Source organism: Cornus florida, unplaced genomic scaffold (genome assembly GCF_030987335.1).
Source record: "Cornus florida cultivar Cherokee Brave unplaced genomic scaffold, ASM3098733v1 CherokeeBrave_3.0.0_Hap2_Chr02, whole genome shotgun sequence".
NCBI lineage: Eukaryota > Viridiplantae > Streptophyta > Magnoliopsida > Cornales > Cornaceae > Cornus > Cornus florida.
The window spans coordinates 32,363,538-32,435,626 of NW_026775572.1; the positions used below are offsets into that span (position 1 = coordinate 32,363,538).

General features: G+C 33.5%; 2 protein-coding genes and 1 long non-coding RNA gene across 3 annotated transcripts; 1 reads left to right on the forward strand and 2 right to left on the reverse strand.

Moving 5' to 3' along the window:
- The first annotated feature begins 2,544 nt into the window (after window positions 1–2,544).
- Window positions 2,545–17,140, forward strand: LOC132295996 (probable pectinesterase/pectinesterase inhibitor 19). The gene is made up of 3 exons (XM_059794254.1): window positions 2,545–2,781; window positions 9,471–9,534; window positions 16,337–17,140. The coding sequence occupies exons 1-3, from the start codon at window positions 2,545–2,547 to the stop codon at window positions 16,654–16,656; spliced, it is 621 nt and encodes a 206-aa protein (XP_059650237.1). The 3' UTR covers window positions 16,657–17,140.
- A 4,020-nt stretch (window positions 17,141–21,160) lies between these two features.
- On the reverse strand, window positions 21,161–25,764 carry LOC132294573 (uncharacterized). Its single transcript, XR_009478118.1, has 2 exons — window positions 25,421–25,764; window positions 21,161–21,677 (listed from the first exon to the last, which is right to left on the reverse strand). It is a non-coding gene; the product is annotated as an uncharacterized LOC132294573 (long non-coding RNA).
- Window positions 25,765–27,076: 1,312 nt separating this feature from the next.
- LOC132294574 (topless-related protein 3-like) lies at window positions 27,077–40,181 on the reverse strand. The gene is made up of 25 exons (XM_059792483.1): window positions 39,877–40,181; window positions 39,142–39,321; window positions 38,925–39,038; window positions 37,811–37,969; window positions 36,418–36,592; window positions 36,186–36,315; window positions 35,643–35,749; window positions 35,369–35,501; window positions 35,141–35,250; window positions 34,720–34,789; window positions 34,573–34,646; window positions 34,396–34,491; window positions 34,212–34,304; window positions 31,949–32,076; window positions 31,508–31,742; window positions 31,249–31,416; window positions 31,077–31,160; window positions 30,464–30,616; window positions 30,270–30,380; window positions 29,989–30,168; window positions 29,778–29,906; window positions 29,602–29,697; window positions 28,442–28,624; window positions 28,188–28,363; window positions 27,077–27,464 (listed from the first exon to the last, which is right to left on the reverse strand). Exons 1-25 carry the CDS (start codon window positions 39,954–39,956, stop codon window positions 27,251–27,253), a joined length of 3,378 nt encoding a protein of 1,125 aa, XP_059648466.1. The 5' UTR covers window positions 39,957–40,181; the 3' UTR covers window positions 27,077–27,250.
- Between the last annotated feature and the right edge of the window lie 31,908 nt (window positions 40,182–72,089).

Sequence of the window (72,089 nt, forward strand, 5' to 3'; positions counted from 1 at the left end):
CTTTCTCTCTCTATAATTAGTCTCTCCTCTACCTTTCCCTTCTCATCTTTCTCTCTCGACCTGTGTTTGGGTTTTTGATGCCGATTGAGGACTAAATGTGCATATATACAGAGAGAAATTTACCAAAATAAAACTAAATATATAGAGAGAAATTTACCAAAATAATAAATATATATATTAAGAAAGAAAGAGGACTAAATGAAGATCATACATAAGGCTTGTGCATATAGTAGTGTGTGTGCATATATACAGAGAAGGAAAGAGTAATAACCTGGAATTATGTCAATATCGGGTCTTTGGGATTTTGCGATTTTCAGGGATTTTCTAGATCAGAAATTGATTTTGGAGGATTTAGTAGTTTTGTTGGGTAACAAAATATTCAATCGAGGCGGGGTGATGATTTTATAGTCTAATATCCGGTGGGGAATTTACAGGACCGTCGAATTGGATTTGGGTCCTGACCCTTATGTAATGCCTACAATGGTTGTGTGTGTGTGTATATATATATATATACACACACATATATATCAATTGGTAGGGACAAGCGTATTTTAGAGATTTTAGTAAAATTTGTAGCTGACGTCATCAATTTCGGTCGTTAACACAAACAAAAAGGAGGTCCGTGTAAGATATTTTCATTTTTAGGCAAGGTCCGAGTAAATTCCCAAACTAGAGGGGAGGTCCCTGTAATTATGGCAAACCATATGGGAGGTTTGTGTAAATTACACTAAAAAATTAAATGTTTTATAACAGACAAAAGTGCAAACAACCCCCCTGAGCTATCATAAATCAGCATTTTACCCCCCTGAATTACAAAAATGAACAAATTAATACCACAACTATCCAAATCCGTACAAGTTAACCCCTGAAGCTCAATTCCGGCCATTTTCGGCCCATAAGTACAGTCATTTTCTTTAAATTCCATAATTGCCTTTAAATACTCATTAATAATATTATTTATTTATTCATTTTCATTTTTACAATGAAGTCGGTCAGAAGTGCAGCACGGTGACCTATTCTTTTTATTTACCCCAATTACTCAACACCCAAACTTCTACTTTTTCAATCTCTGAATCAATTGAGTTGATTTCTAATCCATATTCTTCAAGCTTTATGTATAAAACTAAAATGACAGTTGATGCAACTGAGCCGAAGATTTATTGATGATCTTTCTCTCTAATTCCGTGCATCCAAAAGTGTTGTCCATCAAGCTCGAAAGATTTCTCATCGTCTTAAGCCTCTGATGACCAGTGTTGGTTCAATTAAGGAATGCAAGAAAGAAAAAACAAATGAAAATCCAATTACTCCGTATAGTAGAACAAATCAAAAGGTACGATTGCAAGGCTAATAACAAATAGTAATAAAAAAGCACAGGAAAAGGAAAGAAAAAAACAAAGAAGAATGGATGGTTACAGAGGGGAGAGAGAGATTTTAGAGTGAGAGAGATGTTGTGGGTTGTTCATCATCTTCTTCCTAAAGGAAAGCGAACTCGTGTACTGGGGGGGGTATGATTTGGCTTCTTCTGATGTTGGGTACCCCCAAAATCTCCCACTCACACACAAACATCATTTCTTCTCTGATATGCGCAATTTCCAGCCACCATTGTCGCCGAAGACTATCCAGAGGGGCTCTATCTAGATCACGGCGTGCCGGAGGGTCCGTAGGTGAATCGGTTGTCGACCCAAATCGGTAAAGCGAGCAGGCCAATTCTTGCCCGCCGGTGCCGCGCTGCGAGTTCATCATAGCCGAACTCACAATCGAAAAGCTCACAGTCGAGTTCTCCTTGCCCGCCGGTGTAACGCTGCAAGGTCACAACCGACTTGTCCACAGCCCATCGCCGGCCCATGCCCGCAATCGCCATCGTCATCGTTGCACCAGCAGGTCGAACCAGTCCTTTCCACAGCCGGCCCATGCCGCCATCGCCATCGCCATCGCCATCGCCATCGCTGCACTAGCCGGCCGAATCAGGAATCCTTGCCTGAAATTGCACATCGCCGATTCAGTCCTTGCGGCCGATTCAGTCTCACCATCGCCATCATTGTTCTTCGCCGGATTCTCAGCAATTAACATACTTCTCGGATGGCCATCATCCACAACCATGGTCACACCATTGGAAACAAATCTAACAATCAACAAGCTTTGTTTTGCAGCCTCTGATGCGATGGAGACCATCCTCCGAAGCCGATCAAATTTGTAGATGAATAGAGAGGGTTACAACACTTAGGTAACGTTTAGGTCACATGAAGGGCATTGAGGTATTTCACGCTGATTATTTTTTTTCTTTGTTTATCCTCGTAGTTCAAAAAGTAAAATGTCATTCGTGATAGTTAGGATTGTTTGCACTTTTGCCTGTGTAGTATGATCACGGCGATTATCAAAAAAGTATCAGCAACTTCTTTCTTCGGCGATTATCGTGATTCATTCAATAGATCACGGCGGAGCAGCACAGCTCAATTCGGATAACGACAACGAAGAAAGAGAGAAGGGCAAGTGGCGAATCTTGTCGAATAACAACAAAATTCCAAGAAGAGATGGTCCAATTTGATGCCTCTATTGGTAGCCCTAGTTGTTGTTGTTGTAAAGATTGGCTTTCTGGGTCGGCTCGACATGGCCAAGAACGTTGCTTTTTTGTTCAACTCCTTGGCCCTGTCCTTCTATCAGTTCACATTGTCCTCGTCGGCGACGATAGTTGATGAGGTTAGGTTGGCTGTGTTGGATCGTGACCGCAGCTCCGAACTGACTCTTTTTCGAGGAGTGGGTGGAGAGAGAAAACTCTGTAGTGTATTCCAGAGATTTTCAGAAGCAACGCATCTCAGTTAAGGGTTTTGAGGAGGTAAGTTCCGGTTTGGTGATGATTCAAACTGTTTCTTTAAAATGTACCTATGCATTTTATGCCCTAATATATACACACATAAAGAAATTTGCCATTTTTTACCTAAACACCTAATTGTAGCTGACCATGCATCTAATTTTAATCCTTTTCTTTCGTAAGGGTCATTTGTAATCTGTAATTTTTTATTTTTTAAAATTATTATTATTATTTTTTTTCTGGGCAAAGTAGAAATTATTATAGGTATGAACAACAATGTACATGGCTATAATAAGCAAAGGCATACTTTGGATTATTACCTTAGAACAAAAGAACTAAATAAAGGTAAAAACCCGACCAGAAATAAGCAAAACCTCCAATTAAAAGAGACAAACAGAGTAACAACTTAAGCACCAAACAGATTCAAGGGTAGGACAAATCCAGCACCTCCCACCAAATAACCTGAGCAATCGATGAAAAAGACCTTGTAACTCCTTCATAAATCCTAGTATCTCTCTCAATCCAAACATGATATAGAGCTATAGAAAATATTCTTCTAGCAACTATATCTTTCAAACCATTAGAGTGAAAAGTAGTACTAAGCCATCGAGATAACTGCACCAAGCAAACACAATTAGGTAGCTGCAAATCCAGGAGACATGAGAACTCAACATCTACTTGTAACATGCGTTGGATTGAACGTATATGGTTATTGTTTCAACTGATGTGGTTAAGTTTTGGTTTATTGACTTGGTTGCTGAATTAATCTACTCAGGGTATGCATCGTCATGTGTTGGATAGATCATGTTATGAAGTACATCGATACAATAAAATAATATTATATATATACTAATCTTTTAGTGATATTATTATAACCTCCACTGATTTGATATATTAACCCAAATCTATCATTTGATACCCATAACTTATGTGACATATATTTATCCATACATATATGTATATCTTCTTCTCTGTTTAAATGTGAATGTGTGACACCTTTTTGATTTGCACTTGCTGGGGAAAAAAAATAGATTTACATTTTATGACCCTTATTCATCATTATGATCTAGCTCAAAGTCGCAGGATTTTGTTTAAGGAAGCAAATAAGATTTTGATAATTGTCATAGTTTATTGTCCATCTAAGATTGTGTTAACTAATATAGTTAATCCATCATTAAATAATGACATGTATCAAAACTGCAATATTCTTACATTTTTTTTTTTTAATTTTAATAATTATCTTTCAATTGCAGTTGATAATCACCCTTAAAAGTACTCATGCACTCTACTTCTGAGGATTAATTGTGTTTTTTTCTAGGACTAATTACATCACTGTCAGACCCCGGATTTCAAAATCTGAATTTTGATTAAAGGAAAAGAAATTAAAATATAAAATTAACAAACCACATCCTTTAATTAGAACCACCATTCTTTTTTTTTAATTGAAGTCGTTATATTTTATTAACTAGCAGTGTTTCCTGAGCTCAACTGTACAGCTTGGTTTCACAACTCCTTTACACACATTCTAACAACCTGCCACATGGTATCAACCACCCTCCAATCATATTATATAAATATGTAAATAGTTGTAATTTGTACTGTACAATAAAGGATGCACAAGATGGCAAATAAAGTTTGTTTACATAACCCATGACCTGATTTTATACATAAAAGGAAAACTGATACTAAACTGAAGTACTCAATTTAATTTATTAAAATCTCTGAAAATCATAATATTAGACCCAACAAGTAATAAATAAAAATAACTCAAATAACAAATCCAACCCCATCCTTGAATCATAGGATTAAAATAAACAATTCTGGCACAATTAAAATCTTGGGCGACTATGCTAAATTAGAAGTGACATTATCAATTTGTGTCCGGCTAAAAAAATAATCAAATAAATATTGTTCCTCCAAAACAAGTCACGTAGATGTGGTCTTTTCCAAGTCAGCTAATTATTTCCAGTAGCGTTTCCTTCATCTGCAAAATTGTTGGGGGGTGAGCAAAGCTCAGTAGAAGAACGCTAAACTAATCAATTATTAACAAAATCAATTAACAAGTAAGCACACAGGAATGAATGATAAATTGAATGAGCATGGCAAAGTGAATCCTGTCATGTATGTTACAATAACAAGTAGATAATTAATGTAACAGTTTAACCAAATATCACAACCACCCAACAACACAGATCTTAAGCCATTCTGACGCTTTACGGGTCACTACCCCGAAGGACGCCAGATCCCTCCAGTTATCCCATGCTTTCTCGGGTCATGACCCCGAAGGACATGAGAACCCTCCAGTTATTTTTCCTGATCAGGTTTCGGGTTTTTTGCCCAAGGGCGCCGAGCCCTACCTTGCTTTCCAAACTCAATTCACCGACACAATCCCACAATGTCACAAAAATTCATCATCAAAATCTTCTAAACTTTCATCCTTAAATCAATTCCTCCAAATAAAATCATGTTTAAATAAATTTAACCAAAGCAATAATTTTTCCATACTTGTGACAATTTACCAAACACCTTGTCTTCACAACTTCAACAATTTCGTTTAAACATCCAACACAAACCAGTCCAAATATAAAAATAAAATAAAACAAATAGAGCACACAGTATTATGAAATATATATATGTATAAATATTAATAATAATAGTGTATACCTAATTATCAAAAGATTTCATCAATAATGAAAAAGTTTAAAGAACCCCTACCTCAACGCTAAAAACAAAATTACCAAGATTAATTATGTAGATGCGTAGAGAAGGTTGACAGGAACACTTTTCGTTCTTGACCCACTAAGAAACTTCCACCAATTTGTCCTTCAAAGAAAGAAAAACTGAACAAGGCAGCTAGGGTTCTTTTCTTTCCCTCTATTGTGGTCGGTTTTCACGGCTTCAACCTCAGGCCTTCTCTCTTTTTTTTTCTTTTTTTATTATTATTATTACTAGTTATTTAGTATATATATATCTTGCTTACTCTTTGACGGAGGTACTTTGTGTACTCACGTAAGTAAGCCCAGCCAATTAAAAGAATGAATGGCCTATATACTGATATATACTAAAAGTCAATACTAAACCTAAACACTAGTACCCATATCCTTATATCACTTATATAATAAAATATTATTATTCATGTTCCAAAGAGTAATCATATTACTCTGGCTAAAACTGAACACCTCAAATACATAACAAATAGCCTTGGTCCCAAGCCACGTACACCCAACTAATATTATTATTATTATTAGTATTATTTTTAGTTCCACCCAATACCAAGCAACATAATATAAATATCCTTAAACATAAAATAATAATAATAATAATGACAATTAAATAATAATAACATTTTTTTTTTCCTGGGTCTCTACAATCACTTTTCTCTAAATGTTAAGTACAAAATAGGCACAGGGAAGCCTAAGGTCCCAAGGAACTCAGAAAATCAATCATTTCCTCAGGGGAGGATCAATGTCTACTTGAACCCCAACAACATAAAGAACTAATAAGGAAAGATTTAAGAACAACAATCGAAGATTCGTCTCCTTCAAATGACCTATTGTTCCGCTCCCTCCACAGACACCACCATAAGTACAAAGGCGCCATCCTCCAATAATCACGAGCCTATGATCCCACGTAGCACCTTCTCCAAGCGTCCATCAATCCTCTCGCAGATCTAGGCATAACCCATGAAACCCCAAAGATACGCAACAAAAGGTTCCAACAATCAAAAGCCACTGGATAGTGCAAAAGAAGATGATCAATCCACTCTCCATTACACTTGCACATGCAGCACCAGTTAACTATGATTATAAGAGGCATTATTGATATCAGATAACTTTCTCACCCCATACCACCTTCAACCTTAGGTGAACAAACTGTCTTCAAGTTAAGGGAAGGCATTTGTCTTATTAGAATCACTAGAATCCCAAAGGAAATCCCTCATCTTATTCTCCAAAACCTTGATGACAGAAATAGGCAACTTAAAAACAGAAGTCCAATAATAAGCTAAACAAGTAAGGAATTTCTTTGTAAGTTATTGTTCATTCTTCAAATCTGTACTTATCAGCCATAATTGCATATAAGACAAGGACAACAAAGGCCTTATAGTTTCTATGACCAACACAATTGTTTACCCAGAAACAGTGATGGCCCTGCATGCAATTTCTCATGTGAGGTGATACTGCAAATTGAAAGTTATAATCGTGGTGACAACAAGAAATCACGTGTCCATTTATTTTAGCACAAAGAATGAAAAGAACACCTACCATCCTCAAAACACATCTTCTGCAGACATTGCAATGACCTAACATTTGCCACAATGCCTCGGACGTAAACATGCTTCCGGAGTAGAAATTTATGTTATAATTCTAATGTTAATATTTGATAGGTATGTAGCTCTATTTAAGACTTCTCTACTCAACAATTGCTATTCTTCAATATGTATTATCAGCAATCCAGTAAACAGTAAAAAATTAATGCATGTGGGTATGTGAAACAGAGGGAAAAAGGAATTGTTTCTTTTACACGTGAAGTGTGGAGGGGAGGGTCCATGCATTTAGGCTGGGATGATATCATAGTTGAATACTACCATAAAACCTAGGATTTGTTAGTTGGATATATATGTGGGTGTTTACCATGTAACTTGTGGTTGATTAGGAGCTTAAAAGTTCAATATTGGATATGAAATAAATTGAGATTGACTCTCTGGAACTTCAATTATTGAGCATTTGGGTTATTTGAATGTGGGTTCTGTCCTTCATTTTGTAATCATCTCTAACAAGAAGTAACAAAAATTAGAGGTAGTAGTTATTTGACATTATATGACCAATGACCATGTACCCACTGCATAGCAGAATTTTCCCTCCCTCTCTCTCTCTCTCTCTATCTTTATTTATTTATTTTTAAAAGAATTATTCTGTAACTAAAACTGCTTAACCAGATAACATTCTCATGTCTTTACCAGTTTGCACTCTCTATACATATATATAATAAATATGATTTATGCACACAAATATATATAGACTGAGTCGGTCTATAAGCAATTAGTTTTTTACTTTTTTATAACTGAGGGTGTCCCAACTCCCTTCTGAGGCAAGACTAATCCCTTCTGATACTTTTAATCCCTCTTTAACTGTTTCTGACACTCCTATAAATTGAACACAACCTATAGAGGTTCATGTCCTATTTGTCAATTGTGGTTCATTAACTAATGTTGAAGTATCCATGAAGTAGCCTTCTTACCTTGTTAATATATATATATATATAGTTAATTTATCTAAATGTCTTCATAAAATCACCAATGAAAATTTCATTACTTTTAAATCTGGCTGCATATTACATTAGATTAACGTGCTGCACATTTTCAGTGCTTTTGCTGGCCTTTATACCAAGGCTCTGTGCTTTATTTCCCTACTTTGTGGCTTATTTTGTTTTACTTTTCACTTCTTTTAATGTAATCACCAATGAAAATCGTATTTCTTCTAACTTTGGCTGCATATTACATTAGCTTAATATGCTGCACATTTCCAGGCCTTTTACTGGTCTTTATACCAAGGATCTCTGCTTTATTTCCCTACTTTGTGGCTTATTTTGTTGTACTTTCACTTCTTTTAATGTAATCTTTGCATGATATGGAATATATTGTATGTTTTTGCTCATTTGCTGTATTGGTAATGTATGTATTTGACCATTCGATTTGTCTATTATTCTATTCTATATTGTTACAGTGCTATATAATTTTTTATTTTTTTTCCATTCCCTTTGACAATTTTCATGCTTTATGTGCAAGACATGTGAATTTCATTTCCTCCGGACAAATCCTATTTACATGCTGCTATTTTATGCCATACAAACTCTTTTTTGTTATTGAAATCTTATTTTCAAAGTAATTTGATCTATACGATTATTCGAATCAATAAATATTTGTCTTAATTGTGTGTATAATTTCAAAACTCAGCTACTTGAGCATTTGTTGTCATACTTGTATATACAAACATATAGGTAACATACATTGGTTTCAGACACCCTTGATTGATGGTTCATGTCATGTGTCTTAAATTCTCAATAGCTCCTTCATAAGCTGTTTTTTCCCTTCTCCATAAGCAGTTTAGTGGGATTCGTAGGAACCTCGAAGCTATGAATGCTGAGTACAGAAGATATATAGCAAAACGAAATAAAAATGATGGGTTTATTTGTTACCAACCTCTCAAATATGTTTGATATCTCATGCATCATAGGAGGAGTGTGAAGTGCTTTACTGTCATTCATTTTCTATATGTTACACGGCCTGTGATCCCATATATATTCTTAAGATGATGGTCCTTGAACACATATCACTCTCAGCCTTAACCTTATCTTCATTTCATCTTTGTCTTCTTTTCCATGGGAGTTGGTTTCATCTTTGAGTTCTTTTATTTTGGATAAACTCTCCTCATCACATGTATTTAATTTTCTTCCTACAATGATGCTTTCAGTCAAGTCAGATGTATTTATCACAAGAGGTATTTGTTTTGCTGCTGTACTAAAAGTCAAACTGTACATTGAAACAATTACTTTGTATTATTTTTTAATTATCGATCTATATGTTTTTTTGAAGGAGAAAATTTTATTTTATTTTATAATAATTCCTAATTTTATTTTTTCTTTGTTTTTTGTCTACAGCTAGGTTGGTCAATTGGTATTGGTGTTGAAGATATATATTGTTTTCAACATTATCAGTAAGGAGCTAGGTTAGAATTTCTATTATTGTAATTATTGTTATATTTTGTGTAATTGTGTGTTGTGAATACTTTATTCTTTATCAGATGAAGTTTCAGTATCTATAGATTGCTTCATCTCGTATGCCAATGTTTTGAACTTTAGATTGATTAAAATTTGAGATGACAAACTAGTACACTACATGCATGAGATACCATCTTATCTTATCTTCTATTAAAATTTGCATCTCTAACCTTTCAGCTTTATTTCCCTTCTTTTTGTGATTGAAATCCTATTTTCATAATAATTTGATATATCCAATTATTTGAATCAATAAAAATTTGTCTTATTGTGTGCCTAATTCCAAAGTTCAGCTAGTTGATCATTTTTCCTCTGCTTTCATGTTTTATGCACACATGTATAGGTAGGATAATTGGTATCTTACCTATGTATTCATATTGTTATGATTAAATGATTGCTTTAATTCAAATGTACGTGTGCTTGAGTGCACACGTGTCTGTGTGTGCGAATCAATAAAAAATTGTCTTATTGTGTGTCTGTGTGTGCTTTAATCCAAATGTATGTATGTATGTATGTATTCTATATGAAGTGCACAAGACTGCTGCTACTCCTGTCAAGCTAGTATGCAAGATGTCATATGCTCTCAGTAGTGTGAACTAACTGTGTGGTAAATGATCTTCAAGTGCTCAGTAGTGTGAACTGACCTGTGCTAAATGACTACAAGCAATGTGACCTAAATGATCCATGTTCTAATTGTCATGGATGCAACACATATGACAATTATGCATTGTTGAGCTACAGATGCAAATATTCATAATCAGCAATTAATAACATAAACACATTACATTAATCACAAACCAAATAAAAAACACATTACTAACAAAACATTACATTAAGCACATACCAAATACAAAACACATATTAAGTCACAGAACAATAACTGCATATTTTCTTCATAACACATCCATGATGCAAGTATATAACACATCAATCCATTTTGCAAGCTGCATATTTTCTCCCCCTTTGGCATCATCAAAATAAGCAATGGAGTCTAAAGGTAAGGAGCAAAATAGGGCATGCATATTAGCACAGAACATAAACATAGCTGAGATAGAAAACATAGGAAAATCACAGACCATACATAATGCTAAGATAGTTAAATAGAATTATTAACCCATAGGGTAGCTAGCAAAGCTTAATTAACGGCAAAATGTTTAACCCAAACAGGCTAAGCACAAACATAATTAGTTAAATATCCATGCAAATTCTAAAAATACTAATTATTAACTTGAGTTAAGACTAATCATAAGTAGGTAAGGTAAACATCCAGAACAAGTTTTAAAGACAAGTAATTGACAAGAGTACCTAAATCAGTAATTGCAACCTAGAAATAATTCATGACGCATAATCCAGAAATAAGATCCTAGGGGTTTAGTGCTTCGTATTATATTTCAAAATGATTATTTATCATAGAAACAAGACCACTAAAGAAAGCTAATCTAAGAGAACCACAACTAGAACCAACTAGAAGATCGACATAAGGAACAACTAATGAATGAACCTCATAAAAAACTATCAAAATTGAGTATTCAATACTAACTATAGTATTAGAACAGTTAACAAATAATATATACCAGCAATATATAATTATTAACAATAAAATAGATAATACAATATATTACACTAAGGATAAGCTCAACAAGCTAAGAAATATGATTACTTGAGTGAGACTTAGTGCATAAGCAAAACATCAGTGATGTAGTCAACATAACAATATAATATCGAACAACATCAATTATCAATTATAGCAAGTCCAATGCTAGTACAGAATCAAACAGGTAGCTATCCTGTAACTTAACATTCATCCATCACAAGGTTCATAGCTATAGAAAGACAACCATTCACGGTCATTCAGTAATGAAGGATATCCTATCAAATATAGTAAGTCTAATACTTAACTATTGTAGATAACTACTTAAACATTCATAATTTAGTTATTCAACGTTTAAGCTTTAAACAAAGCAGGCAACTACTTACACATCTGTTATCATTTAATAATCACAATCATAATAATAAGAAAAGGTATCACCATTTTTATAAATTTTACAACTGTAGCAGGATATTAATTAATTACAAACTTAAAGTAATTGTCTCTTAATGTTCTATCATCATCAGGTTGTAATATATCACAATCGTAAATTAACATCATAATGAGGCTACCACAGTCAATAATTTCTAAGAATGGCTAGTCATAGATAAGAGAACTACATATAATTTCAATTACATTAGTTTTGACATCCAATAAGTCCTGGAATGAAAGGTATACCAGTTGAAGGTAACCAATCACTTGCATTGATGAAGTTTTTAGCAGTAAATTGGAGGATTTGACTAGAGTTGGTTACAATTTGAAAACCTGGTCATTTTGCCCTAGTTGCAGCTCCCGGACCCCTGTTGTTATATTCAATGTAGGACAAATGATCCAATCTGGAGCTATTATACCACGTTAAACAGCTGACATAGTTTATGATATCTCTTAGGAAAGACACCATTACCACTACCCTGGAATATTCTCCCAGGGCATCCAAGATATGCTCTGGAAGAAGAATTCAATGGTCCAAAATCTGGAGCTACCGTAATGGTGCAATTGTGAATCACTATTCCGGTGTGTTCAGTTGCAGCATTCCTTGAATCAGCTGTGACAACAATGGGCTTTCCTTTATTGCCGGGATCTCTTCCATATATGTTGCAGTTCTGGAACATGGTGGTTGCGTCACCAAAGATGAAGTCTATGGTTCCAAAGATGTTGCATTCATAGAAAAAATTCCCGCCAAAATACATATACAAAGTGTCCTGGTATCCTTAGAAGGAACACCTGTAGTATGCATTAGTTGAGCCTCCGCTTCTAATAGCGACGGCTTGTCCGGCATTGACTCCGGCGGAATTCACAAAGTTGATTCCTTTTGCAACAAAATTTACTGCTTGCATACCTGCATGTAAACGATATAAAAGCACAATGTGTATATCGTTTACGTGCAGGTATAAAAGCAATACATTTTGTTGCAAAAGGTATCAGTTTTGTGAATTCCGCCGGAGTCACTGCCGGACAGGCCGTCGCTATTAGAACTGGAGGCTCAACTAATGCCACACTTCAGGTATTCCTCCGAAGGATATCCCAGGACACTTTGTATACGTATTTTGGTGGGAATTTTTTCTATGAATGCAACATCTTTGGAACCATGGACTTCCATCTTTGGTGACGCAACCACCATGTTCCAGAACTGCAACATATATGGAAGAAATCCCGGGTTGTGATTCAGAATTGCACCATTACAGCAGCTCCAGATTTTGGACCATTGAATTCTTCTTTTAGAGCATATCTTTGACGCCCATGGAGAGAATATTCCAGGGTAGTGGTAATGGAGTCTTTCCTAGGAGATATCATAAATTTTGTTGGCTGGTTAACATGGGATAATAGCTCCAGATTGGATCATTTGTCCTACATTGAATATAACAAACAACAGGGGTCCGGGAGCACTACAACTAGTGGCTGGGTAAAATGACCAGGTTTTCAAATTGTAACCAACTCTAGTCAAATCCTCCAATTTACTTACAAAAACTTCATCAATGCAAGTGATTGGTTACGATCAACTGGTATACCTTTCATTCCAGGACTTATTGGAGGTCAAAACTAATGTAATTGAAATTAAATGTAGTTCTCTTATCTATGGCTATTCTTAGAAGTTCTTGTCTGTGGTGGTCTCATTATCATGTTAAGTTACCCTTACCATATCTCACTTGTACAAAAAAATTTCTTAATATTTAACAACTTTTATTGTGTTCATCTTCAAATTTTCTTATCTTTAGCACCCCTACTTTGCAATCCTAGCTCCGCCCATGGGCTTTAATTATTAGGAACCAAAAGTTGTGAGCACGTGAATGGGAGGGAATTGGCATGACTCGAGCTGTCACGGGTGTCATTGGCCACCACTTAATTAGTTTCATTTATTTTGCTGTTTGTTTGTTTTGGGATGGAATTGTAGTGCTGGTTTTTCTCTTTATAGGTCTGGTTATGTGGCCCATATTTTGTTAATTTACGTGAGCTAAATTTCTCCTTTATCTCACTTGTGGATAGGTAAGCAGATATACCGGTCAGTATACAGTGTAAACTTGCACATTGAATAGAGAAATAGAAAGGGAACGAATGAAGATGTGGAGACTGAGGATCTCAAAAAACCAAGGCTTTGATACATAATCAACAATCGCAACTAACTCAGATAACACTTTGGTATGTATTATTTATGTCTTTATCAAGATTGATTTGCAGGATATATTATGAGTTTTATTAATTTACGTGAGCTAAATTTCTCCTTTATCTCACTCATGGAAGATTTTTTTTTCTGTAAAAATCTTTAGTAGATGAGGTCTGTTTAGACCGTTTTTCTTAATATTTGGTTTGCAATATAAGGATCCATTTACATTTTCTTTTCTGGCATACTCTATTGGGTGTTGTTTATGACCTAAAACCTTTGGATACAGTTCACAACCTCATTGTTAAAGGTATTACTACATTCTCCATTTGATTAATCTGCTACAACAAAAATTTTCTAATCATTCATCATTTTTTCAGTATAGATAGAGGGCAAAAACTTATTTTAAAAAAAAAAAAAAAATTGGTATAGATAGAGGGCAAAAGAACGCATTCAAGGTAAAAATAAGAATTGCAACACCAAACAGATTATGTTGTTTGTCATATTAGTAATCTGTGACAACATTTACATTTTCTTGTTTGGTGTTGCAATTCTTATTTTTACTTTGAATGCGTTCTTTTGCCCTCTATCTATACTTTTTTTTTTTTTTAAAGTTTTTGCCCTCTATCTATACTGAAAAAATGATGAATGATTAGAAAATTTTAGTTTTAACAGATTAATCAAATGGAGAATGTAGTAATACCTTTAACAATGAGGTTGTGAACTGTATCCAAAGGTTTTAGGTCATAAACAACACCCAATAGAGTATGCCAGAAAAGAAAATGTAAATGGATCCTTATATTGCAAACCAAAGATTAAGAAAAACAGTCTAAACAGACCTCATCTACTAAAGACTTTTACAGAAAAAAAAAATCTGCTTATCCACAAGTGAGATAAAGGAGAAATTTAGCTTCACGTAAATTAATAAAACTCATAATATATCCTGCAAATCAATCTTGATAAAGACATAAATAATACATACCAAAGTGTTATCTGAGTTAGTTGCGATTGTTGATTATGTATCAAAGCCTTGGTTTTTTGAGATCCTCAGTCTCCACATCTTCATTCGTTCCCTTTCTATTTCTCTATTCATTGTGCAAGTTTACACTGTATACTGACTGGTATATCTGCTTACCTATCCACAAGTGAGATAAAGGAGAAATTTAGCTCACGTAAATTAACAAAATATGGGCCACATAACCAGAACTATAAAGAGAAAAACCAGCACTACAATTCCATCCCAAAACAAACAAACAGCAAAATAAATGAAACTAATTAAGTGGTGGCCAATGACACCCGTGACAGCTCGAGTCATGCCAATTCCCTCCCATTCACGGGCTCACAACTTTTGGTTCCTAATAATTAAAGCCCATGGGCGGAGCTAGGATTGCAAAGTAGGGGAGCTAAAGATAAGAAAATTCGAAGATGAACACAATAAAAGTTTTGAAATATTAAGAAATTTTTTTGTACAAGTGAGATATGGCAAGGGTATACTATGTTCAATATGGTCTTACTTCTATGTCCAAGTAACTACATCATGAAATTGATCATTTTTTTACTGAAGATCCGATTTGAGAGGACCTAGAAACCTAATTCACCAAGTTTAGATCTCAAATTAAAATCAGGTATAAGAATATATTTGTTATCCTCCATCAAAGTATCCATTATAATTCGTTTTCTGAGTAAAAATAAAATAAAAAATTATCCAATTGAATCTTGAACATCCATTCAACTTTTAATTGATAAAGGTGATTAGATTTTGAAATAAGACTGCCCATGTTTTAGGGAATATGGGTTTATGTCCTGATTTGAATGAAAATTTGGATGTTTCTTCACTTTTTAGCAGTTGTAAACTTTTTGAATTGTGGTTTCTAATTAACATAATTTATGCTCTTGCTTAAAGGGGGGAAAAATAAAAGATAAACACGGGAACATTTCGAAGGAGGAGGATAGCAGCAGCATATAGCCCAGATAAACACATGAACTGTTGAGTTGATAGGAAGAGGAAGAGTAATACTACAAATTGATTATATATGCACTGGGTTTATATGAACAGTAGTACTAATTTTGTTTTTTTTAGTTGGACCAGGGCTATAGCCCAGGTTAGCCTATTAATAGTTCCTCCCTTGTTAAAGCCCTTGCTACCCGCCCTATATATAAGAAGCAATTATTCCACAACCATGTGATATAGTGAGCTATGTATATATATGTGACAAATAATACCCTATATATACATGTATATAAGAAGCAATTATCTAACAACCCACTCGCTAGATCGAAAACAGCCCATCAACATACAATCTAGGCGTAACTCCATCATCTAGTCAGAGGGAGTACAGAGATGATTTGCAAACAAAGTGTTATTAGGAAAGCTGTTCATAAGTGCACTAGTACAGAGATGATTTTCAATATGGCAATAGTTTTATCTTGGTGCTGATACTGAGTGACATACTGCCAAAAAATAAAAAATAAAAAAAAAAATCGAATAGGGAAGCATTTAATAGAGAGAATTAAGAGAGAAATGTCTAAAAGTCACTAACACAATGTGTATATTGTTTACATGCAGATATAGAAGCACAAAATTTTGTTGCAAAAAACATCAGCTTTGTGAATACCGCGGGAGCCAATGCCGGACAAGCAGTTGCTTTGAGGAGTATAGCCTCAAATGATGCACACTATAAGTGTTCCTTCGAAGGATACCAGTACACCTTGTACGTGCGTTCCGGCACAAAACTTTTCTACGAATGCAACATGACTTCATCTTCGGCGACACAACCAGCATGTTCCAGAACTGCAACATATACGGGAGAAATCCCGGGAAGGAAGGAAAGTCCATTGTTGTTACAGCTGACAGAAGGGATACCGCAAATAGTGACACTGGGATAGTGATTCAGACTTGCACCATCACAGCGGCACCAAATTTCGGACCATCAAATTCTGATTTCAGAGCATTTCTTGGACGCCCATGGCGAGAGTATTCTAGGGTAGTAGTAATGGAATCTTTCTTAGGAAATATCGTAAATCCTGCTGGCTGGGCATTGTGGGACAATAACTCCAGATTGGATCATTTGAGCTACATTGAATATGACAACAGGGGTCCCGGAGCTGCAACTAGGGGCCGGGTAAAATGGCCGGGTTTTCAAATTGTAACCAGCTCCAGTCGAATGCTACAGTTTACGGCTAAAAACTTCATCAATGCAAATGACTGGTTACCTTCAACTGGTGTACCTTTCATTCCCGGACTCGCTGGAGGTCAAACTAATGTAATATCTATTGTTTTATCACCCAACACACACATCCATTGCAATTGCTTTTTTTTAAGAAAAGAAAAAACTTTGATCTTTTTCTTGAAACTGGTTTTTTTTTTTTTTTTTTTTTTTTTTTTTTCTTTGCTCTCCTTGCATCTGGTTGTTTAAATTTGCTCTGTTTCGCGCCTTCACTCGATTGGAGTTGTAGTGTTTTTGGGTTGTGTTGTGCGTGATTGGACAGTACATTATTTTCCTTAGATACTGATAGTGTCATCATTAGGAAAATTTGATCTTTTTAAACAAAATTTTGGAATTTATATATAATAATATTAGGGTTAATTACACTCACACCCCCTTGAGATTTGCCCTAACAGCTAGATGAAAGTTAACTTTACCTTTTGAACAATGACATTCCTTAAGTTTGGTAAAGTTAACTATAATACCCTTACCAGCTCTAATACAAGGTAAATTGACTTTAATGGCCTTTGACTGGTCAATTGACCTAACAAATTTACCATTTTAACCTTTAGTAATCATCTTTACATATCAACTCATTTCCCAATTGTAAAAGATGCTCAAGTCGAATTTGAAGATGAACTCAAGCTGAAAAAATCAATTGATTACTTACAAGCTCTCACCCAATAAACAAACAACAACCCACCGTCCCAATATTTAGCCATAAAAATGATAAAATGACGTGCATGCATATGTTGTTTACATGCAGATATAGAACCAATACATTTTGCTGCAATATACATCAGCTTTGTGAATTATGCGATGGTAGGCAGGCCGTTGCTGCCCGGAGTGGAGGTTCAAATGATGCATAATTAGTGGCCGCACCAGATTTTGTACGACTTTTTCCAGAGCATATCTTGGACGGCCGTGGAGAGAGTATGCAAAGACGGTTGTAATGGAGTGCGAACTCGGAGACATTGTAAATCCTGCGGAGTGGACACCGTGGGATGACAACTCCTCCAGCTTGGATCATGTTTCATACATTGAATATAACAGTAGGGGTCCGGAGCAGCCAATGTTGGCCAGGTAAAATGGCCCGGTTTTCAAATTGTAATCGACTCGAGCCAAATTCTCCCATTTACTGCTGAAAATTTCAACAATGCAAATGATCGGTTACCTTCTGTTGGTATACCTTTCATTCCCGGGCTAATTGGAGGTTAAATTTATGTAATTGAAATTATATGAATAATAAAAAGTGAGTTTGATTAGAAGACGTTATATCTATTGTTTTATCACTCGAGGCATATATATATAATATGAATAATTGGAGGCATGCATTGTTTCCTGCATCCGTTTGTTTAACTTTCCTCTGTTTCGCTCCTTCACTCAATTTGAGTGTGTTACGTGATTTGGGCTTTAGTTTTGTATTGGGCTTTTCGGCCTCGTCGTTTGCTGGGCTCCTTTCTGAAGCTTCTGGGGCTTAGTTTTGTGATTGGCTTTTCGGGGCTCCCAAGTCCCTCTCACCACCATCCTTTGTATATTTTTAGGATAAAGTGTAAAAAAATCCTTGAAATATGTTTGAATTTGCAAGTAACTCTCTTGAATTATATTTTGTGTATAAAATCTCCTAAATTATGTCATTTTGTTGCAACATACCCCAAAGATTATACTATATTTCATTAAATGACCATAATGCTCCTTCTTATTGAATTACATTTAATATATTTTTAATATATAAATAAATTATGAAAAAAATCATACTAATTTGAAGAGATATTTTTCATTAAATTTGCATAAATTTACCTTTAATTTTTTTAATTAATTATTTAAATCAAAAAATTTAGTAGAAATATTTTTAAAAAATTAACTAATTTTTTAATTTTTAATAAATATATTACATGAAGAGAAGGTATTTTTTTTTTTTTTATGCTAAATTGTTACTAGAAATAAAATTAAGGTAAATAGTATAATTAATATTTACATAAGAGAAAAGATAATAAAAATAATTTAATAAGAAATGAAATCAATAGTTCAGGGGGTAGGTTTTTAGTTCGGGGGTTATTTGCAAAAGGGCAATAGTTTAGGAGAGTTTTTTGCACTTAACGTTTTTATTTATAATATCAATAATACAAAATACATCCCTACCCTACTTACCCAAAAAATAAGAAATAAATAACCAAAAAAAAAAAAAGAAAAAAAAAAAAAGGATGAGAAAACAAATATATTTACAACTTTTGACTATTACTGATACTTCTAATGTGAAATCTTCATTCTCATATTTTCAAGCAGAGATTAGTAGGGGGGAAAAAATGTTGAAGAAGTCTCTGGATACGTTAGAGAGAAAGTGGGCTTACATTTTCCCAAATCTTAACTAATATTACTATCTCTTATCATTAACCATGTATTCAGTTTATTTACTAACCTAACCTTCTATTTAATCCATCCAAAATTGTCAGTTAGACCATTTTGTCAATTGGCCATTATAGGAAAGTGATGAGAATTTTTTTGTTAAAATCCCCTAGAAACAGGTGATTCTCAACACCCACGTCTCCTTTTTCTCTCCCACCAATCTTCCACGATATCATCCTTGAAGGCCAAACAGAGAAAAAAAAAAACCAAAAAACTCCTGTGCAGAACAACAATGGCAGAAGAGAAGCCAAAAAATTGCAAAGCTCTCATCACCACCACCACTAGAGACATCACTGTGCAGCCAAACACTTCACTATCACCCTTCAAGCCTCAACCAAAGATCAAAATCAAAATACCCAAGTTACTAGTCAACACCATTTTGCAGAGAAGAAATCACAAGCCTGGCAATGACACCACCAACAATGGTGATCAAAGGAAGAGCAAGAAGAAATGGACCAAGAAATTAAGTTCAATCATTCACAGTGTGTTTGGCGACAAGAATTCGAAAGGGGCGTGTTCTTGCAGTGGCGGGAATGACAGGGCTCGTTGCAGAGTTCATGGTTACAATGTGGAAGAAGCCGAGACGGGTGATGTGGATAACGGGGATCGGTCATTTGAAGCACTAGACTATTCTGTTATGTCGAAGTCACGTTCTTTGAAGGAGATTTTGGAGATTGAAGACCATGAAATGGGAAAGAGTTTCCAAATCAAGGCTCACAGAGAGTCTTTCTCAATGGATTTGAACTCATTCAAAGAGAAAAACAAGAGAGCCAACACTCGTGGTGATAGTTGTTGCAGTAATGGTAGCAATGGAGGTGTTGGTGCAGTGGGAAAACATGAGAGTTCAAGCATCTTGTATAGGGCTCCAAGCAGGAGAGTGAAGGGTAATAGAGTAATTAGGAGGGGGAGGTCAACTCGAAAGAAAGCAACTAAGCTGGTTGAAGAAGAAGAAGAAGAAGAAGAAGAATCAGATGAAGATGAGGAACTATGCAAGAAGAGGATACTGATGGGAGAGAGGTGCCGGCCATTACATTTATCCGGTACCCTAAGCTATGACAAAAATGGCATTTTGTTACCGGAAGAGCTTCCATGCGAAGAGCTGTGAATCCCCTCAGACGCATTTCAATGAGCTATTTCTAGTTTTATATTTACTTTTCTGGTTTCAGTTTTGTTTTTTACAGTGTGATTTTACTGTGTGCAAGGAAAATGTTGCATGAGTGGTCTGTGCACAAAACACATAATGTACTTTGTGATGATAATGACCATTCAGATGGTTTCTTATCGCAAAGTATCATATAAAGATAATGGTAGATTTACTTAATGATAGATTTTGTAGAGTTGTAGAGGCTTTTAGCATAAAAATTCCATGTTTCAACCTTTTTTATGCCACACTCTTCGAATATCACCTTTCAAGTACGAGTGTTGTATTCAACCTTTCATGTATCGAGTCTTGTATTGAACAGGACATAGAGTGCCTCTACAGCATTTATGTGCTTTGCATACATGTCTGTTGTTCGAAAGTAGATGTCTTCTGTTAACATCGAGCACAAAATCAAGAACCTAACCCTCTTCTTTGGGACAAAAAATGTTGCCAACCTAACCCTCTTCTTTGGGACAAAAAATTTGGCAACAAGACAGAATAGAGTTGTGGCAAATTGGCAAATCAAAGCTCGTTAGTCTTTCCCGTTCACCACCAAGATCAATTTAGAAATATCAATTCTTGAGACAATATATGCAGAGCAGATCTAAATCAAACAGTTCTAATTCAAGGGTAGGAGTGAAAACAAATTATGCATTGTTTCTTATTTGCAAACAAGACTGAATTTAATGTAACACATTTACTAATATTTCTTACAAATTTGGAGTTGCAGCAAACAAGTAAATAACAAAAATGAGGTGTCTGGATCTCGGAGGTCTGTGCCAGTGTCATATTTCTTTTCTTTTTTGGTTGTTGACGAGTAACCCCATCCTCTGGCCCATTCCCATGCCTTCTATGGCTAGCACTTTTGCAACCATTCCTCTTGCAGTTCTCCCTGCCATTGCGATCCTTAAGATCCCTACTCATAAGGTGGCTCCTTGAATGGTTGCTCTGCCACTCTACCTGTGGTGCCTATTTCATTTCCCACCTTCCATCTATGTCTCTCTCCCTCGACCATATTCCCATCTTCACTCAGGCGAAAATTGCCCTCTCCATTTCCCTGTCTGTATCCTCTTTTTTTCATAAGCTGTATCCTGATTTCTATTGCTACACCCTCTTCCATATTCCCTCTCATGAACACGAAATAGTCTCAACATCTGCATAAGTAATAAGAATGCCAAAGCTTGCTTAAAAATCCCTCTCCTACAAATCAAATTGTAGTCCACATATTCAGGACTATACGTGATACTTTAGTAAACCAAAAGTAATCTGAACACGATATTATTTCATGGAGCAAATCATTTGGATTTAGAAAAAGAGCACATGATTCATCACAATAAGAACAAGTATAGCCAATTGTATATTGTGAGACAGTTACACCGCAAGAATTGTGTAGTACATCATAATATCACAGTGCATTTTCAGCACATAAAAACCTAGCAGGATCATTAAAATTATAATGCAGGAGAGTGTTTTCAGAGGCTTCTTGTGCATTAATAGGAATGCAGAACTCTGTGAACACACATGCAACACTTGTGGCTGTCATAATCGTTAATATGCTGTGTATATGCGTACATAATTAGATAACATCCCCAAAACATGTGATACCAGTTTCTGAAAAGAGAACTCATAATTCTGTAAGTGTAAGACAACACTTCAAATACAAAGCACAATATGAGCTTTTTATTTTTTTTATTTGGGATTTTGCTTCAAAATATGACATCAGCTATTGAAAACCAAACCACTCAGGCTACACTACTATGCCCCTATTATAAAATATGATTTCATAAAGAAAGAAAGCGGAACTAAAAGAAGATAAAGGAAAGAGAAAGAAATAGGGCTCATCTCTGAACACACCAGGAAAATAACACCACTCCAGCTTTACTATTATCATTATTTTGGGGTGTTGGGGGAAGAAGTCATGACCAAAATTAATCGTAGAATATGAAAAAGTTCATATAAAGAACATGAATATTTTCATAAGATAAACCCAACTTTACACTAGAAACTAGACTAGATTGTGTGATCCATCATACTTCTCGCTGCACACTGTCAGTGCAGAGAAACCTGGCAGGATCAAAACTTTTGGTATAGGAAGCGATTTTAGGCCATTGATGGCTGTAAATGCCATGACAATAGCATAACCTTTTGCAATGTGTGCATGTGTATGTGTATACGTATGTATGTACGTATGTACGTCTGAATATGTAGGCAACAGCTTCCATAATAATCTAACATAAATATCTATTAAAAAAAAATCATAAGCTTCTTTGATGGCAAGAAAATTTATTAAATGTTGACGGGCTAAATTATCTACAAGCTAACATTTTCTAAAAATACCATGCTTTTTTTACTCGAAGAGATGGTGCAAACAAAAAATGAAGAAAGACACGATCTGTCAAGTGAAATGGGTGTTTAACTAATTTAACAAGGAGATAGATCAAATGATTATTGTGTATTCATCACAATAATTTAAGCTTCAGTTTGGTTTGGTTCAGTTTTCTGACATTGGTTTTTCAATCACAGAGATTTGAAAATAAAAAATATATATAGAAAAAGTTGAGAAACCATTTGATAGTTTGTTCTCTAAAACACAGTTTAAAATTAAAGAATTAAATAAATAAAAAATCATAGAACAGTCTTTTCTAATTATCTCAAAACTGTCTTTGATTCTCAAAACTTTTGAAGATTATAATTCTTCATCATAAATGTCCCTTTTTCTTTTGAGATGTCGCAAAATAAGTGTCCCATTCAAAAAGTCATTGTAGAATACAAATTTGGAATCCCCTTGGCAAATATTATACGAGATAGAGGTAGTAACAACATATTGAAATATATATATATATATATATATATCAAATCGGACTAAATACTAAGTGCTATAAGAAAAGGGAAACCAGTAACCATTGAATAACAGTTACACTACAATGGAATTGTTTTATCATCATACTTATCGCCGGACACTGTCAGAACAGTGAACTTGGCAGAACTGTAAAGTATTACTGTAGGAAGTTGTTTTTAATCAAAGGATGTCTTGAGAAGCCACAGAAGTAGAATAAGCCATGATACATGTGTGTGCACGTGTTTGTGTGGATGTAATTGTTTCTTGAAATAACAGGTTCCTTTATAATTTATTATATTTTGATACCCGAGAAAAGCAATCATGCAGTAACTTTCATAAACAAGTTAAGAGTTGCCAAGAAAAACTATACCGAATTTTAAGGGGACATTTGTATGTAAAATGAATACAAAATTGTACCATTTCATTTCCACAGAAACTAAGTGTATGAAACAGGGAGAGAAGTGTAAATTATTGGAGTCATCACCAAAAATGAAAATCTAAAATCATCCACATACTATAGAACCACTTAATTTCAAACGCTATGAGAAGGGGAAGGAATACATCCAAATAACAATGTAATCAAACATTAGACAAAACATTTCCATGACAAAACAACGGGCTCATAAGCAAGTCAAATCACATACTATTAAATTAGGAGTAACAGATCACTTCATACATTAGCTACTCCCATATTATAAGTTCTTCTGCCATTCAACATAAGGCAGAACCAAAATGATACGTAAAGTAGTGAAGCATGTATGTAACAGGATTAGGGCAAAACTAGAGGAGAAGAGAGATATCACTGGCCACATGCCTTGGTTGTCCCAAGGAGATTCCCAACCTCCAAGGCATGTGGCCTGGTGGTATCTCTCTCCTCAAGTTTTACTCTATTCCTATTACATACATGCATGTTTCATTACTTTACATACCATTTAGCAACTCTGACACACTACTTGGCACACCCCATCTTTATCTAAAAAATCAAATGGAATATAATGTAATATATATATATATATATAAAGTCAAGTGCCAAAGCATATTCCTATGAATAATTTATGAATAGTAATATAAATAAACATAAAAATACTACACATTTTCCGTACGGAATAAGCTATTTTCTTTTATACACATGACAAACACTTAATACTTGAAATATATAAGCCACGACGCGGATAGCCTTCCCTTATGAGATTAAGAAAAGACTTGAAAGACAGAGTGGCTAAGATAAATCTAGCTTATGATTATGTTAAGTACTGTTAGGAATATATTAAAACAGCACTAGACCGTCAATAAGCACATCAACCTCACAATCATCATCTAGAACGCCTAAAGCAACTTAACTTCTGCAACTACCGATAACACCTATAAACCCTACTCTGATTGAACACTCTCAGATTCAGAGCTTCATTGTTCATCCTCTAAAGCCCTAGATTAAATCACAATGGCAAGATCGAAGACAGTGTCGAAGAAAACACTAATAAAAACAAAAATCAACATGATTACTGAATGAATTCAATTAAATTAGTAATAATAATAATAATAATAAAGTATGATTAAAGACAAAAGGAAAATTTGAAAAAGAATAATTTAATTTAAAACCAACAAAGTTTTCTCCCCCAGACCCTAAAAATTGGTATTTTTAACAAAGGTTGTTTAATCATCATCTTGTTTTAAGTGACTGAGTATGTACTGATCTAGTCCAATAGAGCCCACTTAGAACCATTATTTTCGATGAGTCAAAAGTGCTTAGCCCTCCATCAATTATACAAGAGAAGATGAAGCGTGAAATAAATAAATAAATAAAACAAAACCTGAGCAAAAATCAAAATCAATTATTTTCTAAGATTCAAGAACATTCACTAATATATATAGAAACAACAATCATGACCAACTTTAAAGATAAACGTTCACTAACTATGAACAATCCATTCTTTATTCTTGCATCTTAAAAATTGTTTTCTTAACCCTTAATATACAAAGTGTAAAGTGTATATGCATGTGTTGTGTGTATATGCAGATATAGATAAAATTTAAGGCAAAAAAGCTAGAAATACAAACCGATCTTGGGCGTAAAACGAAACCCTAATCTGTGGAAGATCTAGCAGCTCTGATAGAAAACCCTAAACCCTATCTCGAGAAAATAAAAATTGATCGAGAGAGCTTTGGACAAAAACCCTAGCAATGGGGAACGTACAACTGGTATGCTACATATATATATATAAGCTTGCATATGGATCGGGCCGGGCATGTTTGATTACCCGTAAAATCTGTACTGGTTTAAAAAAAAAAAAAAAAAATTTACATCAACTTAATTACTCCGTATTTTCTTTAAAAGCACTATTTCATTTGAATATTAAAATTTTATGAATTGTGATAGTAATTTTGTGGACCACATGTATCATTTTTTCTCCTTATGGGCATAATTAGTATATTATTAACACATAATACAATATTGATGAAAAATTTCGAAGAAAGTTGTAGAAATATTTAATTTTATGGTCTAGATAGTATGGAAGTTATAAAGGAAAACAAATATTGTTGATTACTTAAATTTCCCTTATTTTAATCAAATCAATCAAGAGAATCTGATTGGACTTGTGGTGAACCAAAATTTTTGGCCTTGTTAAAAAAATTAATTACAAATTTTAGAAAGAGAGAAAATTATGAATACACCCATTTTATTTTAGTCAGAAAGGAAAATGACATTTTTTTGCTAGTTAAAAAAAAATAAAAAAATAAAAAAACGCAATTGTAATAAAAAAAAATAGTACACGATAAAGTAAAAATTTCCTACTCTCTTTGCAAGTGGGATTTTTTTTTTTTAAAAAAAAAAATATAAAGAAAGTTAAGTTTAGAAAATTTAGGACCTGGTTCTGTTGTGAAAAAAATCATAAAAATAAAAAAATAAAAAACTGTCTCCAATATGAGAATAGAAAAATATCTCAATTTTTTCTCCATGAGGAGAAAACTCACCTTTGGACAATTAAAATTGTTGATAATTTTGGGAGTTCAAATGAACTTAATCAAATATTAAATTAGATAAGATTCATAATACACCATGAAATAATTTTACCTCAAGCCATATTCGATGATTAGAAAATCATTACAGACTCATAGTCCCATTTTACATTACGGACTCCTAGTCCCATTTTACATTACGGACTCCTAGTCCCATTTTAAATTGATCCAATCTCATTCGGAGCGGAGCCAATGTGTGTCTAGGGGTATATAATCCCGCCCAATGTGTGTGTGTGTGTGTATATATATATATATATATATATATAGAAATTGGTATATTATACTCCCTAATTTCCAAATTTTTTTTAAACTTTTTTCTATTTTTCTCTTTTACTTTTTAAATTTCTTTAATTACCATTTTAAAAAGGTCAAATTTCCCTTATTTATTCATTCTCTAAATTATTTCCTTCAAAATTCAAATCTTGGCTCCGCCATATGGGATAATATTTCCATTTTCTTATCAAACGAAATAAATGCCACCACCTTACCACTAGCGGCATCTCGGATGCTTCAACATCCTTTTATAAAGTATGCATGACCATCTCCCAATTAGCAGAAACTATTGGTTTCCTTTCTTTCATGCCATGATTACCGTCATTTCTTTGTCAATAACTTTCTTTCCAACCAAACGCAATCTTAGGATGATTAACTGATGCATTAACCTAGTTACAAAAACAAATTTAGAGAACATGACACTGGGAAAAGGATATTAATGTTAATTGACTATAACAAATAAACATAAAATACTGGATCTCTCTAAATATCATGTCAAACCTTACCTTTGATAAGGGACGGAAAGGAAAATAAAAACCTAAAACCTACAACGATAAATTACATGTGAGAATGGTGACGGTGCAATACAAGAAACATTCATCGTTGAACCTGCTCAGGCACATGGTTGCTTGTGTTAGATGATGAGCCCGCCCTACTTAGCATTCCATTATCGACGGGTGGACTTGCTCCCCATTTACCCTCTGATTCCAAGGGTTCCATCACCTTAACGGTCCCATCCGTCAATCCAACAGCAAATTGGTTCGGCTCCTGTGGATGCGACGCAACAACAAACGGGTATATGGCTTGGCTTCTACAACAATGTACACAAAAGGGTTCAGTTGTGAAGATCAGTAACAATGCTAAAAGGTTTAGACATTCAGAATTCAGATTACCAAAAAAGTAGTGAAAGTGAGAGAAAATGGGGAGGGGGGGAGAAATAAACACGCTTGATAGCGCGCATACACAGAGGCCAGAAAGACTTATAAGCTTTATGTAGTTCTATAATACTAAATTATTTATCCACACCATTAATCATAAACCTATTCTTAACAGCAAGTTTCACATTTTCTAAGAGAGACTATTATTCAATGAACTGAAACAAAAAAAAAAAATTCGGAACTATTCCATAATGATGTCAAAGACTGAGGTCAGACAAATTATATATATTGTATACACATATTGACCTTAGAGAGCAATCAATGGGATAAGGGAGAGGATACTGACTGGCTGGAGTATGCACTATAAGAAAACCATAATACAGAAACAAAAGGCTAATTCCCGAAGTTCAATGGATTAAACCATGTAAAGGAAAAGGCAGCTTAATCAGACAATGATGTGAAAAAAAAAAAAAAAAAAATGGCTACAATGCAAGATGTCTTGTTAATATTTAACAAGGACCAACAACTCTACGACTGTTTCACAACATCATACAAGTAAGTTGCCACAATAAAAATTCAGGGAATAAGCCGTTATACTATACAAGTAAGTTGCCACAATAAAAATTCAGGGAATAAGCCGTTATACTCTTACTTACCCACTCACAACTGCCTGGGGCAAGTATGTAGATGGACCAATGCGGCATCTTAGTCTCAGGCTATCCGCATCAAAGACCCCAATATTACCGTCGCAAAAGGAAGCATAAACTAGTTGACTGTTGCAGGAATACGCCGCATAAGAAATAGGCGCGGCGAGGGCATCTTGTGGGACCCACTGCATTGGAAGAATGGAAAAGAACTTAAGAGTTGTTAACGACAATCTTACTGCCAGTTATTTAGGTATGCTTTCTACCTGACGGACGCGATCCATCTTGGAGGCATCGTATATTGCTAACTGAGTTTCATGGGATACCAGCAAGTGGATTTGATCAGAGTGGAATTGTACTCGAGTGTCACCAATAGGTGCCTTACCAGCAGGAAGTTGTATTGGAACTGATTTCCTTTTCTCCCACGAATCAATGCTCCAAACACAAAGCTGCAACATAAAATTGCAATATTAGTACCAATAAAACCAGAATGATCACATGTGACAGAGTGCGAATGGGATTTCTTAATAACATTCTCAATCAGAAAAAAATAATGCATTTGATGAGAAAAGCAAAAGCAATAATTTAAGATGCAGACCACATATTTAACTGCCCAGATATAGGAGAATGAAATTTACAGCGCAGCAGCAACTAACAGCTCAAAGTTTGCATCAATATATTATTCCTCAAGTTTCAGTAAATAGTACCATTTTAAAACCATAAACCTTTATCTGCTTTCTATATCAGCCAATAATTTCAACTTCGTAAGATAGAAATACTTAACTACCAATTATTTCTACATAAAGAAAGATATGCATCAGGTGACATTAGACAGAAGCCCTTTCCAATAGAAAGAGATGAAGTAAATACGTCTCCATTGCTGTACAGAGTACAAAGAAAAGGGAAACAAGTGGAATGGCATACTGTTGATGAAGAAATCTGCTAATATAACAGCTAAGGCGAATAGTGGATTGAGAATTGGTCTTATTTCAATTTAATTTAGTTGGGCTTCAGGCAAGGCCTATTCATTTTTCTTTTCTTTTCCTTTCTTTTTTTCTGACTCAAAATCCAAGCCTGCCTAACGCCCACCCCTATTGGCAGGGAAAAAGAAAATAGGAGGATGTGAAAGAGGAAATGAAATTGAATATCCTTCAGATAATATATGGTAAATAATTGTATATAATCTAGATTTCACTATATTTTAAATTTTAAGTTAGCTCATACTGTATATCCATGTGACAAGTTGGGTTTAATTTTTTGTCCTTTAAGGGAAGGAATGGATTGTACAAAAGCAACATATTTATAGAAAAAACTGTTTGTGATTATAGTTGAGTACTATCAAATAAAAAGAACAATAATAAGGTATTCGATATTTTCCATTCTTTGCCCCAACAAAGGAAAGAAAAAACGAATCACATCAACTTACATGAGCATCAGCACCTGATGAAACCAGTATGTTAAGATTGGTTGAGAAAGCTAAGCCAGTTATGCGCTTTTGGTGACCTTTCAGTTTTGATTTTACCTATAACGGCAAAGACAATCATGTCAGTTCTGGTCAAGTCGCAGCAAAAACAGAAAATGAAATATTATGGAAGTAGTTACCTCATCTACCCTAACATTGTAGATGTGGATAGTCGAATCCTCCATTCCAATGGCTATGATATTATTATCTTGAGGATGAAATGCTAGGAAGGTTGAAGCAGGTGGAGGTGGCATGAAAGTTGTCATTACCTGCACATCACAGCAACTCAAACTCAAGCATGTATAATACCAATGTTGACATAGTGTGCAACCTATGCATGTGGAGACATACCTTGAATGTCATCATGTTGAACAATGAAACCTTTCCACCAGAGGCTGACATCACATAAGAGTCATTCTTTGAAAGTGCGATGCATGGCACTGCTTCCTCAAGGTTTACACCTGACACATCATTAGACATAAGAAGACCACTGTTTGGTTGCCAGTGCTGTGGAACAGCATTGGCAGTGGCCTTTAAACCCTCACCGATTTCAGAGATCTCCTCGACCAAAAAATTGATATACAACATATATAAATGGAAAACAAACATTAAATTAGTCCCATCTCCATTACCTTTCCGGTTGGATTATGTTCATTGCGGACCCACTTCCACAATTTCTGAATACCATTTGACCCAAGTGCCAAAATTCCGACACCAGAATTCGTATAAAGAAGCCGGGCAACCTAAGCATACACATTCAGTCAAAGCATTGCACAATAAATCAAGTTTGTCACAACAAATAAAAAATAGAAATTACTTAACACACCTTGTTGGCAGCATCTGTGCTGTCCGGCATTGTAACTAGCCGGCACTGAACAGGATCCATAATTTCGGCCAACTGCCAGGGTTTGGTTTTATCAGTTACATCATCCAAAGTTCTTGGTTTTTCCATGCTTCTAGCCAAAGGATCAACTCCATTCTAGAAAGAAAACCGAAACAACCGAAGTTAATTATCTGATGGCATAAGACTTCATTAAGCTGCAGTAATACAAGTAGATAAGAAATCTTTGCCAACAAAACTAGAGCTACATAATCAACAGGGAAAAAAAATAGAGGTGGTAGTCTTAGGAGTCACTTGTTAGGGTCTGTTTGTAAGTTCCACTTGCATAGAAGAGCATGCTCATCCTTGGATGGAAACCAAAGTGTTTACTGGCATGCTCCTCCCAACATACTGTTAAGATGGGAAGCAGAGATGACTCGATCCCTTCTAACACAATTGATCAGAAACCTCAAAGATTTAAATAGTGTCTGTTTCTAACATATTAATTCATGATGGGCAATCAATCAACATGGTCACTGCTGCAACAAATATTTGTAATATTTTCTGGAGAGAGAGAGTATCTGGACAATTTTAAGTGCCAAAGGTATCAGCGACATACAAGTAAAGAAGGCCTGACAGGAGAGCTTCTTTCCACTTTACAATTGACTGGACCAACATTTGCAACACCAGAAGAGCCGGAGACCTGATCAATGAACAAAAACATCTCTATAGATGTCATAATGTAAATACTTTAACAAATAAAGTTTAAAGACTCAAAGAATGATTTGTACCTTGATGGCAGCAGGTTCCCCAGACGCTCTTAATGCTTCAAAAGACGAGGCTTCAACTGCTCTTAATGATCTAAGGCCAGCAGCAGTTGCAAGTATCTTGATTCCATTGTCTGCTGTAGATACAGCTAGAAGATTTCCTTCCTTATTGAACCTCAAGCGAGGAAGACTCTGAGACATTAAATGTAATGATTAATTGCATGATTCAAACATGGTTATTGATTCTCAGAAGAACTATTAAATTAATATTTGCAATACTAACTGGGAGTCCACCCTCTGCCTCCGTGCTCGTGAGAATGTTAGTAGTGTCCATATCCCAAAACTTTATCTGACTATCTTCACCCACAGCCAGAAAGTGATTTTGAGTTGAATCAAACTGCACCACACCATGTGATTTCTTTCTAAACCCAGAATATGTCCTCTTTATCGCTCCTTCACTTTCGTTCCATTCAACCAGGAAAGAGTCCCCTTCTTTACTTGTTCCACATGAAAACAATCTGAAAGAAGGATCGCAAAATAATGAAAAATCTGAAATCTCGATAAGACATTAGGATCAACTGCGCTATGTACACCTCATTTGACAAGCCAAATTTCATCAACATAGAAAATATACAGATATACGTACTTCAAGAAAATGATGAAAAAATTCAAGGCAAAGATGTCCTATGAATCGTGTCTAATATTTTGAGTTTACAAATCTTACCTACTTCCATCGGCACTGTAAAGCATAGTAGTACACCAGTGCCCAGGAGCATCATAGTCAACTCTAGATCCCATATTGTCATATAGCCAGGCCTTAATTTTCCCATCAATAGCGGTTGAGAATATAAACTGTAAAAGTACAAGTAGAAAGCATGATGTCTTTTATTTATTTATTAGTGAGTAAAAGCATGACATGAAACTCTCAAAATTTTATATAACAGCATATAAGTCCCATCATTTCTACCGTAAGCAGGTAAAATGGTGATCAGAAGTGCATTCATGATCATGTTGAACGTGCATTTAATATAGGAAGAGAGGAACAAAGCATCTGAAAATGCATATCTGAAAATGAAGATGGTGAATAGGAGCAGTTGGATGTCACTAATGGTATAGAGAGGTAGTGATGCAAAGATGGGAGCACAATGACAGTGTTGTGATGACTGTGGGGTGGTAGTGTTGGGTATAGCACAGGTTGTAAAGAGGTGGCAACTGTGGCACATTGGTGTAAGGTACTGGAACTGGTACTTGCAGTGACACTACTATGGTGGTATTGGTGTTAGGGTGGTTGAGATTACTGTAACTGGGAAATCATGTAATGAAGATGACATTCAAGGAAATTTGTTTAGAGTGAATTTCATTGACACACAGCATGATTCAAGTGGATTTCAAACTATAATTTAGTGTGCATAGAGTTGTTCCGTTATTATATAGTGAGCAGAATTTCATTGTAATTGGTCAAGAATGTTATTAGTTGTCATAACTCAAAAGGTCGTTGCATAATTACAACCTAGTCGCAAATTGGATTTCACACGGTTTTGCCAACCATGATTGGATAATCGTCAAGTATTTGTAACCTCCTTTAGCAGCTACATATACTGCTGTAACTTTCATTTTTTATGAATGAACTAGACGAATAAATTTTACATGCAATAGGTGTGACACATCAATCCCTCTTCCCCCACCCCTCCTTTTTGTTTCTTTTTCTTTCTTTAAATTTCAGCACCTTTGTTTTTTTTATTATTTCTGCCATCTTCATAATATCTTATTTCATATCCAAGTTTCTGTTACTCCACTCTTGTTTGATAAGAGTGCAACCATATTCCTTAATGTAATAAATGTGCTACATCATGGTGGGGACATTGACAATCACAGTAGCAGCAATATCTCACGGTGACAGTACTATCAGAGGTTGCAGTGGCAAAGAGCAGCACAGCAGCAACTGTTGTGGTTGTTGTAGCATTAGTAGTTACGTTTTACTGAAATAAATTCTATCGTAAACATTAACAGAGTAGTTAACTTTCTTTTGACAACTTGTATTGACTGGAATTTGCTAAAGTATTTCTTTATCAGTCAATTTTTTAAGTTGTAATGCCTCTCGTGGTCATCATGTTTTAGGTGGTATTTATTAGCTGTTACTGTAATCACTGATAGCTTATTGAAGAAGTATAAACTATAACAGTTTGTAATAGAGCAAAGGTAAGTTGGGGAAAATTTTTGAGTTGGCTTGAAGTCCTTATTTTAGATATTCAATTATTACACTTTTTAATAATTTGCCGATAGTATCATCATTCAGTTGTTTACCTCACAAGACAGTGTTGTGCAGTTTAGTCTTGGTTAGGGATGCAAGATAATCAAATCTCAAACATAAAAACACAAGATAGTGAGTATTCAAATTATAAAGTATCTGCAATAGTAAGTTGTAAATAAATACTATCTTTATTATTACTTCTTTGTAACCTTGTTAAAACAAAGAACAGCTACAAGTAAAATAATACATCTTCTAGAATTTGCTTCAGATTTTGAAAGAGGACAGAGGAGCTGCTTGCAATTCAAAGTACAAGCACACATATTGCACCTGAAACCAAGTGACTGAAGACCGAAGTACACCTAAATGGTCTCCAGATTCATGAACTATTTTCATTATTTTTCATAATCTAATCAAAGAAAATAAATTAACTACCACCCTCTACAATGTTCTATAAGTGCTTTAGACATTTTAAAAAATGGAACTGCTGATAGACATTTTTCAATGCTAAGGAACCAAAAACAATTAGAAAATATGGAGGAGGCAGAAAGTACATTAATGGTTGAATCAAATTAAACTTTATATTGCCCTGGTGAAAATTTAATTTTTACTCAAAATTAAAGTTTTGGCCTATTTTTTCTGCTAGAGTAGATGGATCTAGACTAAAATTTACAATTCCAAATCAAATAGCAAGTGGATAGGTTACCAACTAAAGAAGTTTTTCCCCTTTGTGACATACCTGGATACTCTCTTTCTGATGAGGACATACAGAGAATACAGGTGCCTCATGCCCTTCAAAATTAAAAAGCTTTCGTCCTGCTAAATCCCACACCTGTTCCAATTCTTACATTTAGTGAAAGTAGTAGTAGTAGTAGTAATAAAGCAAAAATTAAATTTTAGAAGTATGTGAAGATTTATCTTACTTTTATTAGCTTATCATCTCCGCAGGTTACTACACACAGATGTTTGTTTGGATAAGCAAAAGCCAAGTCATTCACTCTACCACCATGGGCATCAATCTGCAAGCAGAAAGAGATAGCATTCAAGTTGCAGCTACAAGCTTTACCTTGTTGAACAGGTGCAGCAATATCCCAACTTACCTCTAAATGCTGGCGTAAATCATTTGATCCAGGATATGCATATATATGAATCACTTGCTTAGCAAACGCAGCCCCTGCAACATGAATACAGTTACAAAAATACTCACAGGCACCTTCTGAGCCATTCACTAGTTGAAATGCACATACCCATATAATTTCCATCTGGACTCCATGTAACACGGCTTACAGATATTGGTGCATCTTTGACAATGGATTCCTGTTCAAACTCTTAACTGTGAGAATCCACTAAAAGAGTAGTTGCTACAACTTTTCAAGAATAATAAAGGATATTGCCCAATGCAACCCAAACAAAGTCACTGCAGTATTGGCGTGTTAAAGACTTGTTTTCAAAATTGTCACTTGTGATATCAACAATTCCATATAAGACATCAACAATGATTAGGCCACAGCTAGTTACTAATTATTTTAAATTGTGACCATAACCTACATACACACACATAACACAACAACAACAAGAACAATGCACAAAACGAGTGAAAGAAATAAGTGTGTTTTCAGTAAGAAAAGGAATGATAGATGGAATCAACAATAAAGATGATATAAGGACCTGAAATGCCAATGAAAAAGGCGTCATATCCCATATCTTGAATGGCTTAGAAAGCAACTTCTCTCGCATCGCAACCTCCCAGAGTGTTATTTCGCCACTACTAGAACCAACTGTTTTAGGAGACAATCCAAGTCAGATATTTGGAAGAAGAGTTGTAATCTATTTAGTTGCAGCCAGCTACAAAATCACCAAAGATAAAGACAAAGAATCAACCACGGAATATCATACCAAGAAGCAATGTGTGGTGTGAAGGGTGAAAATCCATGCTTGTGACAGTGGATCCTTGATGCATGGTAAAAGCTACTGTTCTTGGCAAGTCATCCAGGGACCAAGAAGGTTGACGAGCTGTTGGATATGTAACCTGAATATTTAGGAGAGAAATATCAGCCAGCCAATAATGAATGATTTTAGTAAGAGGACCATTTGGCGCATTGCAAAATGAAAAAGGGAATGATGAAACATCCAGGACAGTATATAAGAAAAGGCAACTCTTGAAGATTACCTCCTCAGCAGACTGTCCAGACCGCAAACGTTTCATGAATTGTTCATGTTCAGTACTATGAAAATCAAATGTTGTTGGAGGCGTTATTGGACGCTTCAAGATCGACACTGTTCAAAAGAAAAAGTGAAGCATATAACACATGGATGCATGAATGAAGCAAGAATTGTTTTGACAACTCAATGAGCATCATAAATAACGATAGGAATCTATGTCATACAATCAAGTGGATTTTGTTGCCACTTGTAGCAGGAGAGTCCAAGAACAAATCAATGACACCCCTCCCCCCAAATATATGTATATAGTTAATGCATATATATATTGGATATTAGAAATTATAGGCTTCTCATATGTTGCCTTCCACATAAACGCTAGAACTTGTGGCCATGATTGAGTAAAAATGGCAATGAATGTATTTATTTTTCAAATGTTGTATAAAATCAAAAAATGTTGTTATAAGCAACCGTGCACAATGTTTTCTCTTCTTTGAATTATAATTCCATCAACTGCTTGAATACCAACTCCAGTTGAAAGTAAAAGTCTGACCTTGATTCTGTGGAACAGGTAAAGATGATGCAGTTACAACAGCTGCTTGAACGGATGAGGAAGCAGCAGCGTTTGCCATCCAACCTGCTAGAGCATTAGCATTAGCAGCTGCTGCAGCGGGTGGAAAAGGCTACACAGAAAAAATGAAAATAAGATATTCATCAGTAAGCTTCTAAGAAGTATGTAGTTAATCTGAGTAAAAATTGAACTTCTGAGATGAAGGATAGCATACACCGTGAGCTCCAAGTGATGGATAAGCAGTAGGCTTCGCAACTGCAGCAGGTGGAAGATTGACAGGAGTAGGTGCAAGGGCCCCATTTGGAGGTGTGCAACTATGGTCTGTGAATAAGGTTTTAATATCCGGATTTGGTCTTGGATTCTTGCACAACTGGTGCTGCCAGTTCAAACTGGATAGACCATAAAATTGCATATTGGAGGCCATACATTAATAGCATGATTGTCTAAATATCTACTGCAATATATGTAACAATGAAGAAAACAAGAAGACCGTCCACGGATTTGTAAAAGCTTCTGAGGAGCAAGAACATGTAAGGATTCATATATATATATGGGGAGACGATATTCGCACTCCATTTTTCTACGTTTGCACTCCAATATAAAAGAAAATGACTCTTCTAACCCTAACTTCACAAGTGAACAATTATTTATTTTCAAATTACACAACTACCCTTTCAGATATGATTGGTCTCCCCTTCTCTGATCCATCTGACAAAATTCAAAAAAAAAAAAAAAAAAAAAAAAAAAAAAAAAAAAAAAAAAATCAAGTACAACACACAAAAAAGATAAAAATAAAACCCAAAAAAAGAGTTCTATTTGTTGAAAATTTGTCTTTTGGGAACAAAAAAAAGGTTATCCGTGTTGAATAAATTATCTCTTTTGACAAGGCCCAAAAAAAAAACCAATAATAAGTTATCTATGTTGAATAAATTATCTCTTTTGACAGGATAAAAAAAAATACTAAATAAAATAAATAAAGTAAATATATAGTTTATGGTATAAAGGATAGCTATGGTATTATAAAATAAGAGATGGTGGTGCATCAATGAGTTTAGGGACCTTTTTGTCATTTTATTTAGAAGAAAAAGTATGTGGAGTTTGAATGTAGAAAAGTGGAGTGTGAATATCGCCTCCCTATATATATGTGTGTGTGTGTGTGGAATAAATTTATAGTTAACAAAATGGAAGGGGTCCAAAAATCAAGACATCAACATCTATATTAATATAATTGTTATCCATATGTCGCACACAAATATTAAAAACAACGTTCATCCCTTGAAAAAAAAAAAACTAAAATTTTAATAATGAAGAACAGAATATATTGTCATAAAAATAAGAAATAAGAACAGTTAAAGCTTCAATAAGGCTGACTCAATATTAGCTAGTTCATTAGGTAGACAACGGAAAGAAGGATTTCCGACAAACAACAAGGGAAAAGAAGACCTAAAAGGGAAAGAACAAAAGAAAACTGGATTGCTCCCAAGAAATAACTGCAGCAGGGTAAAAGTGGCTTACAAAGAACAACCACGAGACAGTTGGAGAATCAAAACTTTCTATTTCATCCATTACAAATCTAATTCTATTTTGGCAGGGAAATTTTTGTTTACCTTTGATTGATTAGAGTCCGCAATCTTGATGACTTTAAAGTAGGAAAAACAAGCTTTTCACGAAAAAGTGGATTTGCTTCTATTAACTTTTTAAGCTCTATCAGCATTATGCTACGAGCTGTTTTGGTGTCACCATACTTGGAGAGCTGCTCATTTTCCCTGAAATACAAAGAACAAAAATTACCATGAACAACCCTTTTTTATTTCACAAAATCAGCGAAAGCCTGAACAGAGCATTGTAATGAATAATTTTATCTAGATCTAGTAAGACTTAGAATTTCGTGAAATTACCAAGACTCCTGTCCCATATCAGCAATGAGAAATGCAGTAAAATAAACACTTTGTTTAGATCATGAAATTAAGGGCCAATTGGTTGGTGCAATCACTACAAAGGTAAAAGCTCAAGCTACAAAGAGTGCGAAAGCGGGTTCGAGTCAAGGGCAGTCAGTAATGCCCAGTCTAGGTTTGAATCTAGTCCTTCATTGACGGGCCAAATATGTGTAATAACCTTTATGGTTATTTGCAAAAATAAGGGAACAAGTGGAAAATGCTTTGAAGTGGCTTCCTTTTGTAAGCATTTTACTTTCCTCATTCTTTCAAAAAACCACATGTAAGAAAAGAAAGATAGATTTTCAATCTCATATATATATGTGTGTGTGTGTGCGCGCGCGCGCGCTATAGCGGTTTTTCTGTAATGAAAGCACTGACCTTAACTAAGCCAAATATTTTATCAGGCTCAGCTGAGTTCGCGTGTGTGCACGCACGCATGAATGTTTTTCTCTCTCCAAGTAACGACAATTTGAAGATTCAAAACTGAATTTATTTTCTTTTCATCAATTAAACAGAACACAGGAATAACTGATTTATTGTTTTCCTACATTACTAATGCATGCTTATACCATATATGGAGAGAAAACAACATTCATGAGCGCGTGTTTTTCTCTCCAGATAAAAACGATTTGAAAATTCAAAACCTGAATTTATTTTCTTTTCTCACAGCTCCTCATCAATTAAACAACAGAGCCTAGGAGTAACTGACTTATTGTTTTCTTATTTTGCCAATGCATACTTATACCTTAAATATAGTCAAAAAAAAAAAAAAAAAACATATTACCTGAAATTGCCAAGTGTTAATAGCTGAGTAATTTCTTTATATAAATCTTCATTAAAGGTGGAGAAGACTTTCAAATCAGTCACTAGTATCTCAACACCCTTCGCCTTGTCTTGCCTAATCATATCAATAAAACAACCAAAGACATAACAAAAATCAAATCTTCCCCAAGAAACACAAATGTAAAACAAATCATAAACATAAATGGATTGCAATATACCGGTCAAGAGCTTCGAGATACTTCTGCTTCCTGATTTCAAAGAATATCTTCATGGAGTATCTGTTATCGTCAACTTTAGTAAATCCTGATAAGTATTTCTCAACTTCATCCCATTCACCAGCTTGTACTTTCTCCTCAAAGTATTTCATGTTGAAAAAAAACCCTGATTCTTGTTCAAGCCTACAAAACAAAATAGACATTCTTTTGGTTTTTAACCAGTCCCAGAATCAAGTCAAATCAAAATACATTTCCACACTAAGCTTATTATTATTAATGTAAAGGAAAAATAAATAAAATTTTGAATTCTAAAACCCTAAAGTAAAAAATTAAAATTAAAAAAAAAAAAAAAATTCTTTCACTCAAGTAGGCCTTATACAACTGCTTGAAACCAGAACAACATCAAATATCATATTCTTTTTTTTTTTTTTTTTTTTGGTTTCTATCTTTCTCTGAAACAAAAACTATATATATAGATATATATATATATATTTAAAATCTTAGTATTTTGATATATATATATATATATTTTTAAAATCTTAGTATTTTGATAGAAAAAAATTCACTAACTGAACATTAAATTAAATATCTAATTTGCATAGTTGAGGTTATTGTCGTTTTTTCTTTTAAAAACGTGAACATCAAAATCAAAAATTTTGTTCATTGAATTTTCTGCAAAATCGAATTATGCCCGGATAATTATATAGATGATAGATATAGAAAGAGAAAGAGGCTTACCTGTGAACAGACTCTTTAAATTTCTCCTCTTCAAGAAATTGGAGTATGAGAAAAACCAGTTCTCTGCTAAGAGAGGACATTTTTCCCACCAAACCGAACTCGGATTTCGAATCCAGAAACAATAAAAGCACAAATTTATCTTCCAAAAACACACAAACCCGAACAAAGAAACTGAAAAAACAGATTGAAAAAGCACAGATCGAGAAACAAAAGAGTCAGAGACGACGAAGGACTTCACGAATTTCTAGGGTTTCTGCTGAGAGAAAAAGCTTGATAAGAAAGTCTGCGGAGAAGAGAGAGAAGATAATGGAGAGAAGGGGTATTTAAAGAGAGAGATGGGGGAGAGAGAACTTGGTCGCTCGCTCGCTATCAGTGATAAGTAAGTGCACTTATTGAAAAGAGATAAGTGCATTAGGTGATAAGTGGTGTGGTGTAGTTATCGGTGTTTTGCGTGAGATGGTGGAGAAAGTGCGTGTTGCTGAATCAAAACCACACATTCAAATCTAATCTAATGTGAGTTCGTAACGTCCATCTCGATCCTGTCGCTTTCAGCCAACTTCTCGCGATATTTTGCTTTTTATCTTTTCTTTTCTTTTCTTTTCTTTTCATATTCTTTAATTCGGCTGACTTAAGTTGTTGTCAGTTGGTTTAAGGAGGATATTTAACCCCACGCGCTGTGTCCACCACGCACCTAGAAGATAAGCTTAGTGGGGCCCACTGCCCACTAGTTTCTCGTTTTGTTCGCATTTTCCCACAATTGTGCCGTGTTCGAGTCATATCATTTATGCAATAATTATGTTATATTGTTCTTGTTAGATGTTGTATTATGTCGTGATGTATTATTGCACACAGAAAAATTATTAAGTAGTTGGGACCATATTGTCCCGATCAATTACGAAAGGTCATGCAGCTAATTAAATGTGATCGGCTTTATATTTATATAAATTTTTGTGATTAATCGGAACCACATAATTTCAAATTACATAGTTAATTTGTCACAATATAAACGAAATCACACTCTATCCAAATTTCAAGGACAAAATAATGCAATAAAAAGATAATGAAGTCATAGATTTTTGAGTTTTGAAATTAAATCAATGTATCAAAAAATGTCACTTTATGTGATTGTCCATTTTATTTTTTTCTTAAATGAGTGAAACATTTTAAGGAATAAGGTTGGACAATTACAACACTTCCAACCATATGCAACACTCAAAACTATGTGCTATAAAGTCTCGACCATCACTTTAAACTATTCTTCTCAAATCACTTTATACTATTTGAATATTATTGAAAATTTGATAATGAATTTTATGTGATTGTAAAAAGTTTAAAATTCTTTAAATACTCAAATTTTATCATTTGAAATATGAAATCGGTGACTTAGATTTAGAATTGTAGAAATTTAAATTTTCTTTAATTTAAAATTCAAAGCAATAATTTGATACTTTTAATAAGACAAGGACAAATATTTAAATTGTTGTAATATAATAGTTAAGTACTAGTAGAACATTTAAACTCTTCTTTGCAGTTATAGCCATACAAGCTAATTAACTTTTATTTGAACTTTTTCAAAATAAGATAAGATGATGTTAAAGATGAATTAATAATATGACAGGGCGGACTCAGCCATGAGTCAATTAAGGCAGGCACTCGAGTCCCCAATGAGAAAAATAAATAAATAAATAAATTCCATAAAAGTGATTTAATTATATATATATAATATATATATATATTGCTAATTTCATTATGTTACCTATGTATATCTTTTAGCCTATTAATTATATTACTTACCAAAGAAAACATATTAATAATTATACCGTATTAATTACTAAATAATTACACCTTATTAATTACTAAATAATTACAACTTTCTATTAATTACTAAATTATTACAACTTTCTTCTATTGTTCCATAGAAATTTAAAGGTTCCATCTTATCATAATTTCATTTTTATCTCAACAATCTTCTTGACTTTGTAATTTGTTAAATTATTTTATTATTGATAAAAAAACACACTCACACCCAAAATGTTATGACTTGAGCCCATGATCTCCTCATTTGGAAGGTCAGAAAGTACATGCGTTTGGTAATTTGGTGACTCTTTTTCGGGGAGGCTTTGTATTTGCAACATAAGTTGTAATGGGCTACTTGGCTGGGCTTTGCTCCGTTTAAGTTTCATTAGGCCAGTGGACTTGCATCTTTTGACCCAAATGGGTTTGAAATGCATGCAGCGCATAAAAAATAAAAAAATAAAAAATAAAAAGATGAAAATCGAAAGCATCAAAGTTACTTATGCATTGTAGCAATGAAAAGAAAAAACTCTAAAATGACCTTTTAAGTAGCCATTTTATTTTTTGAACTTGTAACACTTTTTCACCAAACATTTTTTCACGTGTTTTGCTTCTTAAAATATTGTACCAAATACTTTTAAATAATATTGAACACACTTCAAAACATAATTAGATTAAAAAAAAAGCACAAAATAACTTTGGTTCCCAAACAGGCTCTTACACATCCATTTCCATCCAATTAAATCATTTGTTAAGCTAAAAATATAAAAAGTGTTTTTATATTTCCCTAGTTTATTGCAAGATAAGAATAAATAATAATTTTTAAATAAAATTTAGGGTAAATAATAATTTTTAAATAAAATTTAGGATAAAGTACAGCCACACCCCCTGAGGTTTGGCAAAAGGATACTCACAGGAAACTTACCTGTTTTTTACACAAAGACACCCACTGAAGGTTCAAAAATGGACAACGACACTCCTTTACATGAAAAATTGACCAAATTATCTTTTAACTGTTTAGAAGACTTTTTTAACTTTACATTTTAATAAATTGGACTAATCTACCCTTATGAATAATTTATGCATAAAAAAAAAAGTAAAAATTTTTTTTTTTTTTTATATTGTTCACTTTTTTTTTTCTTTTTTTTTTTAGGTTCCAACTTCTTAAAAATGTAGACGTCTAAAATGATTTTTTGATTCAATACATATATTTTAAATAAATTATATTTTGTTATTACTTCTTCTTTTTTTAAAAAAAAAATAAGATGCTTAATTCTTTCATCTAAAAAAATTAAACTAATCTCTTTTTCTTAAAAATAAAAAATATGGTACCAATATAACTTTATGCATCTTAAATTATATATCAAATATTATGCATTTCCCAACATAAAAGAAAATAGGTACTAGTATAACTTTATGCATGCCTTTGTTTTTTTTTTCCTTTTATTTTATTATTATTTTTTTTTCCTTTTATGTTGGGAAATGCATAATATATGATATATAATTTAAGATGCATAAAGTTATACTGGTACCACATTTTTTATTTTTAAGGAAAAGAAATTGGTTTAATTTTTTTAGATGAAAGAATTAAGCATCTTAATTTAAAAATAAAAAAAAGAAAAAGCAAATAAGTAATAACAAAATATAATTTATTTGAAATATATGTATTGGATCAAAAAATCGTCTACATTTTTAAGAAGTTGGGACATTTATAAAGTAAATAACAATTTTTTTTTTTGTTACTTTTTTTTATGTATAAATTATTCATGAGGGTAGATTGGTCCAATTTATTAAATTATAAAGTTAAAAAAGTCTCATAAATGGCCAAAGGGTAATTTGGTTAATTTCTCATGTAAAGGGTGTCTTTGTCTATTTTTGAATCTTCAGGGAGTATCTTTGTCCAAAAAATAGGTAAGTTTCATCTGAGTATTCTTTTGTCAAATCTTAGGAAGTGTAGATGTACTTTATTCTAAAATTTATTAGTATTGTATTAATATAGTTAACGTGGGAATGGTAAGTTTTATATTTGCTTTAAGTCTAGAATTGCCTCAAGAAGAGCCTAACTTATGGAGACCAGTCTAAACATATATGATCAAACTCACCGAATATCAAAGAAAACAAAAAATCCAAATACACTTCCTTTCATAATAGTTTTGTAGACTTTAGTTATCAACCTACTTTATTATTATTATTATTATTATTTTTGATAAATTATATTGACATCCTCTTAGATTTGAGTTAAAGACATTAAGACAATCATCTATAACTTTGACACTTTTTGAACAATGACATTTTTCAAAATTTTCAAATTGAACAATCACACCCCAATCACCTTTAAAGCAATATGAAATGTTTAAGTGGCCTCTCAATAAAATATGATATTTTGGACCAAAACATCATATCAAATAAATAACCAAAATATCCTTAAATCAATAAACCTTTTAGTCTCCTCCATTACCTCCTCCCCTTTTCATTTCCACCGACTATTATCGCCACCGCTGCTATCGCCACCAAGTGATAGAAACAAAATTAAAAATTTTAATATATATAATTAATTTGTATGTGAGTGTATATATATATATACACAGAACTTGCTCCTTAGTCTGCACAAAAATGCATATACACCTCAAATATTAATCGTTAAATTTCATTAGGCAGCTAAAAAAAGTAATTTATTTTTGGATTAATTCCACCTACACCCCTGACGTTTGCCAATATTTCACTTACACCCCTTTTATGTTTCATAATTCCACCTATACCCCTTGTCACTGACGGTTGTCCACTTTACTAACGGAAATATATGATTTTACTATATTGCCCATGAATTATATATTAATATTTATAATAAAATGTATTTGAAACTAAAAGGTCTAAACTACCCTTTAATCCTCGTCGTCTTGATGGTGTCTTCGTGTTCATCCTCTTTTTTCGACTCGAGCACTGGTTGGTGACACAAATGGCCTTCTTCTCCATCTACATCCGCAACTGCTCCGTCAACGGCATCGGCGTGCTCGTCGGCAATTGGAGCTTCCATGCGCGATCGACATGCACAGTCCGATTGCCCTCCATGTCGTCGATCAACACCGAACACAACCCAATACCCAAACAAACCCAACCTCACAGCCTTTCATCCTTGCGAACGGCGAAGCGAACTGGAAAAGCGGACGATGGAAACTGAAAGATATGGTTTTGATTTTTTGAACAATCTGAAATGATCTGCCGATATGGGTTTTGATATATGTAATGGGTTTTGAACTTTTGATTCTTGCCGACAGATAGATTAACTGAAATATATGGGTTTTGAACTTCTGATTCTTGTAGATTTGTAGTTTGCAGTTGCAGAGAGAGGGCAAGTTCAAAGTTGAGAACGAGAATAGAGATGAAGACGATTTTGGAGGCTGAAATGATTTGCCCTAAAATTATATATATATATATATATATATATATTGATTCTAATTCTTGTAGATTTTGTAGGTTGCAGTTGCAGAGAGAGAGGGCAAGCTTGCGAGTGGTGGCTGAAATGATTTGCCCTAAAATTATATATATATATTGATTCTGATTATTGTAGATTTTGTAGGTTGCAGTTGCAGAGAGAAAAGGCAAGTTCAGAGATTTGCCCTAAAATTGCCCTAAACTTGCCTTTTCTCTCTGCAACTGCAACCTATATATAATTTTAGGGCAAATCTCTGAACTTGCCTTTTCTCTCTGCAACTGCAACCTACAAAATCTACAATAATCAGAATCAATATATATATAGAGAGAGAGAGAGAGAAAGGGTAAGTTCAGAGTTGAGAACGAGAATAGAGATGGAGGCGATTGGGGAGGCTGAAATGATTTGCCGTAAAATTCTATATATATATATATATATATATGTTGATTCTGATTCTTGTAGATTTTGTAGGTTGCAGTTACAGAGAGAGAGGGCAAGCTTGCGAACGGCGAAATAGAGACGTCAGATCGGTGGTGGTGGTAGTGGTGATGGTGCTGCCGCCGCTCCACTGCCGCCTTTGATTATTCAATGGTAGTTTTGTAAATCTATGTTGGTCAATGAGGTTGAAGATGTTATTTAAAACATTAAAAAGGGTAAAATTGACTTTGCATTAAATCACCACACGCCGTGAGTTAACGGCAAGGAGCGATTTGTTATCCAAATCAAAACCTGAGGGGAGGTAGCTGAAATTATGAAACGTAAAAGAAGTATAACTGAGATATTAGCAAAGGTCAGGCTGTAGGTGGAATTAACCTTTTATTTTTTTATATTTATCGATTAAGATTTAATTCATGCATAAATTCATTGCACACCCACGAACAGATAAACAATCCTATATATATACTTATATATCATGATAGAGAATGAGGGAAAAGGATGGCGATGGGTGGCGTTGGCGTTGCCCTGGGCACCAAATTGGGTACCAATAGTCCCATAAGACTATGCCGGCATTCCAAAAGGTTAATCAAGTTTGTTTTCCACTGATGATATAATGAGCTAGTTCGTGACAAAATTTTATCTTTTTTTTTTTATTTTTATATTTATTTTTTGTAAATGTCATAAAATTAAAAATTAGTAGATTAACATTGTATGTGTTGTCCGATAAAAACTAGTATTAAAAAAAATAATAATAAATAATAATAATAATAATAATAATAATAATAAAAATAATAAAAGAAGAAGAAAGTGAACCCCTAAGAGTTTTCATTACTATTAATATTTTATTAAACATTATGATACCATTGTAGAGATAGGTCAAATAATGATGGGGCTGTAAAGTGGTGCATCCTTCAATTCGAATTAGCAAAAGCAATGTCTCCTTGTATAATATGGATTCCAAACATTCATGATCTGGATGTGAATGAGTCGAATTACTTATCCCTCGGATGGCTTTTATGTGTTTTTTTCATTTTTGAGGGTTATTTTGATCAATTAATATGAGGTTATAAAGGTAATTTAATGATTCACATAAGGCTGTTCAGAAGTCAAATAGTAAGTACGTACTTTTACTATAAATTAGGGTGTCTTTGTTAAGTTTACCAAATTTCAAGAGATGTCATTGTCCAAAAATTACCAAAATTGTAGATGGTTGTCTTTAACCCAAACTTGATGGGTTGTCAGTGCAATTTACCCTCTTTTTTTTTTTTTTTTTGGTGTATTAAAATTTAAGGTGTGCCTTTCACCAAATTAGAAATTTTTTTTTTTCTTTCTAATCAAATTAGGTACATCTATTTAAATAGTTATATCAAAGGCTTTATTACTAGTATAAATTGTTTAATTAATTATTAAGGGTTGTAAATTAGTGGTATTTTTTCATTTTTTTTTAAAGAAAAAGGTTGAGGGTTTAAGTCTATGCTGGAACAAAAAAGGATGTGTTAGTGGTTTTTATTTTTGTGTCAAGGTAAAAAAAATTAAAAATTAAAAAAATTGCATAATTAATTTTGAGGTATTTCTTTGACAGATACCAAGTCCACTTTTACCAAATTCTGAAAGGGACAATATTTTCTATTTATTTTGTGCAATAAGGGATCTTGTACTTCTAACATTTATTTTGTGCAATATTATTCTATTAAAAGGTGGTAAGAGACTCTCTTTTTTTTTTTCTTTTTTATTTTTTTTTTATGTACAGTATTAATTATGAGCTTTAACTTTACTTTGTAACAAAAACTCATAAATATATATTTATTTTGTTTAATGTAATTAATACCCCACTATTCCCTCTATTAGCAAAAGATTACACCATATTAATTAAAATGAGTGCTCGAACATTCTTCACTTTATACGTGTGTAAATTATGTATTGAACTCAACAAGACCTGGGTGAAATTCATCTCATTCAGTTGAGGGGACAAATGGGTACATAAATTTCTTATCAATAAAAACCACAATAGCAATGTAGAACATTGTTGGTTGACACTCCATATTTTAATGGTACCAAAAATAGGGTAACACAATTGTTTTAATTGTTAAATTTAAAAGGTGCAACACAAAACCCCCAATAACAACTTCATAAATAAATTATTGACATTATTTAACTTTGGACAATACTTAGTTCTTCACGGTTTATTCCATTCTAAGTGTTTGATGTAGACCAATAATATAGGAATGCATTCTCTTTTATTCAATAAGAATATATTTATTTATTATTGATTCATATCAATGCTTGGAAAGGAATTAGGCTTTATCCTAACCCCGGATTGCACAAAATATTTCCTCTACTATGATGCTACAAAAGCCATCCTGGCAAGACCCTATTTAGAAGATATAGAAAATGAGGAAATGTCAACAGTAGGCAAGGACGATTCATCTCATGAGGTTTTCTAAAGCTCCGATGAATAAGCTAACATGTTGTAGTAGTCCGTCGGGTCTTCTTAGATGATTCATCAGTGATGACTTAAGTACTCTTCTTCTAACTTCTGTGTGAAACTAGAAAATCATAATAAAAGAACTCTCATGGTCAACATATGTGGACGCTTACCATAATTTTGTATTTTAGTAAACTATCCTTCTCAAGTTTCAATTAAAAAGTTGAAACCCAGAGGCGGACTCAACCTACGTTAGCTTCTTAATTATTAAAGAGATTGACATTGTTGTTGGTAGAGTATTTCAATTACTCACTTACCACACTACAAACAATAAAAGAAACAATAATTTAATTGATATTTTTAACCAAAGATGTTGAGAAAGCTACATCTTTCTTATATCATGTTAGCAATATTTGATTATTTTAAGGGAGGGGAAAGAACAAGGAAAATTGAACACCGAATGGTAATTTGTCAAGGTATCATCATCAAATCAAATGGATCATATTAAGTACATTGCATCTATGCTTAGTATTAATGACAAGTGCTATGTTAACAGTATTTTAATATCTAGTTATAGTTTCATTTTCTAATGCTAAATACATTGAAAATTAGACGGAAGTAGAACAATTAAAAATACATTATAGATGTTGTTTGAAACCAAATTCAACATGTGATCTAATAAGTCAAAATTGGACTAGGACATGAATAATTATAAAAAATAAAAAATTATTACATGGTCTCAAAATTATTGATTCCGAACTGATTATTAGAAAAACACACAAGTAAAAAGTTGAATAAAATTGACATATTTACTTATGTGTCAGCTAGTGATTAATCTGAGCTTAATAGTCTCGCGCATAATTTGTAATCGCGATATAACGGATTAGAATAAATATTAGTGTAAATTGATCGAATCAGACCCTTAAAAAAAAATTACGAATCATCCAATATGTCGCATATCAATAACAATCGATACGAGAAACCATGATCTGGTGTCAGTCATCATAACTAAACCCCTTTTTCTTGTCAATGCATCACATGTACTGGCATCATACCATCCTCTAAATGTCAAGATGAATTGGTGAAATAGTCGTACTTGTTTGGCAGCAAAGGGTGCCATTCCGTCCTCTACTAACATCATCAATTTCAGCTGTCATCTTATCAGAAACATCAAATATTTCAACATTTTAAATAGAACTCGTTTACAAAGCAAAAAGGTTGTGCCCCAATTGAACCTACTTTCATTTCAGTTTACATTTTTTTTGCAGTTTACCTTAAGTTCATTTACTTTACTTGTTCTTACTTAAGCTTACTTTCAGTTGACTTAAGGAGCTTATCTTTCTAATCTTTATAACACAAGTCAGTTAATTAAAATAAAATAAAATAATTGTAAATTCTATATACTCACTATGTGCCACAAAAAAAAGTCCACATTTCCATTTTTGATTCTCCAGAATAATTGTCCTAATTAAAAAGTCAAATTATTACTCGTTGGGTCCCAAAAAAAAATAAGAAAACGTCCACTTTTCCAATCTTGGTTTTTCCAAAATAAATGTCCCAATTGAAAAGTGAAAGTACTATTTTTTTTTTTTCTCCTTTTTTTTTTCGGAAGGTAAAAGGAGTGCAACTTTTTTTTTTTTTTCTCCTTTTCCCAACATTATGAATTTAACCTTTCTTCCATTGAATTTATAAAAAGTAAATTATCATATCTTGTGGACCCATTATGAATAGATTTAGTAATTCATTCGCTTCCAAATTACCAATACAATAAATAAATAAATAAATGCTAAAAGTCATCATCATCTTAAAAGTTATATTCCCATAAAGGAACAATATTTTTTTTTTTTTTTTTTAAAGTAGGGATGGAGTAGTATTATTATTATTTGGTAAAATTATCTCTTTAACTTTATTACATTAAACTTATAAAAAGTAAATTATCATATCCGGATCCACTATGGATAGATTTAGTAATTCCTTTACTACCAGTAGAATATAAAAATACTCTATCTTTTCCAATTTAATTGTCTGTCTTTCCTTTTTGGTTATTCCAAAGTACTTCACTTAAAAAGTTCAAACAACATTTTCAAACTTAATTATATATATATATTCAAAACTTAAAAAAGTAACTTAGTAATTTTTCAAAAGTCTCGGAACAATACAATAATTACATGTCTTCTTAAGAAGTTGGACTCCAAAAGGGACATATGATATGGGATACAAAAATACTAAAAGTCATCCTCCTTAAAAACTAAATTTTCAAAAAGGGACATTTTATGTAGAAGCAAGGGAGTTTTTTTATTTTTATTTTTATTTTTTTGGCTATATGACATGCATGAGCTCGAGTAAAAATTAGGGCGATTTACTTAGATTTAGGTCTAACTATTTATAGTAATGCCCCCAATTTCCTCTGATTTATATCGAAAAGAATTTGATGAATTGTCCCAAGTCCTAATATAGAAAGACTTTGGTTGGTTGGACCGCACATACATAAATTCAACGTGTTTCTAGTAAATCAAAAGTAAATCATCACATTTACGTGGACTCACTATGAATAGATTTGATAATTTATTCATTGTCAATATAATAAAAAATACTAAAAGTCATCCTCTTAAAAGTTAGACTTTCAAAAGGACACATTTTATTTTTAGTACATAGGGAGTGTATATTATTATTATTATTATTTGGTAACATTATCAATTTAATCTTCTTAGATTTTATAAAAAGTAACCAACCATATTCAGGCTCATTACGGATAGATTTAGTAATTCATTTACTACCAATACAATAAAAAAAAATATATACTCCCTCGTCCTAATTTAGTTTTCCTTTTTTTTTTTTTATTGTCCAAAATATTTGCTTACTTAAAAAGTTCAAATACCATATTTTACATCTTTTCATAAAATAGCTTTTAAATTTTAATTTTTTAAAATTTAATTATATATATATATATGTTACTAAGTTACCATTGAATATATATATATATATATATATATATATTCAATGGTAACTTAGTAACATTCAAAGGACCACATAAAATACTAAAAATAAACCTCTATAAACCTCTATAAAAATTAGATTTTCAAAAAGGGACATTTTATGTGGAAAGGTGAGAATATATATATATATATTTTCTTCTATATGACCTGAGCTCGAGTGAAAATTAGGGTGATTTACTAGATTTAGGTCCAACTATTTATCGTAATGCCCCCAATGTCATCTAATTTTTACTGAAAAGAATTTGATGGAATTGTCCCAAGTCCTAACAAAGAAAGACTTTTTTTTTTTTTTGTTTAGTCTAACAAAGAAAGTCTTTGTTTGGCTATATATATATATATATTCAATGGTAACTTAGTAACATTCAAAGGACCACATAAAATACTAAAAATAAACCTCTATAAACCTCTATAAAAATTAGATTTTCAAAAAGGGACATTTTATGTGGAAAGGTGAGAATATATATATATATATTTTCTTCTATATGACCTGAGCTCGAGTGAAAATTAGGGTGATTTACTAGATTTAGGTCCAACTATTTATCGTAATGCCCCCAATGTCATCTAATTTTTACTGAAAAGAATTTGATGGAATTGTCCCAAGTCCTAACAAAGAAAGACTTTTTTTTTTTTTTGTTTAGTCTAACAAAGAAAGTCTTTGTTTGGCTGGACCACACACGTACATAGATTCAGTGTGTTCCTAGCAACACCGGAGTTTTCCCCCTCGCACCACAATGTGATCAGTGACCAGCCTTTGTCAGAGCCGTTACATCTCATTTGCTTTAGACGCGAGATCAATCGTTCCGTGATATCTCGCGCATTAATAGCTTTATGATAAAATACTGACGAAATGTCCATTCAAAGTGGGGCCCACGTCTAGGTCACCTGCACATGCCACCTATCTTCTTCATTTAAGTTGTTAGAAGTTTCATCCCACGCGCTTTACTGGCCGCGTTCATGCAAATGAAACTAATATAGCACAAGCCCGATAAAGTGTTAGGTGTGTGCCCTGGGCACCTTTTCAAGTCGTCGTCTGTGTCGTGCACACGTGAAATGACTAAGAGAAAATATTGATTATATTAAATAACTCAAATGATTTTATAAAATGACTGAGAGAAAATATTGATTATATTAAAAAAAAAGTAGCACAAAATTTTAGTCTAAATAATTTAAATAACAAAATAATATTAGTCGTAATTAAAGATATAAATAGTGATATTAAAAATATTTTTGAAAATTAAAAAATAATTATAGACTATTTAAAATATCTTAAAACTAAGGGCATGTTTGGGAAGTGTAGTGTGATGTAGTGTACTGCTCTACCCTAGAACAGAACAAGTGTTGTTTGATGTACTGTTCTGAAAGAAGATTAAAACATGTTTGGGGTGAAAATTTTGTTCTGATAATTTTGGAATAGAAATTATTATTATTATTTTTTTATAATTATTTTAAATTAAAAAAAATTAAAACAAAACCCACAAGTTTGCAGTTGGAGAGAGAGACAATATCAATCCGTTTTCTTCCATTTATTCCAAGGCAAAGATTCAACAATCCCTTAACCAAAATCAAGGAACTATCCATACGTTGTTGAATAGAAATAAAGAATGCAAATCTTTGATAATTTTGTCATCATCCAATTGTTCTCAAATAGGTCCATTCAAAGAAAGATCGAGAATAGAGATGCAAGCGTTTGGGAGGCAGAAATGATTTGCCCTAAAAAAACAATTAAAACAAAACCCACAAGTTTGCAGTTGCAGAGACAGAGATGGAGAATAGAGATGGAGGCGTTTGGGAGGCTGAAATGATTTGCCCTAAAAAAACAATTAAAACAAAACCCACAAGTTTGCAATTACAGAGACAGAGATCGAGAATAGAGATGGAGGCGTTTGGGAGGCTGAAATGATTTGCCCTAAAAAAAACAAACCCACAAGTTTGCAGTTACAGAGACAGAGATCGAGAATAGAGATAGAGGCGTTTGGGAGGCTGAAATGATTTGCCTTAAAAAAAATTAAAACAAAACCCATACAGCTTTGCAGTTGCAGAGAGAGAGGGGGAGAGAGAAAGAGAGACTAGGGCAAGTTCAGAGTTGAGAACGAGAATATAAATGGAGGTGGGACTTCTGATCCTTGTAGATTTTGTACTCTGCAGTTGGAGAGAGAGGGGGGGAGAGAGAGAAAGAGACTAAGGCCAGTTTAGAGTTGAGAACGAGAATTGAGATGGAGGTGGGACTTCTGATCCTTGTAGATTTTGTACTTTGCAGTTGCAGAGAGAGAGAGAGAGAGAGAGGGAGGCGATTGGGAGGCTGAAATGATTTGTGGAACACTTGGAACAAGTTTTTTTTGTTCCAACATTTGGCCCAAATAGTGCAAAGTGTTCTGATATTGTTCAGACCAGCACAGCCTCCACCAAACATGGTTTGGGCCTCAATAGTGCTCAATAGTGCTACTGTAGCACTATTGGGAACAAAACAGCACAGCACGGAACATCCACCAAACAAGGCCTAATATTCAAAAGCTATTACAAGAATTTTATGAGCACTAGTAATCCTGATTATCTAACAGCTTTAGCCGAACTCAAGAAAATTGACAAAGACCCAATAGGATTTACAAGTTTTAAAACAGACGTACAATCAACTAATATAAATATTAGACAAAACAACTTCTTAATTCAACTATTACTACAGTTATCTGAAAAAGTTAATAAGCTTGAAGAAAAATTAGAAGTAATACAAGAAAGTATTCTTAGAAAATTTTCTAAAGAATTATTTGAATTATCAGACAAAATAAATGATTTAAAGTTATCAACTAATCCGTTCTCGCCTGTAACCACCAAGCGTGTAAATTTATTACAACCACATAAACAAATACCACAATGGCCATTATCCTTAGAAAAGCCAGAGAAATAATGAAAGTAGAAGATTTATATGATAATGAGTATGATGCTAAAAAATATATAGAACAAGGAATGAAGAAGGTAAAAAATAAAGTCAACCTTTATTCTAATAATTTACTAGACTTCCAAAGCAAGATATATAATCATCTTAGTTAGAGAAAAATAAGTGCAGTTAACAATCAAGTTATTTTAGACCTTATAACACCAGAAGCGTGTTAAGAGTTAAATGATAATAATTTAGAACTTATGCATTTAGGTGTCATAATGATAGGATTAGTAGGATTAAACAGATCAGAAGTAGGAACTAGAGCTCTTGCTTATATTTATGATTGATTGATGGAATAACCATCAACAAGCACAAATAGCCAGTGCTAAAATAGATCTAGTAGCTAACGCAACAATAGTAGGATGTATCCCCAATTACACGATGGCTACTAGAGAATTTAGTAAACATATTAAGATAGCTATATCCACAAAATGATACAATATGACAGGACAATTTGAAAACTTATTAGTTAATACTTTATTTATGGGAAAAGTAGTTAATCAATATAACTTACAATTTAAAGCATAATTCAGTGAAATAATTAAACCTTTTAGCAGCAAATATGTTTATATGATAGAAGCTAGAAAAGTAAGCAATATTACCCATGAAGGAACAGAATGAGAATTGCCTAATCTTACTACTACAACTAAAAAGATCCTCGAAAATAATATGATATATGTAAAAAATAGTGGAGAAGCTAGTATAATGTTTAGTAATTATAAAAGATAAGATAATTTAGTAGATGATACCCAAGAAGACTTTTTAACTAAACTAATAGAAATAGAATCTCCAGAAGAAATAAATATCCTTTATAATAGATTAGAAGATGAAATTTTAGACAAAATAATGTTTGATTTTGACAATCTTGAACTAGAAGATTTGCAAAAAAAATATCCTGAGCCAAATTACCAACTTATAGAAAGCATTTATCTAGGCGAAGGAAATAATAATGATATTAAGCGAAATATATTAAAAGTCAGGTTTGAATCCTTCTACACAAAACACGAACTAAATACTTTAAAAAAAGAGTTAAGTGTAGTAGAATAAATAGAACATAGGGAAGGAAAAGAACCAGAAAGCTCCACCTCTCAACTTACAGGATCTGTAGACTAAGAAATGCATAATGCAACTAGTAGTACTAATAAAACAAATGATGACTATCTCACGAGACAAAGACTGTAACCTACACAAGAAACATATGTTGAAAACAAAAACATACCAGATATAGACACGTGGACACCACATCGTAAACGTTATGATAATATCCCAGCACACGACGTAGGAATTATATTAGACATATCACAACATGATCCCCAAGATTGGGCAAGAGTAATCGACGATTGGGAACAAGATTGTATTAGAATAGATATTCTAACCCAATTCGATAATAGAACACAAGTAGTAACTTATTGTGAAACTCTATTAAGAGGCACAATTCAAAACTGGTGGCAATCTTATAAAGTTACTTATGCTAATGATTACAACATCTTAAAAGATAATTTTACAATTCAAATGTTTACCAGCTTAATCAAAAGGGTATTACTTGATGAAGATAGATTACTAGAAGAAACTCAAATGAAGCAAAATGAAGTTAATCTAAAATTATTACAAATTTGTGATTTTAGATACATAAGAGGCTACACTAATAAGTTTTTTGAATATTTCGCCGCCATAGGAAAAATCGGAGATATAACCTTATTCGATAGATATCTTAAGAAATTACCAGGAGTGTAGGAATTAAGATTTAGGAAAAATGGTTAGAGAATCCTTGAAGGGATAGATTAATTTATTTACTTTTCCTTCACACACACACACACACACATATATATTTCCTCATTTTCTGCCTTATTATAATTTAATTTTCTAATCCCACACTTAGATATTTATTCTTTTCCTCTTCTATTTTTTATCTTTTGTCCTTATTATGTTTTTATCTTCTTCACCCCCATTTTTTTTTTTTTTTTTTTTTTTTTTTTTTTTTTTTTCACTCCTTTTAGTAACAACAAACTTTGACACTGACAGGTCATCATGTGCAAATACAATTCCTTGTAGTATTTTTTTTTTCCCCTTCTCCTTTTACTCTCTCTCTTCCTCATTCATTCTTTATTTCTTTTTTTTCTTTATCATTTCATTTTCTTTTCTCTCTCACTTATTTTTTTTTTATTCTAATAGCAAACTTTAGATATAGAATCATTATTCAAAGGCAATAAGTTGAATTTTTATATATGATGAATTTATATATTTGTACTATGATTTTGTATAAGTTGTTGGTCGTTGATCAGGTCAAAGCTAACTCCTAGCCCTTTGAATGTTGGGTTCCCTAAAAGGGAGTCCCACATTTAACTATAAATTATTAAATAACGCATGCAGCACAGTCCAAGCTGACCGAGTTTCATTACCCAAAACATTTGAATTCTTCAAACTCTGTTTTAAAATGTTGTCTGCATTTCATATAGAATATCATTTCATAAAAATTAAAATAAACAAATAAAAAGGAAAAAAGAAGAAAGAAGTTATATTTTACGAAGCATAAAGAGTAGAATATTGCATGATTGCAAGATCATAACATTGCGAGACATTTTGCTAAAGCAGAGTATAACTCGATCATCATTTTTTTTTTTATCCCATATGAAAAGACTTTGGTCCATAAATTTTATTCTTTTTCATAGTTTTCATTAGAGGTAGTGATATAAAAAAACAAAAAAAAAAAAAAAATCAAAAGCTTCTCATTTATTAGATAATAAGATAGGATCTACTTTCATCGTCCAATAAATGGAGAATTGGTCTTTGACATTTTTGAAAGAGTAGTGATATACGCGTGAAAGAGGCCAACATATTTGTTTGACCGAATACATCAAGGCCATTTATGGCTTGAATTGCGACCTATTTTTCTTTTTGTAAAGAGCAATAATACTCGTGTCGACACCGACTTAGTCAGTTCTCTCACACGTGACAGGGCCCACCCCTATGTGAGAGAATCGACTGAATTGGTATTGTTAGGTTTTTAATTTTTTTTTTTTAAAACGTTAATTATTGTTCTTTTTTTATTATAACCAAACACCGATTCTCCTGATATTATCCGTGATTACAATTCTTCTCGTGGAACTCACTAATTATGTAGCCTCATAAGAGAATTGTGAGTAATAACAATGTCACGAGTCATCACAGTTTTCCTTTTTGTTAATATATATTAACATATTTACTCTTATATTCATTTTCTAAAATCACTTTAATTACTTCGTTTCGAAATACAACTTTGGAAATTTCACTTATTTAGAACACTTTAGAAGTGTTCATTAAACATAAAGTGTGATCACACCACACTATTTATCCAATAGTGTGTTCAAGACAAATGAAATCAATTTAATGAACTTGATCCTTCAAGTCACGAAGCACTCAAATAAGGACACAGAAAATGAAACAATTATAAACTACATCAATACTAATTTAATTGTCCCTTAAATATTCAAGGATGTCATATACTACATCTATTTGAATTTATTGCTACCGTAGTGATAGGGATGACAATTTTACTCAACTCTGCTCGCTTTCGTTAAGGTTTCAAACGAGTACGAAGTAAGTACGAAGTAAATTTGAAACACAATAGGTTTTTGGATATGGTTAAGCTTTTCCTCATCCCATATAGTAAAATAATTTTTAGAAAATATTTTTTTATTTTTTGGTGTTTGATTGTTGTAAAATATTTATGAAAGAAAAAAAATATTAAAATTTAACAAAAAGTTTGATGGACGTAAGGCCAAATACCTAAAAATTTTAAAATATTTTGTCTGAAACAAAAAATTTCTAAAAAGAATACCTTACCGAAACAAAAGCGTTCATGTTTTTCTTTTTTCCGTTAAATAAATCGATTTTTAAAAAAAAGAAAAAAAAAAATGGGGCCGAACCCCAAAAGGTTACTAAAGCAGTAGTAACCCAAAAGACCCCAACCCAACCCTAAAGCCCAAAAGTTGTTCTCAGAAGAATTCAACTACTCAACCCATTAAAGAATTTTGTTTCTTTTAATTCATTTTGTTAGAGAGCCCTCAAAACGAGATGAGGGCTTCCAAAAATTGACGGGCAGGCCCACCTAAAGTAGGGCAGGCCTGCTCGCCTCTAAAGAAAGTGTGTTCGTTGTTGTTAAGTGTTGGCACGACCCGCCGTCTCTAAACGATCATTGACGAGTCGCCTCAGCACCCCCAACAGGACGGGTTAACCCAGACGTAGCAGCACAAGCCCACTTATATAACCACTACAAAATTCCCATTCCTCTCTAATTTCCGATGTGGGACTAAAATACTTGAACTCAATACTTTTTGCATCCAACCCTACCAACATGTATGACCCTTTCAACTCTATCTGAATTCTGAACTCATTTTTTTTCCCAATTCTTTCTCCATGTTTTGACCCCTATGTATTTACCTTTCAAACAGCATATACTACCTGCACATACATGCATATCTTGTTTATATTTTACCTTGTGTGAGGGTGGGACTTGATAATGTTAAAGTTGCTCGGGAAGGTCACGACGTGTTCGAAACGGTACAAATCTTTTACATAATAAAGCAAGCATCTTACATGTATCAAACCATCCTCAAATCTTGCTCTGGCTGAAGCCTCGTGCACTAAAATAGTCCTTTTATTTGTTTGTGTTGCAATTTGCAAATGAGGAAAGCTTTATCACCACTCTTATGATGCCTCATACCCAATAATAAAGATTTTTGTGTCAAACTTTACTTAAATATCACACCTTGCTTTTCTAGGGTTCTAATTTTTTTTCTTTTTTTCTTTTTTTCTTTTTTCCTTGTCATTTTGCTTTCCATTCACCCCCAAGTATCTAAATGAAAACTTCAATGGTGACATTTTGTTTATGGACAAAGTGAGATTGGTTATACGAAGGATTTTGCCAAAATGCCCAAGTGCCAAAACTTGAATTAAAAACCTCATCACTTTAGGGACAACCTTATTTAGTCATGTGTAATTTAGGTGATTTATGAAATTTAATCATACTATAACCAAAGACAGAACTATATATATCCTCATATGTGACAAAAAAACATTATGTTACTGTAAATTGTAGCCAACTTCAAGTAGTTGTTGTTATTTGTAAATTTAAATTAAGTTGGGGCGAATTTGGTTGGAAAGAAATGGAAGGAAAAGAAAAGAATGAAATGGAAATGGAAGGAAATAAAAAAATGTGTTTGGTAGGAAATGTTATCCTCCTAAAAATTTGGGAGGAAATGGAAGGAAAAGGAAAGAAAAGTCAATATTTTTAATAAAACTTTATTAATTCTAAATTTATCCTTATTTTTATAAAAGAAAAACTCTCTAAAAAAGGGTATTATTGTAAGTTCATTACAATAGTTTCCTTTATCATTTTCTTTCTTTTTCTTTATTAATTAACCAAACACGACAAACAATTAACACTATCCTCTCATTTCTTTTATTTTTCCTCTTAAATAATGTTATCCTTTTTTTTTCTTTTTTTTTTTTCACTGTACCAAACATAGCCTAAGGGCCAATTTGGTTTGGAAAGAAATGAAAGGAAAATAAAAGAAAAGAAATTGAGGGATGTGATTTTTTGTGTTTGGTATAAAATTTTGGAAGAAAAAGAGGGATACGTTTATTTTGTTATCTTTAAAAAATGGGGGAAAATGAAAGAAAAGAAAGGAAAGGCTTAGCATTTTTAATGAAATTTTAATAATGTCAAATTTATCCTTATTTTTATAAAAGACAATATTTATGAAAAGGGTATGCTAGTAAATTCATTAAAATAATTTTATTTCCTTTCTTTCTCCAAACATAATTACTTATCATTTCTTTTATTAGTCAACCAAGCAGGATAAGTAATTAACACTATCTCTCTTTTCATTTCTTTTCTCTTGTAATTACTGTCATCCTTACTAGAATATCATGCTTGAGGTCAGTCCAAAAATTCATGACTGTCTCAGCTGGAAAGAATTGTCGGGCTAGAGGTTTATCAAATAAAAATTAGAATCCTCCAAACAAAACTGAAAATGAGGTTCACAACTAGCAGCCTCAGTGGCGAGGAATTCACAAGTGACTAGTTTCATAATCTTTCTTATGCACAGGCAATAATTTAGTTAACTCCAAGCCCCTAATCAACTAAAGGTAAAGAGCTTCTCAATCATCTGTGTAAATTATTTTTAATTCACAGTTGTATTATTAAGAAGAAAAATTACACTTTGAGTTTAGAAACAATTAATGAAACAAACAACCGAGACAATACGTCTAGTTTGTTCTGCTATAAATTTTGGTGGGTCAAGCCACTAGACTCTCTGGTTGGCATCAAATCGCCGACCAAATCCATTGGCTTCACTGTAATATGTCCCACACTCACATATGTGAAGGATCACAATCGTCACAATCGTTTCCTTCTATGCAACACAATATTGTTGTAATAGAGGATTTGCGCTCCTCTAACCTAACTTTAAGAAATATCATCAATGAGCCAAGGTACGCCACATGATGTAGCCAAGCATATTCATGCTTGCAGTACTTCAATGTGTTCGGTACACACTATGGCACCAGGCATATCACATACGTTCGTGCCATGCACTGTGACGATTTTATGGGCGAGTGCATGGGGTACTGACATGCTACTATAATGATTAAGTTATAAGTGTAAAATCCCACGTCGTCTAGGTGTGAAAATGAAAAGTCTCACTCCAATTAGTACTTGATATTTTGGGATAAAATTCAATAACAAAACAATGTAGGCTTGGATTCAAAGCAGATAATATCATACTATGTGATGAAGTGGGTTGTTATAAATGATATCAGGCCTGACCTAATCGAAAGTGTAACCAATGAGGATGTTAGGATGAGGAAGAGTGATTGTGACGATTTTCTGAGCGTATGCAAGAGATATTAATAGACTGCATACTAGGTAAGTTATATAAGCACAATTCAACAATGTTTGGGTGTAAAAAGAGAGAGTCTCACTCAAATTGATGTGAGTTTTTTAAGGTACGAGTAAAATTTAAGAAAAAAACCGTGCACACGGATCCAAAATTAAAAAATATCATATACTATGATGGAGTATGTCGTGTCATTCAAGCATGGCACGTACACGCGTATATGAATGATTGTAAACTTATAATGCGTGTACTGAACACATTAAATATCTCCTCGTATTACAGGAAGGACTATAAGTCTATGATTGCTCTTTACATACATAGGCTTTGATAGTCGACACAACACCACGATACATCGTTTCCCAGTGCACCGCCACATGTGATTGTTGGCGATGACGTGTCAGCTTTTGATTTGATTGGAGTACAGTGGACCCCACCTGGTGCAATCACTACCACATACCGACACACCATGTAATCTTTACACAGTAAGATCTTTGTTAGTTGTCTTCTTGACATCCACGTACCCAAAAAAAAAAAACTTTGGATTCTCATAGTTTGGCTTCAAATACACCACAAGAGCAATATCAATCATAAACAAGTGTTTCAAACTTCAAATCCTAGAACTGACACAAGCTTGTGTGGGGTCTACGTAACATGTACTAACCCCACTATCTATTTTGGTCTCCACCTTTAGATAATATATATCGACACATACTTATATATATATATATATATATATATACTTTTGCAGCTATCTTATTTTCGTAAGTTGAATAAGATGTGTTTCGTGTAAATTTAGGAGAATGATTGAGCACTTGTTGACTTGCCAGATTCAATCGTATTCACTATTGAGAATTTTAAATGGTTGCAAATCAAATGATTGAACTTTTGTTCAATTTAAAGTGTCATTCATTCACATTTTAAATTTTACTTTATTTTGTCTTTTGGTTTTAAATAAAGTAAGAAACTGCATATAAAAAACACGTCTCTTTCTTCATTAGGCCATTAGCTGAGTTGGTTTTGTGAGAGAGGAGATGAGCATTCAAGTCTCATCACCGTGAGTAAATTTTTATTATTTTTTATTATTATTATTTTTTTAAGAACATGAAGGTTGAACAATATAACAAATTCTATTAATTTTATATAAACATAGGCTAATGTTATTTTGACATCAGAGATATTAATAACATCAAAATGACATGAGCCCCACTCAAATAATTCACTTGTATCTCCCAGACTATAAATTATTATATGTGTGTGTATATATATATTAAGGGTCTGTATATATATATATAAATTATTATTTCAGACTTGACCTTTAATGTAACAATTGAAATTCAATTATATATATATAAAGTGACCAATCATTTTAAATGATATGTGAGAATCGATGAAAGTCTCTAATAACCATTATTTCAATCCACATGGTTAATAGATGAAAGTGAATAGAGCTACCAAAAATTAATATGTATGATGTAAATAAATTTATGAGGAGAATGTTTGCTTGTTATTAAATATAATTTGATTATTACTTTTATTTCTTTTTTCATTTTTAGATAGGTATGAAAACTCAAAAAAATTCCAGTAAATTATTAAATATCAAAATAACTTTTCTAGTTTTACATAATATATATCAAATATGATTTTTTAATTTCAATTGGATGAAAGATTGATTTTTCAGCAGAATTAAATTTGGTTTCCATTTCCTGTATCTAAATTTTGAAAGAACTCATAAATCATTTTCCAAACACCTTGAAACACTACACACGTGATGGGCACTTGGTACAATTTTGTGTGGTAAAATTTCGGAAAAAAACAATTGTGTGGTGGTAAGTGGTAACTACAACCAATCAACAATCAAAACCTTTACATTTTCATGATTACTTACTTTACCGACTTTGGAGTTTCTTGGGCTTGGGCCCACTTCTGTATGGGTGATCCATCAGCCCATATGATCATTCAAATGTCATAGGCAATACCACTCTAGGTCGTGTGGGACATGTTCCTGACTCTTTGTTATTGATCTTTTTCCTTTTCCTTTTTTCTTTTTATATATGTTTAATTCTTGCTTCTTCTTTTTTCTTTTTTTTTTCTTTCTAAAATCATCTAGAATGATGTAAATCAGCTTGAGCACAAAAAAGAATATCCACCGGAATATGAGATAAAACAACGGACAGATGTAACTTCGCGAGAGCATGGATACTTTATGGGCAACCTCATTGCTATTTCTCTTAACATGGTTAATCCGATATGAGGCAAATCACTGAAGCACACATCGAAAATCATAAGCAAAAACTTCTATCTCTACTGTACAAGACTCCAGATTAATAATAGCATTACACGCTACCTGGGAGACATTCTGAAACCAACAATTAACATATCCAAACTGAAGAGCCAGAAAGCTACTTTACGAAGACAAAGGGCCTCTGCTGAAGAGGTGTTCTTAGCCTTACGCGGACAAAACACGACAATCTGACACATGGATCCAAGATCATCCCTGAAGACTGCTCCACCTCCGCCTACACAAGAAAATGGAGAAAAAGATGCGTTCACATTACATTTTATTTCTCCGGTTTGAGGCGGCACCCATTGCCCATTCGAGACAATGCTAGAACTGTTATCCCTCTATGTCGACTGAGACATAGACACTAACAAATTTTGCGCTTTCTCAAACTCTCAAAATTGATTACAAGTAAGATTAACAATAGTAGAAAAATTACGCTGAATCTTATCATTTAACCACACATTTCTAGTTTTCCAAATTTGCCAACAAAAATTAGCAATGAGGCCTAAAATATCCCTGCCCTCTTTGTTCAGCCCAAACCTCGAAATTAACCCTTCCCACCACGCCAAGAAAGAAACGGGGTGAGAAGATTGAGAAAAATCAAATTGTAAAGGAGAAATTTCCAAACCTTAACAGAATGAGGGTAGAAAAATAAGAGATGGAACACCGTCTCATCAGCACAACCACATCTGGGACAAACCAGATCCACCACAACTCAATGCCTTTCCAGATTCTTCCGGACTGCAAGGGCATTTTTACTGCATTTCCACAAGAAAAATTTGACTTTCTCCACAGTGTGACACTTCTAAATCCTAAGCCAAGGGTCCTTCATCGAACCATCAGAAACACCACCAATATTGTTATGAAAATGCTGACTACGGAGACTTTGAAAGGCCAAAAAATACGCCGACCGAACAGAAAATTTACCGTTACCCTCAAGAGCCCACACTAAACGATCGTCCTTATTCAAGGCACTGAAAGGACATTTGAGAATAGCCTCCAAAACATCAGAAGGGAACCAGTTCGCAAGCAACTCAACATTCCAGGAGCTAGTTTGGGGATTAATAAGATCCGATACCTTACAAGGGAAATTTTCCACAGAAGGTTTAGTTAAAGTAACATCAAATTCAAGAATCTACCTATCCTTCCAAATATTTATACTCTGACCATTACCAACCACCCATATCTGCCCATTTCTAATAAGGGATTGAGTTTGCCATGCCCATGATGGGTTGCTACCAAGCTTGGCTGCAACAAAAGAGTAATTCTTAAAGTATTTAACTTTCATCAATTGAAAAGCCAACCCTTTCTTGAGAACTTGGAAATTCCAACCATGCTTTGCAAGAAAAGCCTTATTAAAAGCCTCAAAATTGTGAAAACCCAACCCACCAGAGGCTTTATCATCACATACTTCCTCCTAATTAACCCAGCAAATTTTGTGAGATTGGTTAGACGCACCCCACCAAAATCGCCTAATAAGAGAGGTAATTTGAGCACACAATTTACGTAGTAGTTTGAAATATGACATAACAAATGTTGGAAAGGCACCCAATACTGACTTCTTCAACACAGTTCTCCCCGTTGAAGAAAGAAGACTTGATTTCCAACTAGCAAGGCGATCAGTCACCTTTTGAAGAACATAATAAAATTCATCCCATTTTGATCGACCAATAACAGCTGGCATACAAAGATATCGTTCACGCAAACCCTCTTCTCGAATGCTAAGGAGTTAACATATATTAGATTTGTTCTGACTCCTACAATTTTTAGAGAAAAAAATGGAGGATTTAGAAAAATTTATCTGCTGACCTGAGATACGTTCATATTTATAGAGGACCCCCTTGAGATAATTAATTTCTGAAGACAGAGCTTTATAAAAAATGATAGCATCATCAGCAAAGAAAAGATGAGAGATTTCTGGAGCTTGTCTGTAAATTTTAATACCTGAAATAACATGGTGCTGACAGGCCCTACGCAAAGAACAAGAAAGAGCCACAACACAAATAATAAACAAATAAGGTGACAAAGGATCCCCTTGCCTAATGCCTCGAGATGGTGTGAAGAAATTAGTAGGATTGCCATTAACAACAACAGAGAAGAAGGCTGTTGAGACACAGGACATCACCAATTTAACCCAATGAGTATGGAAGCCCATTTGAAGTATCGTGGCCTCCAAAAAGACCATTCAATACGATCATAGGCTTTACTCATATCAAGCTTCAAGGCCATAAATGCTTGCCGACCTTTTCTTTTATTTTTCAGGTTATGAAGAATTTCATGTGTTACTAGGATGTTATCATTAATTTGCCGACCTGCCACAAAAGCACCTTAAGACTCGTGAATAAGCAAACTAAGAATAGGTCTAAGGCGATTTGCCAACACTTTGGCTATAATTTTATATAAAACATTACATAATGCAATAGGACGAAATTGAGAAACATGCCTTGGAATATTTATTTTTGATATTAAAACGAGATTAGTATGATTAACACACTTGAGCAAAAAGCCAGAATGCATAAAACTTCGAACAACAGAGACCATATCATGTATAATTATCGGCCAAAAATGTTGGTAGAATAAAAGAGTCATACCGTCCGGTCCTGGGGATTTACACGGCTGCATCTCAAAAACTATTTTCTTTACCTCTAGCTCTGTTGGAGGTCGAAGTAACTCTTGGTTCATTAAACTAGTGACACACCTGGGAACATGTTGGATAAATTGACTGATTTTTTCAGGATGTTGGGATACGAAGAGATTTTTAAAATAATGAATAAAAGCTTCTTCAATCAAAGGTTATTGTTCATGTAAACTATAATAATTCGTGTTAAGCCATTAATCACAAATTTACATGAATCCCATATCTTAGAATTTCATGATTTTCACATATCTATAATGCATAAATAAATACTAGTTAGATATAAATACCTCGATTCACGATATCAAATCTTGTTGTGATTAAGTCCAACGTCCAGATCCTTTAATCACGAATTAATCTGCAACTCTGATCAACAGGCAAAGGTGAAAACTAGTTTCTCTCTCTTGGCCTTTTGCACACATAAAACTTTTACATATTGTTTTCATTATTGTACATAATTGATGGAGTATATGCACTTTTATAAAGGCAGAGAGAGGACTAGTTTTCCTTTTAGTAACATAATTTTACTTTCCATCAAAGTAAGGAATATGAAAGGAAAACACTACTCCAATAAGTAATTATCAAAAAGGTAATTAAAAGTTGACCAAATAATATAATATAATATTAATTTGATATCTATTTACTTAGCCACCAAGTAATATGTCACATGTCCGAATCATGTGGGCCACAATTAAATAAATAATCTTACAGTTCAATCCATTGGCCGCCATCATCTTTAATACCAGAGATGAAATTTCTATGCCTACGATGGACTGTCGACACATGGAAGAATTTTGAGTTCCGGTCCCCCAATTGAAGCCACTGGATTCGAGATTTTTGGGCCAGTATAACTCTTCCTCTTGCTAAAGATGTTGAATGTCATGTTCCACCTGTAAAATTTGGGTGTTATCATATGGAAGGGATGACTCCTTAAGCAATTGTAGAGTAGATTCAGTTGACTCAATCTTTTGTTTAGAATTGAATCCCTTACATTTTTACCATTGAGCTAGCTCTCGATTACAATTTTTTAATTTATTTACTACCTGATACAATCGAGATCCAGAAACATCCATCTCCCAAGAATGCCGAACCAGCTCATAACATTGTTCATCATCCACCCATCGAGCATCAAAGTAAAATTGCTTTACTTTCCGTATAAATTATGGCCGCAATTCAAGAAATAGTGCAAAATGATCAGAACCCAAAATAGATAAATGAGAAAGTTTTGCCGCCGGAAAAAGCTCTCGCCAATCTGTAGTCGTAACAGCCCGATTAAGTCATTCCTGAATATTCCCACGTCCACTTCTATGATTACATCATGTAAATGGGTAGCCAACATAACCCAAATCTGAAAGGGAACAGCTCTCCAATAAACTTTTAAAATTCTGAAGCACCCAAGCCGGTTTGGGGACACCTCCCTTCTTTTCAGCATGCAGGAGTACATCATTGAAATCCTCGATGATGATTCATTGTTTACCCCATGAGCTTTGTTTACATTTAAGATAAACCCATTGATCAGCCTGGATATAATCCACAGAATTGCCATATAAAATGGTAAGATACCACACATCATTTCCTGATGAATTAAAAACAACAGTGATTTGAAAATTAGTCGCATCAACAATGTTGAATAAATGATCATCATTCCAAATAAGAGCCATGCCCCTTGCCCGGCCCTTTGGATCAACACACCAACTATGCGTAAAACACAATTTTCTTTGAATCTTGATTATGTAGTCGGCAGAATTTTTAGTTTCAAGAAGAGCAACCAAATCAGGGGAATGAGACCGCACAAGTCTCTTAAGTTGTTGGACTGTCAGAGGATTCCCCACACCCTGATAGTTCCATACCAATAATTTCATTTGAGTAGGGGTAGAACACACTTGTCATTGGGAATTAGAACATGAATAAAAGTGTTGAGGATGTGAACTAGAATCCACATGGTAAGTCCCCTCCCTAAGATCCAATAAAGTTTTTGACCGACCTACTTGCAATTGATCCTAACAACATTAGGCCTCGTCAATATGGCCTAGCACTCCAGGAATTGGGCTGAAAGAAGAGGCCTGACTAGGCCCATAATGAGATGTAATCCGACCCACTACTGGACTATCGCGTATTGTAGACGCTTCACCGCCGCTTTGGGATTGACGATGGGAAAATAACACCTTTATCCCTACTATCGCCGATCTCGGCGACTGCGCAACCTCGATTGCACAACCCGGATAGGGAAAACCACTACCCTCAAGAGACATCCCGTAGAGACGACGAATGGAAGAAATAAAGGTTTGAAACACCCCCCATCTTAAGCCCCACTGATATATAAAAAAGGATAGTCTGATATTCCAAATTCCACAAGAAGAAGCGTCGGACAGCAAAATCGTCACCGCAATTGCACACAGCAAAACCACCTGATCCACCCTCAGCGTCCAACAAGATGAGTACAACAATGAACCAAAAGGAAAACCCAGAACCAGTAAGCAAGAATCCACCAAAATCCGAGAACCAATCAAACAATCCAGATAAAGACAATCAACCAACATCCAACTAGAGACCAAAGGTAAAAAAAAGAACAGAACACAAAAAGGACAAGCTCCTAACAAGACTCTGACTAGCAGAGAACTCTTTAAAGAGAAGAGAAGCTCCTATAAAAGGAAAAAACTCTTTAGCTCATGTTTTATTCTTGCTTGTATTTTTGGTTTTGGTGAGGTTTCTATATATTTTATTTTCACATGGAATACTTTATAGTTGTGTTCGTCTCAAACCCGTCAGTTGTCAGTGGGCTGCTCAAGCTGCTCACGTGGCGAGAGCGGGTTGCTGCCTGCTGCCCAGGGGACGAACTGGGTCGGTTGTCGGTGGGCTGCTCGAGCTACTCACGTTGCGAGAGCGGGTTGCCCCGTGCCGACCGGGGAACGAACTGGGAACGGCCCCTTCGGGGCCCAGCGCACCGCAGCACCCACACTATTTTCATTAAATTGGAATTTTTTCATTATTATTTTTTAATACAAGTAGAACCAAAACTAAAACATGTGTTGCACCTGGCGCTTGCCTCGACAGCCAGGTATAGGTCGAGCGCTTCAACGCCATTCATTTTCTGGGCTAGTTGATTCGGCAGGTGAGTTGTTACACACTCTTTAGCGGATTTCGAATTCCATCATGCATCGTGATGCAGTGTTCTCCCACAGCATTCTTTACTGCTATACCAATGGTAAGTGTGTGTTTTTGGTGTTGGAACCATTTTCTACCTATTCGGCGTGTGGTTCTCTGACTTTTTAATTGTACCGACATGATAAATGTCGGTTGATTTTTCCTTTTTTTTCCTTCTTCTCCTTTTTCTTCTTCTTCTTCTTCTTCTTCTTCCTTTTTTTTTTTTTTTTTTTTTTTTTTTTTCCGACCCTTAGCTTAATGGTTCCTAAGGGTTATCCATATTCGATTCTACGGGATTAAGTCTCGAAATAGTCAATTGAATACTTAATATTAAAATTGATAGAATCGGAATTTTTTTTTTTAATTTTGTAAGATATTTTTCCTCAATTTCATCTATTCTAATTTTAAAATTTAAACTCTATGTACCGACTGAACATAATCTATATATACACACACGCACATAGGAATTTACACGTGTTTGTGTCATGGTCTATCCTTTTCAGGGAACGGGTCCTTGGGTTAGGCCTATTATATAATCTTGTTTTTTTTACCAGTGAATTCTGGTTGTTTGTACTTTATACCAACGCCCAACAAACACCAAAATGGAAACCACTACTAATTAATAGTCCGCCGGTGTTAATGTATGATTATAAAATTTGAAATGTGGCCCACCAAACATGGCTCATGCGACATGTCATTCACGACTTTAACAATCCTTAATTAATGGTACCTTTCGAATAATAAAAAAAAATCCTTAATTAATGGTGAAAGGTCGTCATCATGTAATAATGTTTTCTAAATTATATAAATTCTCCTCTTTTGAAGAGGATAAAATTTTCGGTCAGTCCGAAAGTGCATGCATCACACAGACCAAAAAAAAAAAAAAAAGAGGAGTGCGCCCTTCTGAAAACAGTTATAAAAAATTTAAAAAATAGGAAATAGTTTTTAAAGAACTATAAAAGCTGTTATCTAAAAATATACTTTTTTATAACTGAATTTTAATAAAATAATTTTAGAAAATTAAACCACACAGTATTTTTTTTATACAGTATTCTGTTTTCAATTTTTTGAGAATAAAAAATTATTTCATAATTACAAACCAAACAAGCCCACGCATTGTGTTTGCTTCAACTTTCAAATTGATGAAAAAAAAAAAATTTGGACAATCCTTACTAATTTGTTAAAAAATTAATAATGTTTATTCATGGGATTTTAGTTTTTTTTCTTCTTCCTTTTCAATAATAACAAGTTTATTTTAATCTTAATTTGACAAGATAAGCCTCTATTTATGTTTAAAGAAAATCACATGTTTTTAATTTTATTGACAAATTTGCTTTTTTTTATTTTTTATAATTTTGATTTCAATTTTCTGTATATAAATTTTGTAAGAACTCATAAAATATTTTCAAAACATCTTGTAACACTACACACGTGATGGACACTTGTACAATTTTGTGTCGTACAATTTCAGAAAAAAACACTCGTGTGGTGGTAAATACAACCAACCAACAATCGAAACCTTCACATTTTCATGATGACTTACTTTACCGACTTGGAGTTTCTTGGGCTTGGGCCCACTTCTGTATGGCTGATCCATCAGCCCATATGATCATTCAAATTCTGCTTGTCAAAGGCTTCCCCTCTAGTCTCTAGGTCGTATGACAAGCGTGGGACATATTCCTGACATTTTGTTATTGATCTTTCCCTTTTGCCTTTTTCTCTTATATATGTTTTATTCTTGCTTGTATTATTGGTTTAGGTGAGGTTCCCATATATTTTATTTTTAAAATTGAAATTTTTATGGTTATGTTCCGTTAGATGTAATTGAATTCTTGATATTAAAATTGATAGAATAAAATAATAATAATAATAATAATTTTGTAAGTTATTTTTTCCTTAATTCTATCTATTTTAATTTTAAAACTCAAATTCAATGAGACGAATCGAAAATAACCCCTCTAAACGCGTTTGTGTCATGGTGGGTCCTTGGGTTAGGCGGCCCAGTATCTAATCTTTTGTTTTAACAGTGAATTCTGGTTGCTTATATGAACGCCCAACGTGTTAATGTATGATTATAAAATTTGAAATGTGGCCCACCAAACATGGCTCATGTGACATGTCATTCATGACTTTAACAATCCTTAATTAATGGTGGAAAGGTTGTGAATCTGGTGATTATGTAATAAATTTTCTTAAATTACTATATAAAATTTTCTTATTCTGGAGAGGAGAAAAACTTCTGTGAATCCGATAGTACATGCACCACACTTACAAAAAGTGAATCCCACTAATGGTTCTCATCACTTCTGTGAGCGCCGGATTCATGCAAAAAAATTTTGAGGCTGAGTGTTGGGAGAAATATATGTGGGTATACTTATTCGTAAATCTGAAAATTATTTTCAGAAGTTCAAAAAACAGATAATTATTTTTAGAGAAGTATAAAAGATTATTATTTGAAAATAATATTTTTTATAACTAAATTTTTAAAAAATCGAACCAAGTAGAGTATTTTGTACAGTTTTCTATTTTCAGTTTTTCAGGAACAGAAAATTGTTTTCATAATTACAAACCAAGCAAGTCCACGCATTCTGACAAAAAAAAAAAGAAAAAGAAAAAGAACAATTCTTACTAATTTGTTAAAAAAAATTAATAATATTTATTCATGGGATTTTATTTTTTTATTCCTTTTCAATAGTAACAAATTTATTTTAAGCTTAATTTGACAAGATAATCCTCTATTTATGTATTTATAGAAATATCACATTTTTTTATATATATATATATATATTTATTTTTAATTTTGTTGACAAGAAACACATATTTTCACCATCTAATGAGGTAAAGAAGATATCAGCCACAATAGAAAAATATCTTAGATAATTTATAAAGATGTTGTGAATATACTATTTAAGATTTTTTTTTTTTTTTAATTTGGAATTTTGTTAAAAAAAAAATACTCCGTTCTATGATATTTTGGAGAATATAGAACCTGGTGTCTGAACCGTCCAACTTTAGTAGCACCACTCTATCCGACAAAATAAATGTAGAAAACTTATCCTTGTCTTTCATTAGTGTCCAAACTGAAACCTGAGTATGTAATTAATGTGGTATTCTTTTCATTCCAGAATTTGTGTCTTGCGCCATTATGGTCTTTGTGGGAAAGTGACCTGCAATTGGAATTAATAGTGCATGTACTTGCCCAGTTGCCTGTTGTCTTAATTGACTTCTATTGTTAGAGTAATGTTTTTAAGCAAGTT

What these genes read in the sequence shown, in the direction of transcription:
- LOC132295996 (XM_059794254.1), top strand. Translation starts at nt 2,545, where the DNA reads ATGCCTCTATTGGTAGCCCTAGTTGTTGTTGTTGTAAAGATTGGCTTT. An exon ending in GAGAGAGAAAACTCTGTAGT is followed by an intron (nt 2,782 to 9,470) that starts GTATTCCAGAGA and finishes GTCTACAGCTAG; the next exon opens with GTTGGTCAATTGGTATTGGT. An exon ending in CATTATCAGTAAGGAGCTAG is followed by an intron (nt 9,535 to 16,336) that starts GTTAGAATTTCT and finishes GTTTACATGCAG; the next exon opens with ATATAGAAGCACAAAATTTT.
- LOC132294574 (XM_059792483.1), bottom strand. Translation starts at nt 39,956, where the DNA reads ATGTCCTCTCTTAGCAGAGAACTGGTTTTTCTCATACTCCAATTTCTT. An exon ending in GGGAACCTGCTGCCATCAAG is followed by an intron (nt 31,161 to 31,248) that starts GTACAAATCATT and finishes TTCATTGATCAG; the next exon opens with GTCTCCGGCTCTTCTGGTGT. An exon ending in CCCCAGGCAGTTGTGAGTGG is followed by an intron (nt 27,465 to 28,187) that starts GTAAGTAAGAGT and finishes ACATTGTTGTAG; the next exon opens with AAGCCAAGCCATATACCCGT.